The 72,089-nt window shown below is 37.0% G+C and overlaps 2 protein-coding genes and 1 pseudogene across 2 annotated transcripts; all 3 read right to left on the bottom strand.

The window, feature by feature from the left end:
- Positions 1-13,328: 13,328 nt before the first annotated feature.
- LOC142617929 (uncharacterized) lies at positions 13,329-18,113 on the bottom strand. The gene is made up of 3 exons (XM_075790904.1): positions 17,713-18,113; positions 15,465-15,653; positions 13,329-14,587 (listed from the first exon to the last, which is right to left on the bottom strand). The coding sequence occupies exons 1-3, from the start codon at positions 17,890-17,892 to the stop codon at positions 13,961-13,963; spliced, it is 996 nt and encodes a 331-aa protein (XP_075647019.1). The 5' UTR covers positions 17,893-18,113; the 3' UTR covers positions 13,329-13,960.
- A 1,717-nt stretch (positions 18,114-19,830) lies between these two features.
- Positions 19,831-24,270, bottom strand: LOC142617450 (acetylornithine aminotransferase, mitochondrial-like). Its single transcript, XM_075790325.1, has 3 exons — positions 23,767-24,270; positions 22,011-22,445; positions 19,831-20,558 (listed from the first exon to the last, which is right to left on the bottom strand). Exons 1-3 carry the CDS (start codon positions 24,166-24,168, stop codon positions 20,031-20,033), a joined length of 1,365 nt encoding a protein of 454 aa, XP_075646440.1. The 5' UTR covers positions 24,169-24,270; the 3' UTR covers positions 19,831-20,030.
- A 7,328-nt stretch (positions 24,271-31,598) lies between these two features.
- Positions 31,599-59,603, bottom strand: LOC142616091 (acetylornithine aminotransferase, mitochondrial-like; annotated as a pseudogene).
- Between the last annotated feature and the right edge of the window lie 12,486 nt (positions 59,604-72,089).

Raw genomic sequence — 72,089 nt, 5'->3', positions numbered from 1 at the left:
TGAAAATGTGTTGTTTATGCAAAAGTCCTTTTGATGACCATCTGAGACTAAGTATCTGATGAAGGAGATCAAATCTTATGAGAAGGTCTCTGCTTGTGAGTGGGGATCCAAGGACTTGGTGTTTAATGGTAGGGGTTGGAAAAATTCGAATGCAAATGGGCTTACTTTTCTAGGTAATCAGAAATGTTTCTCCATTGGCTGCTCTAAACATCTGATGATGGGGTAACCAAAAGTTTTCGGGTAATATCTTAGGATGGAGAATTGTTGCTGCTGCTCCTGTATCAAACAAGGCTATTACCGGGATGGGTCTGGAATAAGTATCAAGGAGGATGTGAACCTGAGCTATTGGTGTGGGGCCAGTTAGTGGAGCTATAAAAGGCTGAGATGTGTATATGGTTTGGATTTCTGGGTCTGAATCATCAGTATTGTTTGGATCCGACTCATCTTCTAAGGTAGAATAAGCCATGACTGCCAAGGCTTGGGGAGAGTAATCATCATCCAGTGAGAAGAGTGATTCAACATCTGAAAAGGGGGTGTTGTCTGCATGAATTTGGACTTACTCTAAAAGCTTTGCTGCTTTTTCTCTTTTTGGACAATTTTTTGCAAAATGACTGGGCCTTCTACATACAAAAGAAACTTTTGAAGTTTTTCCTTTGAACTGCTTTCTTCTGAGGAACTTCATTTTCTTTTTCCTGAAAAACTTCTTCTTCTGTTGAGAATGTTTCTTCTTCCAAGAGTACTTTTTGAAATGATCTCTTCTCTTGGTTGGACAATCACAATTTTTGTCATAGCACTTGATCTGCAAATCTTTCCTTTTACAATTGTCCTTAAGCTTGTTGTGGACCTTGTCGATTTCTGAAAGAAACTTTCTTTGATTGCAGAGTTTTTCAAGAGCAATGAGCATATGCTGATAGATTTCTCCTAAGGAGGCTTGCTGCAGGGTGATTTTTTGAAGGTTCATCATACGGAGAGTTTCATCTCCTAATGGTTCTGGGAAAGAGTTAAGGAAAGTGTGTTTAGAATTGACATCACCCATTCCATTAAAGGAGTAGTACCTGCTTGACATTCGGTCAAAATATTTTTCCAGATCTTTTCTTTCAAAAGAGCAACATTTCATCGGTAAGAATTCTTCTCTTGCTACTTCAGTGTAATGGGTCAGTAAACCAAGGAATTCATTATGAATTATGGTGAAAAAATCTTCTAGAGTGTTGCACTGTGCTACTTGTCTTTGCCTGTATTCTCTAAGATTGATCCACCATTGTCTCAATCTTCCTGTAAGTCTTGCGACAAACTTGGCAATGATCTGTGCAACAGTATTATTTGGGGCTTGGAGTTCAGCTGTACACCACAAATACATGTTAAAAATCTCATCATGCCATTTTGAAGGAGGACTGCTATCAATGGTAAACAAGTGCTTTGAATCTGTGGTTGATGAGTAGGTTAATCTTGTGTGGTGATCTGGGATGCAAAAAATTTCGACAGATGCAAGTGATGAGTATTGGGCAGCAGCTCTCTTTGAAGAAATTGATGGCAAAAGAAATATTTGTGGATATAAAAGCGGTGCATTCAAGCCTTCAGAGCTTTATTACCATTTTATTTTCAAAGAAATCCTGGCAGTCAAACATGAAATTGAAAAATTCCAGTTTCACCTCCTTGGCCACAACTTTCTTGTAGAAATGGACGTGTCCTCTTTTCCTAAAATGCTCCAATTCAAAAGAAAAATGCTCCCACATCCTCAGTTACTCAGATGGTCAAATTAGTTTTCACAATGGTCTTTCCAAGTCAAACACATCAAAGGTACAGATAACCTTATTACTGATTACCTTTCTAGAAAGCCTCCAGTCATTCATACCACAATAATTCCTCCACCTTTATGTGTATATCCAATAATAGATCCATCTTCATCCTCAAACCCTTCTACTACAGCCCCTAATGATATCCTTAATATAATAGAAACAATTCTCCTAGAAATAAAAGACCAAATAAAGACCTTGACCCTTCAAGCCAGATCCAAAAGAATCATTAGAGTCCTCCATGATTACCTCAAAGAACACCAACGTCATTTTCTTGCCATTTTTCCAGACATTGAGCAATCATGGAAAACTCCATTTGCATTTTGGCTAACAAATTGGACTGTTGTACACTATTTCTACATGTGGTACTTACTCAATGAGTACTACTTGTGCCTCCATTTCGAACCAGAATTTTACTCATACATTTTCCCTTGTGAAAATAAATATTTTCACAAATTTTGGTCTGAAATTTTGAAAAATGGTGCTCATGATGGCCAATGGTTCAAGTATCCCAAAATAGAACACCCCCGTTTTGGTCACAAAATTATTTCTGCATGCATAGTGAATTCCAAAAATAATGTTCGGGCAGAAGGAATCCTCCACCCTCCAGATATACATTGGGTGACTAATGCTAATGGTACTCTTCACACACATGTGGACGTGTCTTGGATATCTTGTCACTATTCGCTCACAATGGCAGAATCTCTCAATCAGGGAATCTTCCTAGACATAGTACCAGCCGACCCAGATATTTGCAGACAGCAATGGCCACATGAAGACCATTGGGAGATGCCTAATCCTTTAATTGGCTATGATGACTCTTACTATTATAATCATGATCCAGATGCAGATGTTGATGAAGAATGGTTCCAAGGTTGAGATGGGTGGGACGACTAAAGATATATATATATATATATATATATATATATATATATTCAAAAATTCAAAAATTCAAAAAAGAAAAAGAAAAAAGAGTTAGAAGCCACTATTGTGGACTTTTCAACAAAGCCACTATTGTGGACTTTTTTATTTTCCCTATAATAGGTTTGCCGTATCTATTGCCTTATGATCACAACTGTCAATTTTGCAAGACTTTCTTCTCATTTTTCCACAACATATTTATCTCTTGTTAGCAACATATCCAGAGGAGAATATCTATTGCACTGGCACCCTTGCTTCCAGAAGACATTTGTCACTCCAATCCTAGGACCCCCACTCCTTTGGATAAATGTCAAGAACAAGCCAGCCCTTACAACTCAAAGATTATCTTTTGAATGTAAAATATTTTTGTAAATTATTGCTTATAAATAGGCCTCTTGTGTCCTTAGATCGGTAGAGTTAGAGAGAGTTAGCAAGAAAAAAGAAAACCTTATGTATTATTTCCCAGTTTATGTCTTCCAATCCTGTAAAAAGCTTGTTTAATCTAATAATATCCCTCAGTTTGTTGTATCTCGTTCTATGTTCTATTCCATGCTTTCATGTTATTTTTTATAGTATCTTAGTAATGTATGCCATTAATAAGCTTCCATGATCTTCTTACACTCCCATTGTCAGTTTGTCCTTGTCCTTTACTAGTATAATTGGTATCAGAGCCAATTTACTTGTAACCAGTTTCATCCTCCTTTGATCAGTATACTTTGATTATTGTCCTGATTAGTATGCTCTGTGATTTACAGTTGCCACAATAAGTGGATCCTCTGTATTTATCACATCAGAACACTGGATTTGATAATCAAGTAGAACACTAAGGGGTTGTTCTTAAAGTTTCAAAGAACCTATTTTTCCTGAGTCATCTTGTGGAAAACTCCATCCCTTTCCCCATGTAGAGAAAATCATGATCAAAACCAACAAAACCAGAAACCACCACTAATTCCATATTACCAGAAAGTCCTCCCCCAAATACCAAAATGTCAACCTAAGCTTACCAGTCAAACCCATACACAAAAGATCTTACCTTGTTATATGTTTGACCATGCTTCACCCTCCTATTCAAAAAAGAGTCAAAAGCCACTATTGTGGACTTTTCAACAAAGCCACTATTGTGGACTTTCTTATTTTCCCTATAATAGGTTTGCCGTATCTATTGCCTTATGATCACAACTGTCAATTTTGCAAGACTTTCTTCTCCTTTTTCCACAACATATTTATCTCTTGTCAGCAACATATCTAGAGGAGAATATCTACTGCACTTACACCCTTGCTTCTAGAAGATATTTGTCACTCCAATCCCGAGACCCCCACTCCTTGGGTAGCCACCTTTTGTGAACTCTCCATAGACTGGAAGACATAAACTGGGAAATGTTACATAAGGTTTTCTTTTTTCTTGCTACTCTCTCTAACTCTACCGATCTAAGGACACAAGAGGCCTATTTATAGGCAATAATTTACAAAAATATTTTACATTCAGAAGATAATCTTTGAGTTATAAGGGCTGGCTTGTTCTTGACATTTGTCTAAAGGAATGGGGGTCCCGGGATTGGAGTGACAAATGTCTTCTAGAAGCAAGGGTGCCAGTGCAGTAGATATTCTCCTCTGGATATGTTGCTGACAAGAGATAAATATGTTGTGGAAAAAGGAGAAGAAAGTCTTGCAAAATTGACAGTTGTGATCATAAGGCAATAGATATGGCAAACCTATTATAGGGAAAATAAGAAAGTCCACAATAGTGGCTTCTGAATCTTTTTTTTTTTTTGAATTTTTGAATATATATATATATATATATATATATATATATATATATATCTATCTATCTATCTATCTATCTATCTATCTATCTTTAGGCCAGTCATTCACGTATATTTTTCAATGAAAAGTGTTTTATTCACAATAATTTCACAACAAAATTTATGTGAAAAGTTGTTACTAGTTCTAATTTGAACTCACCATTGAAATTATTTTTTTACTCACCAATATTAATTAATAACAATCTGTTACTTAAAATTTATTGTGAAAATATTGTGATAGTAGTTCTCAATTAAGATTTTTTTATTTTTTATATTATTTTTCTTTCTTCCCTTTCGTCCTCATCCCCGCGTTTCTTTTTTTCTCTTGGTTTTTTCTCCACCATACACGTATCCCACACCTTTCCTCTATCTACCTTCTTTTTCTTTTCTAGTTCATTCCGCACCATTTCTTCACTTCAGCTCTCTGTCTCTCTTTTTCTCTAGCTATCTCTGTTTCTTTTTTTTTTTTCTTTTTTTTTTTACAACTTTTTCCATTTCTACTTGATTCTAGAACACTCTCTCCCTCTATCTCACACAAACAAATTCTCTTTCATACACACATAGATCACCGGTAGAGAGTGGAGATCTGCGTTCTACAAGTTTGTTTGTTTGTTGTTGTTGTTGTTTTTTTTTTTTTTTTTTTTTTAATTTTATTTTATTTTTGTTCTGGTTTGATTAGTTTTATTTTATTGTTCAAATTTCATTAGGCTTATGAGAAAGATTGTTTTTGTGTTTCAAATCTTTCGATTGGGTTTTGTGATTTTGTTTTGATTGTGGTATATTACCGTTGAGATAGAGAGTGAAGAACGAAAAAAAAAAAAAAGGAACGAGAGAGAAAGAATTTTTTTTATTCAGCCGTTGAGATTGTAGCTTTGAGAGGAAAGAGAAATAATTTATTTTTATTGAGATGTATGAATTTGTTAAGCATAAAAATTATTTGGAGTTGCTACAGTGCTTCTCTGTATCTAGAGAAGCACTGTAGCAACTTCAAAAAAAAATTGGAAAAGTTTAGTTTTTGGAGAAACTGTTGGAGTGTGAACAGCAGGTGAACGGTAGCATATATTCTCCAAAAAATAGAGATAGAGCAGCTGCTGGAGATGCTCTTAGAATCGAATACCCACTTGAGATCAATACTGTAAAAGATTCTTTAAAAAAAAAAAAATCAATAACGTTAAACTAGACCCAAACTAGCAAACAATGTAAACAAGATTAAAATCCAAAAGAAAACAAGTACAAACATGGATCTTTAAAAATTGGAATGATTATACAAAGAAAAAAAATGAGAGAAATTGTTAGACCAACCAACAGCTATAAGGTGATGCTCCAGATGCTCCCATACATTTTCGTCGGAAAGTTTGTATAATCATATTGTCTCCCTTTGACTCTCCCATTCTCATTGTTTCCCTTAAAACCAAGCTGACCCACCATTACCCAAGGCACTGGGCAGTAGCCGTGATCATAAAATGAAAATCAAAGAAAATTATCAAACCTGTTACATCACCGAAGGTACTGCTAGCATTGTTTTCATCGCATAGAACATTGTTCATTGTGCTGTGAATCATTGCGTGCGCTTCGATTTTCATTTGGCAAAGGAATATCTTTGATGGGTTTTTCGTGTTCGGTCATGGTGTTAATCAAGGAAAACCTATGCCAGGTTGAGACTTACGGTGTTTGATCTCATGAATTTCAGAGGTGTGGGTGACGAGGTCACTATGAACACAGAGGCCATTGAGGGTTTTAAAGAAAAAAAAAATTCTTTTTAATGTTGACGTGGCAGTACACATGGAATGAAAATAATATTTTATTTTGATTGTTAACCATGTGAGAATTTTTCATCTATCACTTAACGGCCGAGACCATTTTGACACAATACCAAAAGATTAGGGACCAATTTAATACAATTAAAAAGTTAGGAACCAAATTGAGATGTGCCGTAAAGGATAAGGACTGAATTTGTAATTTACCCTATTTTTATAGATTTGTGTTCTTTTTAACTTGTTTGATTGCTTCTTCCTTTAATGGTGTTGGATTGCATTGCCCTTACTAGTTTACTTTTATGTCTTTATCTTATGGCAATGGGGAGTCAGGTCCACTCGGATGGACCACACCCACTTACACTATTCAACAACCCCCCCCCCCCCCCAACTTTTGTGTGTGTGTACACACACACTCACTCACGTACTAGTTGTTAACCCAAAAAAAAGGGGGTTGAATCATGTAAGTGGGTTTGAACAATTTAAAAAAAGATGAAGATATTTTTATTTTTCTATTTAATTTTAAGAAATTAAAATCAGATGATAATTTGCAAAAAATATTGTCTTTACCTTAAATATTTTCTTAAAGATGATATTTATTTTGATGTTGCTAATTTAGATTTATTTTTAGAGTTAAAATTTTAAAAGAAGTTCTACAAATAGAAGAAATTATCCCAATTGATGTACTAAATTATATTAAAAGTTTAGATTATTTTCTAGATGCATGTATATCTTGTAGAATTTTCATTAACAATACATGTTACAGTTGTTTCTGCATAAAGAAGTTTTTTAGAATTAAAATTGATAAAATCATTTTTAAGAGTGATAATATCATAAGAAAGATTAAGTGCGAAGATGAACAAAATTGTTAGTGAATTGATCGTCCACACATGCGCCAATTGAAGGACCTGGAGAACAAAGAAACAAAAAACTTACAGAGAGCACTAGTGGGGTGTCGACCAAAGACTCTCTGAACTTTAAGTTAATGATAGAAGAATCTCTAATAATTTAAAAGTGTGAGAGCTAGGAAATTTCACGTCCCTTGGAGAAAAAGAGACTTGGTGCTTATATAGTGGTGTAGAGCTGACCAAGATCCCATGAATGTAGGACATTTCCTTGTAGGGAAGATATGGAGTTAATGTTTCGAGATTTTAGGGTTTTATTTCCCATATTACAAGGATATGAATATGTAGAAGGATCCTTGGACATTGTGTGTAAGTTCTTTCCATATAGGAAATCATGAGTGGAGAGTACGCAAATGGAGTGGGGCTAAGTATATTCCACCATTGGTATTGGTTAACTCGATGGGTAGATTCATATCCGAAGACGAATGTGGATGGAGGGTATAGACAATGTCACATGACCATTAGACTTGAAGGAGACATTTTATCCCGAAGGATACCTTTGTCCCAAAGGGTATATTTGTCCTGACAAGTATATTGATCTCGAAGGGTATATTTAACTCGAAGGTTATATTGATCCCGAAGGGTATATTTGTCCCAACTGGTATATTGATCACAAAGGAAATATTTGTCCCGATGGTTATATTGATCCTGAAGGGTATATTTGTCCTGATGAATATATTGATCTCGAAGGGTATACTTGTCCTGACGGGTATATTGATCTTGAATGGTATATTTATCCCGATAGGTATTGAACTCGAATGGCATATTTGGCCCGAAGGGTATATTAAACCCAAAGTGTAAATGGATCCAAGGGGCATTTCCAACCTATAGGGTAAATGAACTCGAACGGAGTTTCCAGCATGAAGGGTAAATGGAACCCGAAGGGTAAATGGACCTGAAGGACATTTCCAACTTGAAGGGTAAAAGGAGATGGAAGGGCAATCTAAACCCAAAGGGTAAAAGAAGTTGGAAAATTTCTTAGTATCAAAGTGGATTAACCATATTATTTATTAAAAAAGAAATGTTAAAAGAACTTGAATACAAAAATTTAATAAGTAATTTTGAATATAAAAAAGCAAGAAGAATAGCCTCGTTAGCCATTATTGCTAACAACAGAACTAGCGATTTTGACCTATGGACACCCCCAATCAAAATTTTGTCGTCTTTCAGTGATTTTTTTACTCAAACTTAACCCTAATACAATTCTATATATATATATATATATATATATATATATATATATATATATATATATATATATATATATATATATTATCACATATTACTTGCATTTTTGTTCGATTTTAGTCCCTTATATCTGATATTGATTTGATTAGTCCTTTAAATATGAGGCCAGTTTAGCATGATCCCTTAAATTGAATATGGTGTGCCTCAGCATTCGGTTAGTCAAGCACACAGAATCATAGATAAAATGACTAAATTGCTATAATTTAAAATTTTAAAGTAATAAATTAGACGTTTTATAATTGATCAAAAATGCATTTTACCCTAAAAAATAAGGTTTTTTTTTTTGGGAGAGTTTCAACATATGACGTCGTAGGCAATGATTGAATCCAAGATCTCTTATTTAATCATTAAAGACTTTATCAATTAAGTTAGCTGGAACTCACCTAAAAAATAAGGTCTTACCATGCCCAATCGAATGAAAATTTTCCTTATAGAATTTAAATCCTTGTTTCGGTATGCAAAAAGAAATATATATTAATGGGAATTGCTAACCAAAATCAATGGAGTGTTACTCATTTTTTTCATCATTCTATTTAGAGTTTAAACATTTCATCACTGATATTAAAAGGCATAAGGGATGAATCAATTTTGGCAACATAGTGTGGGAAATATTCACGTAATTTACCCTAAGAAAATTGATAAGCATGAATGAGAGAGAAAACGACTTACAATTTTTATTTAATAAACAAAAAAAATACAAATCTAATATTTGCGCTGATCTGATTTTAAAGACAATCTCCCAAGAAATTCTAACAAGCAATATGCTGGATGAGCTATTCTTTTTTCTAGGGGAACAGAATTTTATCCAAGATTTAACAAGAAAAAAAAATTAAAGGATGTATCAAGTTGAGAATAGTAGATAGAAAGTCAAGCGGGATTAAAAAATGTATCATTAGCTTGCGCTTCAATTAGAATAAGGATAAACAACTCCACGATAGAGAACACAAGATTTTTTATACATTTCTTTGCCATGGCTTTCTTCCACACTGCTAATCTTTTTTATTTGGATGCTATATATAAATAAATAAGTATAGGGCTTAATTTCTTTATATTTTTATATATAATAACTTCTTAGCTAAGGAATAACTTTTTTTTTAAAGTGACTTTTTGGAAATATGATTTTTTTTTTCCTGTTAATAAACAATTATTCGTAATGTCTTTTGGTTTGCGTGACAAGATTTACTAGATTAATTATAGGATTAATATATGTGGTTCTTGCCCAAATCTTTTTATTATTCATTTACGAGAAAATATCATCAATTGTTGAAGTTATATGATAAAGTGAATATTGAAAAGCTTGTATGTAAATGAAACTTGCAAGAAATGAATAAATGATTTCTTTAAAATTATGAACGGATATTTGGAGTCAAATTCACTGCATCAAGTTAAAATATATTGTGACTTTATACGGTAATAACTGTATAGACTAAATGATTAAACAAATTTTTTTACATTGATCTAGTTAGATTAGTATACGGTAGCTAGAATATATATTGTGGGGGTCAAAAACTACCCTTGGACAAAGTATACAAAAACTATCTCAGGAATGGTGTTTGAATGACAGTTACATTTATCTAAAAAAGGTAGGGAAAAAACTCCACAATGGGAAACTCAAAGAATTGATTTAACGAACATAGCTTGTATTTCAATTGAAACTAGCATATTACAATAGGAAAAACTCTCTTTCCCGTGGTGTTGCACTATAATAGATTAGAAGTTCTCTCTATTTCTCTCTCTCTTTTCCTTTTTCTGATCCCCCTTCTATTTGCTAGTTCCCTCCCTTATATAGGCACATTTTCTGCCCTTATCCTTCCAGCTGTCCTGTCTCTAGCAGGATTCTCAAGGATATTTTTCATTTTCTTTATTGGTTTCCTCCTCTTCCTTATCCTAGAGCATGACTTTTGGGGGTGTTTCCACTATTTAAGTTGTCTCATATGCATTCAATGCGGCAGAGGTTAGGTGGAGGTCCTCTTATTAATGCGGAGGTAAAGATCTTTGCCATTCTTATCTGTCTAGAGGATTTCCTGTGGTTCAAAGTGCTAACTATAGGCACGCCGTGGATTATTCGTGTACATTTCCTCAGATTAGACTTTGCTCCAAGTAGTTTATTGCCAAATTCATGGGAACGATTTGTGAGGATTCTCTTTGCCTCCTAGATGTTCGGGCCGGCCTTATTCCACTTTACAAGGTCTTCTAAGCTAATGGGCCTTACCTTAAGCAGATGGGTCTGGCCCATTCCACTCCACTGGGTCCAGTAGGTATTTAGGCTTCAGGTCTGGGTGAGAACTCTTCCACTCCCCCCCCCCACACACATATATATAAATATATATATATATATGTATATAAAATTTAGCTACAAAATTGGTTGTAACCTAAGGTTACAATTTTACTCAATAAATTACTACATATTTTGAAAATTTAATCATTAAATTGCATGTTCTTTATACTTTTGATATACATGTCAAATTTATTGTCAATCTAATATTATTTATTACATAATCTGTAAGCTTATATTTTATGCATAATTTTAAACTATAAAAACTTGCAATTTATACAATTTATTGATGACATAGTTATTGATATCTAATATTCTAGAAATTTTGCAAGCATAGAGGATATAAGAAGAAGATGTAATCCAATGGTGAATTTGTCAAAATTCACCTCCAATAAAAAGATATTGAGTAAGGTTGTATCCTAATATTACAACTAATTTTGTAACTAAATTTTGTGTGTGTGTATGTGTGTATATATATATATAACCATTGATAATACCCCCCTTCAAAATGGCATGATGAGATTTTTAACATGTACTCATGGTGCATAGCTAAACTCCAGGCCCCAAATAATACTGTTGCACATATCATTGCCAAGTTATATATATATATATACACACACACAAACTTATTTCCTACTTATAAAAGAAAAGATTTAAAGATATTTCTTTTTCTTTAAAGCAATGTCTTTTGACCAGAGTTTCAACCCTAAGGGTAGTCTCAAACTCTCAATACCTTATTTTGTCCCCTAATTTTCATTTATCTAAGAATCCGAGAGAACTTAATTTTCTTGAAATTGCACAGCCTCAAAAACTAAATTGACCAAGCTTTATCATTCCAACTAGTATCGATTGGATGGATGGATTTCATAAATTTATGGTTTAAACCCCAATTTGGACAGACTATTCTAATACTACTGAATGTTGCTACGTTGTAGAGAGCATGCAATTTTTGAGGTAAGCCTTCCAATATTACCTCATTTGGACCAAATTGAGGTAAGGAGGCCACAAATTGAGTGAACAAGAATGGAAAGATTTGTTGAAAATATCTAGTCTGAAGCACAAAAACAATTTGGGGGTAAGGGCACACATAAAAGAAGAAAGGATGTCATAAAATATGTATGGTGAGCCTAAAGAGAGTCGGATTTTGCTTCTTATTGGGCTTGTAGGATTTAAAAAAAAAAAAAAAAAAATTTAATGTCTATTAACAACTTGTTCCTGTATAACTCTAGATTACTAGAAAAATTGGGCACAAATTAAATAAGGTGGCCACGTGAATTCTTTACTACTATTCTTTTATATCCCAAGTCATTCTCCATATCACCTCCTTAATTAACAAGCTTGTTTTTTTTACTATTTCTACTAATGTTATTTTAAATATTTCTCTACCATTTTCCAATATTTGACTTGAATCAATTCTCTATTTCTCACACGTTCAGTAATTGCTCGTCTTACATAACTTCTCAAGCAAATTTTCCTCTCATTTTATCAATAAGGGCTATATATGTCCATCATTTAAGGCCCATCAAAGTCATAATGGATAGTGGCTGAAAACAAGGAAATGTCCCATAAAAGAATCTATATGGGAGGGGACCTTGATCAAGAGGATAGGTATCAGACTACTTTTACTTACACCAAATTAGGAATTCGTTTAGATACAGTTGAAAATTGAAAATTAAAAATACTGTAATAAAATAATTTTTAAATATGTGAATAATATTGTGGGATCCATTTTTAATAAAAAAATTACTGAAAAGTGAGGTTTGTGGGTCCTGTGAACAGTATAAGGAACCCACTGGTGTGCAGAAAAGTAAAAAAATCACGGCTAAAAAAAAGAAAAAGAAAGAAAGGCTTTTCACGCCAGATTGGCACTATTCATAAGCCTAAATGTACTGTTTATGAACAATAAACAGTGCAAGAAACGCTGTCCAAGAAAAATCTGAATACAAACAGATACTAATTCTCCTTATCAAGAAACTTTTATAATACCGTTGAGCTTTTTGATTTGGGAATGACTGCTGAGAGCCTATACCATTCTCTCTTTCTTTTTCTCTCCTCATCCCTATAAATGTAAGAGTTTCATTAGTAAGATCTCCTTAAAAGATCTATACCAAAGTTGAAGTAGTTCTCACTTCTGTTGCATGTTGCAATTAATCATCAAATATAATTGAGGCTGATGGGTATTACGTAAATGTCTCATGGGAGTTCTATTACTACCCAACTTCTAAGAGTCCTTATTGTTTCTTCCTCTTATCTTTTCTACTAATTATCTTATCTTTATTTGAGTAGTCCTAGCTATCTAGGTATCTTATCTCTATTTGAATAATTATCTAGTAATTTTATCTAGTTATCTTAGGAGATTGTTGCTCTTTAAATAAATGTTTATGGCATTAGGCCAGGTGTTGAGGAATTTGCTGTTGTACTGTGGTTTGTCTTTCACCCAAAGGAAGTCATTTATCAATTCCATCTCTGTTTCTATCAGAGGCCCTAAATTATCCATCGTGATCATCCAATCAACAATCTACTCCTTACAAGTGTCAACTACTTGTGTGGATAGAGAAGGTATATATAATATATTGAATGACAAGTCGACAACTACTTGGAGTATCTCAGTGTAAAAGAAAAAAAAAAAAGCACCTGAAACTTGGAATTTGATTATTATTCCTGCTTTATAATATAGCAAAAGTATTGAAATGATAAATAAAAATAAGTTCAAGCTCAGTTTGAAAAACAAGTTGCAGGGAAACAAATGGTATAACATGGATGCCAGGAAAATTATAGAATTCTCTGTAATCCCACATACACTATACTGACACTAATCACAAGGCATTTCCTTCCCCGAGCATTCATGATGATGAAAGAAACATCAGAATATTCAATATGAATTACATATACTACAAAATCCTGGGCATTTAAGTGCTTGTCAATCAGTAGGGATCCAAGGTTAGTACTGTCTCTCCACTTGACACCGTTTGGTAGAATGAAGCTTTTGAATTGCTGCACAACAGGAAAACGACACCAAAACAGTGAACTTTGCTTGGCCAGAAGTCCAATTGATAATCCTCTCATTCCATCTGTTCTATCTGTGTGGTTCATTGATCACTCAAATCTGATTTTTTCCCTAGTTTTCAGAGTTTGGACTTGATAGGCCCAAAAGTGCGTCCCAAATACCTTTTTTCAGTCCGGTAAGGATTTGATTTTTTCCTGAGGCTGATGTTGGGGATCAGAGCAGTCATTTATATTGGGGTGTGTATAAATGGCCTTTTCACTTCACTGGTCTTACACCAACAGTACGTAGACGAAACCGATACTGTGGCTGTGACTCTTCATCATCATCATCATCTTCTTCTTCACTAGAATCATCTTCAACTCTGTCCCACCTTGCATAGTCTAGAGTCGAGTGTCCCTTAGGTTTCGGAATTGTTTGCCATCCTTTAGGATCTTGTTCTGATTCCTTGTTGCTCTGTACTTTAGAATCTTGTTTCAATGATTCCTTTTTGCTCTGCACTTTAGGGTCTTGTTTTAATGATTCCTTGTTGCTCTGAACTTTTGGATCTTGCTTTAATAATTCCTTGTTGCTCTGCACTTTAGGATCTTGTTTTGATAATTCCTTGTTACTCTGCAATTTAGGGGAAGTAACTGCAGTATTAGAGGAGATCCTTTTAGGCTCAGATTTGTCTCTTTCTTGTTCATTTGGTTTCTTAGACCTCAGCATCTCAGAGACAATAACTTCAGCATTAATAATAGTCCTATTAACCTCAGCTTTCTGATCTCTTTCTACTACAATTTCTTCTTTGTATTGTTCCTCTTCATTTTTAATTGGTTCTGCTTCATCTTCATCATCTTCCTCTTCTTCTAGCTCTGCTTCGGATTCAGGTATTGGAGCAAGTGACTTTCCTTAAGCAGAAAAAAGAAAAAAAGAAAAGAAAAGACTCATTTACTAATAGTTGGGAGATAACTTCAACCTTATAATCTAGGTTGCATATAAATAATGATTAAGCTAGTTAAGTCAGCTACATTTTTTCAAATAACCTGAAGAATAACTCATACAAACCTAAAGGTAGGAATATGGGAAAACGTGTCTAAAAAAGACATCCTATTTTGCATCCTAAAACATGTAGTAGTAGTAGTGAAAAAAGACGTTAAATAAGGAGGTGACAAAAAATTAGTGGCCAAGCCTGATTAGGCGATGAGGATCCATAAAATTCTTAGTACAATTTCCTTGAATAAATAGTTAAGTTGACTTTATATTTTGCATCCAAAGGCATGATAATATCTTTGACAGCTCCTTAGTTTCAACTAAGGTACAGCATAAGTTATAGCAGCTTCATATGACTGCTATGGTGCAACAAACTGGATCAGCATTTGATATGCCGAACCAAGAGGATAACTACCCTAGATCAAAAGCCAGTCACGACTGTATGAATAATGACCATGAAATAAATTCACTTATATTGATTGGAAAATGGATAGTAGCCCTACAGTATTAAAAGCACCATAGCATAAGGACAACAGATGAACAGTGATCACATTTCAAATGTGTTTCAGTCAAGTAATCATATGCAGCTAAACAGAAATAATTGGGAAAGAAAACCAGCATCATCCTACTACGGGCGGTAGGTGATGAGGATCTCAATAAAACCCACCAATAGGCTCCATGTTATCCTTTCCAAAATGGTTTTACAAATAAAATCCTAAATTACTACTTTGGTGGACAACAAAACATATTAAAGTGATGGCCTGGGCCAAAAGAAGAGATGAGAGTCTACCAATTGTGTCCTTAAACGAGCATGAAGGTTTTGATAAATTTCTGATGATGGATTCAAATCCAAGAGCCTGTTGACATCAAAAAGTGCTGAGTGATACTCCTTAAGGGTTACAAGTGTTTGTGCCCGCAGCATTAGTGCTCCAGTGTGATCGCGATCAAGTTCAAGCACTGAGGTACATTCTTCTGCTGCCTGAGATGGAATTAAGGAAAAAAAAGTTTATGATAAATTCAAACCATATGAGAGAGAGAGAGAGAGAGAGAGAGAGAATAATACAAGTGGAAATCTAACCAATGATGATCAAGCCAACAGCTAATTCTTGCTAACAAGGTTTACCTCAATCAGCCATTCAGGATTTAGATAAAACCACTAAACAATTCTTGCTAACAAGGAGTAAACAATTATTTTATACGTAGAAGGACAATTGCATGAAAACTTTTAAAACATAATCTATGGAAAATCTTGAAATTTAAAGCAAAGAATAAGTTTGTTCCTTGTACAAAGTTGCAAAAGAGTTAATTGAAATTTTTTTGAATTCTTATGACCGGCCAAGGATACTTCAACAACAATCCAAGACACACTCCTTCTCTATTAAGCGTGGAATAGAAAATGTCTTCTCAAAGGAAAGCATATATATGCATCATTCCAAAAAAATAGAAAGTGGATCCTTTTTTTTTTTTTGGTGGGATAAGTGATAGAATTTAATTGCAAAAGAAAAGGAATACACACCTTGAAAATAATACAAGCAAATCAATTAGAAGATCTCAGATAATTGGAAATCAAAAATGGAAGAACAGTTGGTAAAACCCCATGTCTGAGACTTATCATACAAAGTATGAAGCAGCAAGGACTTCAATTGCTTAATAGATCTCACACTCTCCTCAAAAGTACGGCTGTTACACTCTTTCCATACTGACCACATCATGCACGTGGGCACCAAGTTCCATATATTCGAGGAATGTTTACCTAGCCAATTGTGCCAACCAAAAAGGAGGGATGCTACCTTGTCCAGCAACACCCATTGAATCCCAAACATCATAAACACTTCACTCCATAATGATTAAGCAATCTCACAATGGATCAAAAGATAAACCACCTTTTCCCCACTGCAATGACACATACAACCCCAATTGACTTGCAATAAACCACTCTTGATGAGGTCATCAATTGTGAGAATCTTACCCCACGCAGCTGACCACAAAAAAGAAAGACACCCTCTTAGGGACCTTCACCCACCAAACACTCTTCCCTGGAAACGAATGAGCATCAGTTCCATCAATAGCATTATAAAAAGAGCGAACATCAAAACGGCCACTCCTATTTAACTTCCAAGACAACTTATCATCCCCCAACCCTCAAGGCAATTTTGTATAAATATGATAAAAAAAAGAGTACACTGCCTTCTGCCTCCCTCTCCCAATCATGAAAATCTCTATGAAAACGCAAGTTCCAACTTCTCACTGCTCCCTGTGATGGTGGATCCAACACATCAGAAACAAAATCATCCTTATCCACTGAGCAAGGATCACGGTTGTCTATAACGTCACCATCCAAGATCATTTCAACCGTTTGTAAAAACTGGCTTAATTGAGGAACCTCATGTGGTCCCTTCCACTTCAATAATTCAAGTAACATCTTCATTCTACAGAAGCGTCCTTCAGCTTATGACTAGATACCTGATGGTTTTTTATTTTTTATTTGACGTGGAACCTCACCAAGGCAGGGCTAATCGTGTATCAGGTATTCTAAGAGAACTAGTGGGGATGAACCCCAAGATGTCTGGGTCTACAGCTCATCCAAAGCCTCCAACCACTAGGACGCACCCTAAGGGCCTGTTTGGATTGAAGGAAAAAGGAGGACAGCATAGCAGAGTAGAGTCCGCTAAAAATAGACTAATTTTGGATCAAATCCAGCCTACTCTGCTCTACTCCTCTCCCTCAATCCATTCGGACCGAAAAAGTTGGTTGTTTTCTTAAATTTATTACTTTAACTACATACAATTAGGTTGGTTTCTTGCAATTCCATGGTACATACACTTAATAAACTCCAAAAGATTAGTACACACAAATTTAACTCTTCTTCCTAGACTACTGATTAGTTTGAATACATAAACAGGTGCAACCACATCCATAACCGCCATCAATGATTATGCATAAAATTACAGCAAAAGATTTAATACTAAATTCAAAAAAATTAAAAATTAAAATTGCATGCATCACTAATAAAGAAGAAGAAGAAGAAGAAGAAGAACCTTGTTGAAATGGTGGAGTTTGAGAAAGCAAGCGGCGCGGTTGCTATGGAGAGCGATCTTCTGAGGATTGGTTTTCGCCATAGAAAGAGCTTCCGTGTAAAACCCTAAGGCTTCCGAGTATTTCCCCTCCCTGTACATCTGGTGCGCCCGCTCTATCTTGTTCAACGCTGCCGATGCCATCACTACCTCTACCAATCAATCTCAACCGTCCGTCCAAAGTATTCGAACAAAATTACAGAGACAGAGAGAGAGAGTCAAAGAAGAAAGAAGAAGAAGAAAGAAGAAGCTGGAGTTTGTGTTTGTTTGTACAGCTATGATAGCGTTGTTGTGAATCTTGTGATAATTATCATATACTATTACTACTGCCTGCTTCACTCTTCAGACAATTTTTCATTTGGATTTGTTTTTATTTTTTTATTATTAAATAGGAGGAGTGTTTTTTTTTTTTTGGTCTTTGTATGTGAGAGTGTGAAACGTATGGGAGGATTGGTTTGAAATTTGGTAGGTGGCGCAAAAGTGGCAATATGTGGTTTGAGCCCGCCAACTAACTTGAAATTATGCCAGAGAAATGACAGGTCGGTAACATTTTCATAAATTGTAATTCGCTTTAATTTAAAACTATCACTAAAGTTACTTTTTCTTTTTTTTGTCCATAACTAATGGTAAATAACAACTTACCGACTAAAATAATAGATAAAATAGTGTTTAAATATACGAAATCGTTTTTTTAACACTCTTACCGACTAAAATTTGTTACGAAAATAGCAATTCTACGAAACTGATCATTATTGTAACGAATGCTACCTGGCTTCTCTGATTTACAAGTGTTTGGCGTACTATCTCTATGCCTACCTTTTTCTGCTTTTAATTTGGTTTTTAAAATATCTTTAATAGTGGCAATTTTTTGGTTTTGGATTTGAGTGAAGTAATTAAGCATACCTTTTTCGCAATACAAGTTATCATATGATAAATGATTGGAATAAATATTTGAAGGCATGCCTTTTAAGTTATGTTTACACTTTAGGGGTTTCATAAAAAATAAAAAAAAAGGTTTACACTTTAGGGGCAGTTATATAAAAAGGTCATGAATTTACATCCTAGTTTATATTATATTGGGTCTTTAGTTCTTAGTTTTTTATTATTAAAATCTCAAATTGATGAAGCTGTTTATCTTTCACTTTGAAATTCTCATCCATCTCCGTGTTCACATAGATGATTTCCTAAAAGTCCCTTTATTACTCTAAGCATAGTTCCTCTCAAAAAAAAAAAAAAAACTCTTGAGGATAGTTTTTCTTCTTAACGTAAGCACTAGTTGAATTGTAAATTTTAATTTGAGTTTTTCTTTTATATATTTTATTAGTTAGAATGAATGAAATGAGCAACAACAAAAAAGAAAAAAAAAGAGGGGATTCAAATTACAACAAATAGATATGTAACTTTAATTAACAAAATTGAAGTTCTAAGACCAAATCTGAAACAGGTTATAAACTCTAGGCCCTTTTATGTAATTTCAACTAATGTTTAAGATTCATCTTCTATATTTAATAAACACTCTTTTCTTTCTTTTAATTACTTGATAACAATGAGGTAATACAAAAACTCAACACATAAAAGTAGTATATATAATAATCCTATAAAACAATTTTTATTTTATTATTTTTATAATCAATCCTATAAAACAATTAAACATTCACTAATGAAAATAGAGTATTTCACTATTATATACTTTGAAATTTGAAGACGACTGCCTATCTAGACTCCATTCACGGAACCTCTTTTGCCACAGATTCCATATTTTTCCTCAGTACCTAAAAACATTACAAATTTACAATGCTCTTAGTTTGATGAGCCATCGGTTCATATCTTTTTCTTGTTGAACTTATTAGAGTTGATGGGCTAGTTGTAGAAGGTGCAGTTCTGCTTCAGCATCATGCACTGCAGCACAGGGGGGGCTCTTTACCAAATAAACAGACAGTCAGTGCTTGTCCCGCACATTTTTCTGGAGTATTTTTAAATTAAACTTTCAACTTCCTAGAGGAGAGAATATAGAGTTCCCACACTTAGTGATTTTTACTGGAAAAATATACCAGAAAAGTTTTAGCATCCAGAAACTCCTAGTTTTATGGAAAATTCTAATGAAATTTAAAATGAAAATTGATTATAACTACCAGTATCATAACTAAATATAGGCGAGTACCCACCAATTTATGATGCAAGTGCCTAATGCTGATAGTAATACAACCACAAGGAGTAGAACTTCAGTAGAAGTTCCACAGGAACTAAACCATGCAAATTTCTTTTCTCTAAACTTATGCAGATCAACTATCAAGTACTGGCAAGGCTTGAGACAGAATTTCAGCTGCACAATCAAGCTCCTGCTCAGTTATGATCAATGGAGGTACTATCCTAACAACATTTCCTTTTCCAGCAGTTAATACAAGAAGGCCAGAATTTCGACAAGCATCAACAAGGGGTGTGGCAGGTACATCCAAATCGATTCCAATAATAAGCCCAAATCCACGTATTTCTCTCACGTGTGAGCTTCCTCCAAGCTTCTGCTTCAAAATTTCTTTGAAGTAGAGGCCTTTCTTGGAGACACTGGCTAGGAAACTAGGATTTGAGATTTTATTTAGAACAGCTAGGGCAGCATTACAGACAAGAGGTGAACCAGCAAATGTGCTCCCATGATCACCATAATTGATTGCAGAAGCAACTCTTTCAGTCACCAATACAGCTCCAATGGGTAGGCCTCCGGCAAGAGGCTTGGCAAGTGTCATTATATCTGGGAATACACCATAGGCCTCATGGGCCCAGAGGTATCCAGTTCGACCTAAACCACACTGAACCTGTGAATTGAGAGGGGAAAAAGACATTTATTAGAAAGAACAGATACAACTAATTATAATAAGAAAAAGAAAAAAAGAATTTGACATTTAATAATTAATCTGGATAGTAAGAATCTGAGAGGAATTAATACTACATGGTCAGACTGAGCCTGTGAAATGAAAAGGGAGAGAAGGGGGGGGGGGGGGGGGCACGCCTGTTAAAGGACAGATACAACTTTTTTTTTTTTTTTTTCAGAAGAAAAGGACAGATACAACTAAGTACAATAAAAAAATCTTTTTGACATATTAAAATAAATCTGAAATAAGAGTCTGAGAGGGAATGAATACTACCAAGGCCAGGACAGACTAGACTGCTAGTTTTCTTTGTGTGTGGGGTAACCAAGTGATAAACAGACTTGTCTCACTAATGACATGGATCCCAAAGGTGTCATCAAAAGAAAATTATTACTGGTTTCCCAATTGTAAAGAGATTCAGGACCAACTTTAAATAATAAAAAAAAGGCTTTCCTATCACCTCCCATATCCATTACTTTTCAGTTACCACCCAGCCTAGACTTGTCTAGTTTTATAGATGTGAATTTTCAATTGCCTACATAGCCTAGGTTCAATTTTTGGACAATGGAACCAGGACCAGACATCTGAAATGGATACATGAATCAGAAGACAGGGATTTTTCTGAGTCCAAAATAGTGATCTGATTCCCATATGTATAAACAGACACATAGAATCATGCCTAACCAGGTTAGCATTTGGTTCTTCATCAAATTCATATGAAGAAATTAAGGGACAAAAACTGCCGAAATATTTTCCTCAGTTTTTGTCCCTGAGACATGACTTGTTCTTTTTTCTACTCGAGGGGAAGTTTAGGCCCACAAGTGAAGGGGAGTGTTAGAATTATGGTTAAGTGGTTAAATTCATCATTTCCTAATAGCTTAAGCTTTTGGGACAATTGTTAATTTAAAAATGATATTAATAAATTGGTTAAGATGATGAGGTCTATAAAAGTAAAGCTCAATTATACAAAATCTGTTTGAAAAATCTACGATCCATATCAGTGAATAAGTTCTATTTAGATCCCTCTCTCATGTGGGTCGATAGGAAGAATAGACCATAAGTGGAATATAAATTATTAGGACGCTCAACAGTCCACTACTCAGATACAGAGGATAGGAAAGGGAAGCTACTGAACACAATGTGAATTACATCAAGATAAGCATTTTACTCGCCTCCCACTGGAAAGCAAGCATGAACTACGGGAAAAGTGAAACAATCTTTGATATATCTTAAGGTGTAGAGTGATACCAGAACAGCATGCCATGCACGAATTACTGTCTGATATGATCATATTACATACAAGGTTTTAGGAAAACCAAACCACAAAGTATAATTTTGTGGTCATGCATGTCACTCTTATCTAGATGCAACTACAGATCAACCAAAACAGCTGATTACCTCATCAAAGACCAAGAGAGCTCCAGCATCATCACAAGCACTACGCAAAAATTGTAAGAATTCCTTTGTTGCACTGTATATACCCCCTTCACCTTGGATAGGTTCCACAAAAACCGCTGCGGTTTTCCCTCGCTGAATTAATTCTTTTGTAGCTTGTATATTTCCGTACTCCACAAAAGTGACTCCAGGCATGACCGGTTCAAAAGGTGATCTGTAATGCTCTTTGCTTGTCAAAGCAAGAGCGCCCATGGTCCTACCATGGAAGCAATTAGAGAAACATATGAACTCAGTTGCTGGCTCTTTTGCATCAGGATTTGAGTGTCTTTGAAACTTTCTTGCAAATTTAATAGCAGCCTCGTTTGCTTCCGTTCCAGAATTCGAAAAAAATACACGATCAGCAAAAGAAGCAGCCACTAGACGGTTTGCAAGCTCTATCTGCAGCAACACCATATCATCAATTCTTAAAAAATAGAGTAACATACAGCAACAATTTTACTTGTAAAGAAGACATTTCTGTCATATTTTCTTCCTTTTTTTGTGCTCAACCTTCTCTCTCTCATTGGTAAGTTACGAACCCATTCAGTGCATTTTAAACCCACGACCTCACCCTCCTCTTGCTCTTATGAGAGAAAGAAATGCCATTGACCCTCTCTCCCCCCTTTTTGAATATACAGAACACTTCTTTCCTCTACTGTTTAAAACTGTGATAGACAAACACCAAACTAGACTTATAAAAAAAAAAAACACCAAACTAGATTTTTTCCGCCTAATATTATGATCGTCATAAGAGCACTATCACTGCGATGACTACATAAGAAATTACAATTATTTATTTCTCAGAATCACTTGCAGGTCCTGCATGAACAAAGATTACTTAGGTTTTGAATTGGGCTTTAATTGTTTCACATCCAACAATGTCCACACTTTTTCACATCATGTCCACATTTTTTCATATCATGTTTAAAACGTGGAGATCTAGCATGCGTTTGGGATGCTTGAAACTTGCTGCATTTGCCTTTTTTTTTTTAATGAACCAGCGCCTCTTGCACTATTCATGGGACATGAACGGCCAATACAGTAAATTCATTAATGAACCGTAACCAAAAAGTTATTTTTTATTGTTTTTAGTTTTTAGCAAAATATGCGGATTCCAAACCGACCCCTAGTGTGAAAGTGTGGACATTATGTGAAACATTTCACATCTAAGAGAGAGAAGCAACAATTACCCTTTTAAATTTGATCACGATGATTAAATTTAAAAGGGTAATTGTTGAAAGCATCAAATTTAAAAGGGTAATTGTTGAAAGCACCCTACACACACATATATGACATATATGCATGGACATATGTACAAATGTGTCATGCAATATCATTGATGTAAAAACCCACTCACAAGTTGAAAGCACATATAGCAATTGATTAGACAAATGACTTACAGCCAATAGATAGTGTCTTCCTCTTTTTCTTTTCACTCAATGGAGCCTAAGAAAAGTGCTAAAAGCCATAAGGTGCTATCTATAAGATTCTTATTCTTCAAAGTATATGATTGGATTTTTTTTCTTTTTTAAAATCCTTCCATTATATCTTTGGCTAATTATTGAACAACCAAGTATACAACGACTAAGCTCCTTTTATTTTCAATTTTCCCACACTTTCTTTCTCAGCATCCAAACAAAATCAAACATTTACAACATAAATAAAACTAAAAAAAAAAAATTAAAAAATTAAAAAATCAAAAGCATGAAAATTTACGAACCTGAGGGATGGAATAGTACATATTGCTGACATGAGTGAGAGTACTGGCTTGCTCAACCACAGCCTTCAACCAATCCTCATCTCCATGCCCTAGCGAATTCACAGCGATTCCAGAACTCAAATCCAAGTACTCTCGCCCTTCCACGTCGTACAATTTACAACCCTTGCCACTGGCGAGCACAACGGGAGCTCTCGCGTACGTCCCAACCAGAACCTTCGCCTCCGCCTCCATCACCTCCTTCGCCAACCCTAGCTTCGAAGAATCCAACCTCAACGCATTGCTATTCTCAGCCTCGACCTCCACGTTCAGACACGCGGTCGCGAACGACGATCGCCTGAACGGACGGCGGAGATTTAGAGGAGGAGTGAGGGGGTTGTGGAGGCGGATGTGGATGGAGCTCATTGTGGTTCGAGTTTTTGTGTTTGGTTGGTGAGAAAATGGGAGAGAGAAAAGTTTTGAGAGTGTTGGGTGTGAGCTTCGGTGGGTTTTGAAGATTTTTATTTTTTGTTTTTGTGTTTAGAAGGGAAAGGGAATCAGAGTGAGTGAGCTACGGTCAAAAGATCGATGACGTGGAGGCTTTCGGGGTGCGCCATGACTCGCGACTGATATAACAAACGCATGATATGAAGCAATTTGTTTTTTTGTTGCTTGGGTCATAATTTATTTATTTTTTAATTTTAAATTTTATATAACTTGGATTTGAAAACATGGATCAGTAAAAAAATGTATTATTTTTTAAGTATTTTAAGAAGAGTTAGAAATATATTTTTACTTAATTATACTTAAATTTTTTCTCGTTAAATATAAAGTTTAGGACTAATTCTAAATCACATGAAAGTCTAGTCTAAAAAAAGGAATCGTTTTATAGATAGTATTTCTGAACCATATAAGCAGATTTTTCTTTTTGAACTGGACATTTATGTGGTTCAGAAATATCTTAAACTTTACGGAAAAAAACTTGAGAACAATTCGGTAAAAAAATATCTCTAATTTCACTTAAAATGCTTACAAAATAAGATACTCTTCTACCTATCTATATCTTCAAAATAAACTTATCCATTTTTTTTTTAAAATGAAAAATTATAACACTATACAAAAAAAAACCTCATCGCATGCACAAAGCGCGTGTGATGAGGTTATTGTGTGTGTGTGTATATTTTTTGAGAAATAAACTTTTTTTTTTTGATAGCTTCAATTTATGACGTCCGCTCCTGATTATAGCTCCTTATCATTAGACCAAGACACCAGTTGGTTTTTAGTGTAGGTGGAGATTGAACTCTAGATCTATTATTTAACAATCAGAGGTTTTACTAGTTAAGCTAATTTGAATTCACTTTAAGAAACAATCTAACTAAACACGCATGCACACCTCTATTGCTTATATATAATATAAAAGGCATATATCATTGAATTATTTTGGTAAGTTTTTTTTTATAAATAGGAAAATGAAAAAAAAAATTATTTTGGAATTATTTATTTTTATTTTTATAGGAACATGAAAAAGTGATTAATTTTTTGACATTTGTTTTTCTTCAATTTTTTATAATTTTTTTTGTATAATTAACCGCACTCAATATAAAAATTTCATGTTTTCCCCAATTAAGCTTAAAATACACTCACATCAATTCATGTAAAATTGTGTATAAATATATAGTTGTTGTAGTAACTATGTAAATTTACATTGATACTATTTATTTTGCATTTAATTGTTTATTCTTTTTTTACATATCTTGAGGAAAAAGAAAGATAATGGATGGTGATTGTTGTTTATGAAGAAGGGGAAACAATAAAAAAAGTATTTGAATGATTTGTAGTGTCAAATAGATAATATGATGTGAGGTTTTTTGGAAAGTGAGTATGTAAAATTGAAAAATATGTTATTATGCTAAAATAGACAGAATTTTTTACATGATCTGATGTGAATGCTAAATGGTTTGGTAAGAGAGTTTAAGTATTGGTTTTCAAAATGATGTGAAAATTATGGTTTAAAAATGCTGTGAAAATAGTTATTTTGAACCCTTAGAATGCAAAAAATGTGTTTAGTACCATATTTTTTAATATCATATTTTGAAAACTAAAAACACACATCTATTGTTTGGTATGAGTATGTGTTTTTAAGAAAAAGTTGATAACTTTTATGATGAGAACAAAAAAGGAATTATTATTTACTAAAAGAGAAAACTCCTCTCTCTCTCTCTCTCAAAACAAAAAACTTGGCCATTTAAAAAATTTTAAACAAAAATCCTTGGTAGTAAAGCAATAGAGTCAAAGGCCGAAGCCGAAGCCGCCGCACATAGCTAGCAATAGAGTCGGCCCCCTAACTCCAAGTCCTGGCTTCGTCCCTGGTGAAGATTGAGTCGAAATGTGAGCTGTGTGATCATCCCTTTGAGATGACATGCCATATCTTGTGGGAATGTCTTTTCGCTAGAAACGTATGGGCTATAGTTCGAGGAGAACTTCAGAAATTTCCCAACACAACTCTAGATGTTTTCTTATTGTTTTGCGGCTTGATGTCAAAATTGAATATTAAAGAACTTGAGGTTTGGGCAATACTTGCTTGGGCAATCTAGAATGCAAGAAACAAATTCTATTTTGAAAGGGTGCAACCAAAACCCGAGGTTATCTTGGAGAATGCAATGGGACTGCTGGCTAAATACCAGCGCCTAATTGCAGCTCAACAACATACTTGAGATTGTGTTCCTTGCCCTTTTATCAATTCTTATTTTCTTGTATTTCCATCGCACTAGGGAATATTTGTGCTGTTTTTTCCTGTCTATTCTATATGGGATAGCCAGACCCCCCCTATATACGAATTCTTTAGTTTCTTTTATACAAGTTTCTATCTTTTATCTCAAAAAATATTTTGAAAAATCCAATCGTTGGATTACATGTTTTTATGCTCTTAGTACTCATGCCAAACTTTGTATCAATCAAACTTTATCTACCATTTAATCTATAAATTCACCTCTGATGCATAATTTTAAACTATTAAAACTTGAATTTTAAATATTTGATTAATGACATAGTTATTTTTTTGAGCTCAACGATAGAAGATTAATGACATAGTTATTGATATTTGATTGTCTTATAATTTTGCAAGTATGGAAAATATATGATGATAATTTAATTCAATGATGGATTTGTCAAAATTTGCATATAATAAAAAAAATAAATTAAGTAACGTAGCTTTACTTAAAGTTATACAAGATGTAACTTGAATTCAATTATTTAAAAATAAATAAATTTAACATCATAATTTATTGGTCAATATAATTTTGTTCGTTAATTTAATAGAAGAAGCTAAAATTAAGGAATTTTGACTATTTTTTTCCCTTTAATTCTTTGGGTTGGTTGGGTTCTAATCTCCGCTTTGAACGGAGATGTCAATGCCAATGAGTGAGTACTCAGCTTGCATGGTACATGTTTATCTAAAATTCAAGAAATGAACACATTATTCAAGCCTTAACCAATTAAAAGAAAAATTTCACAAAGTGTAAGACAACTCCCATTTCAAAATCTCTTTATTTATTCATTCACCATTTATTCATTAGAGAAATATAATTCACACATTTTCTGCTAACATTCAATGCCACAAAATTGAAAGAATATTTGAAATGGTCAAATACTAATAACACAATTCAGACACTAATTTCAAGTTTGCTATGGCAAGAATGGTTCACGCCTAATTATAGGATAATTTTCCTTATAAATTCAGCCCATCAATTCAAGCAAAAAAAAAAAAAAAAAGCTTTCTTACTTTCTAAAAAAAATTGTTAGGCATGCACTTTGAGACTATTACTTCCTCCCACTCCCACAATGGCTATCTCCAAAGGAATGGTTCTTTGCCTTTGCATGTTTATGCTTTCTGAGCTTCTCACAAGCTATATACATGCCAAAGAAATTAGTTATGGAGCTATTGGAAAGGGGGACCATATTCTCTGCGACCGAAGGAGTAATCCTAGTCTAAAGAATTGTCAAGCAACCAAACCTGCTAACCCCTACAATAGAGGTTGCGAAAAAGCAGAGAAATGTAGGAATGGTTAACATGCAAAGCCTCTCTTTGTACATACTCAGTTTGAGTCAGGCATTCAATGGAATCTAACAATAATTCCATGCATAGACATGGATGTAAAATACTACCTTTTCTCTTTCCCCATCAAATCATAGGCATTATCTTTTTTCATCAAAGATAATGCCTACAATCCAATTGTATGTCATTATCTCTGTATAATATAATAAAACTTTTATTTTTAGACATTATTGTAGCATGAATATTTGAACATTATTTCATAGACTTATAGTCAATAAGATGTATTGTCCAGAGGTGTCCACAGCAAGAATGAGCTCGATGGATCAAGGAGCTGTCGAGAATCTATCGAGGAGACAAACTTTCTCGATGGATCGATGAGCTATCGAGATTGCGATAAGAAAAAGCTGAAGAGCTCGATAGATAGCCTAATTGTCGAGAGGTGTCGAGGAGCCGTCGAGATTGCTTTAAAAACAGTTTTTCAAGAAAAGAAAAACACAGACATGAATGCAATCAAACATGCAACTCAACCAAAGATCCAACCAACATTTTAATCTTTAAAAAAACATTTCTCAATCAAGAAAAATGTCATGCATTTAGATTCAAAACACACACACACACACACACACAAAACAAGTTTAACAAGTTTTATATTTCAAAAGCAAGTTAAGATAGTTTAATGAGCATATAATAACACATGTAAACCTTGTGATGGCCAAATCACATTGTACCTGCACATGTATCAAGAGTAGCAAAGAGTATTACGTGCTGTGTGTGAAAACATTGCAAGATTGCATAAGTGTCTCTATGTTATGACGATTTGAGATATGAGTAAATCAATTTAACTCACATACGATCATAACTGCTTGATGGAGACTATCACCTTCGAGGTACATCCTATAACTCTCACATCTCCTAGAATACACGCTTGCAATCATATTTTAAAACATTTTGTTCCTTTCGCTTTTATTTTTCTTTGCATATTTTTCTTTTACTAAGCATATCATGCATGGACATACAAGAGAGAGAAAAGAAATACCCAATTATGTTAAGTTTTTTGACATTGCAATTTTACTATGTTGAAGCATATAGATGTCATTTCATGATAGGTGGGCAACATTAGTGAGATGGTTATTTATGCCTTTCTCTTAGGATTTTCTAGTCCTTCCCGTCAAAAAGAGTGATATGAGTGTTAAGTACAAGATATCACTTAACCTCAGTCATCACAAACATGAGTCACAAAGCTCACTTGCTTAGTTGTGCATAGAGATGCTCATCTAAGTTATGAAAGATACAAAGTTTAAAAAATTTTGTTTCATTGGCCATTCAAGGTACACAAGTGTCAAAGTACACAAACACACATTGTTTTTGTATTTTTCTTATTTTTCAATTTTTAATTTTTATTTTTATGAATGAAAAAAAAAATTGAAAAATAGCCAAACAAAAACTTGTCAATAAAGTAATGCATAAAAACTAGACTGTCTCGAAATAAGAAAGCAAAACACACAAGTAATGCAAAAACAAAACAAGAGAAAAAGTGACTAAATCACTTGAAGCCCTTTTCCTTCCACACCTTGGAAGAACCTTTCCTTTTGGCGAACCCTTGAATCGGCGGAGAGGGGGAAGAATTGCAACCGTTCAAGTTTGTAAGGAACATGAAGGCTTTGAGGAGATCTCCAAGAGGAGCAAGAGAGGATGAAAACTGACTTAAGTTTCCTGCTGAGACTATGTTGTTACTCTGTTGAGTGGCTTGCCACTTGTAGTAATTTGGTCGAGTGTGTCTAGCTGCTCCACAGTGATGATAGAGATGCTGCTTCTTTTCTTTGGATTTTTGATGATTACTCTTCTTAGCCCTAGGGTTTTTGATTTCTTTCTTAGCAAACTTAGGGGGTGCTCCTAGGATAGATTTACCATTGTCTATGTTCTCACTAGCTATTATAGTTTTAGTAATATTATTCACAGAATCAATATTGTTAGCAAGAGAAATAGAAATAGTAGTACTCAAAGAAGCAATATTAGGAGAAGAAAAATCATACCCTAAACCGGAATGATCGGAGGTAGATTTTTGCATGCTGAGCATCTTACCAAGCTTTGCACTTGAGGTCCTCTCCAACTGAGCTCTCATCTGGAACAGTTCTGCCTCAAGCTTCTTGGTTCTCTCAGCCAAGAAATTTTTTTCAAATCTTAGTGCTCCAATAGTTTGATTGGCTTCATCAAACTTTGTGGAGAGTTGTTCTCGTTCAAGCTCCACATCACTGAGCTTCTTGGTGGCCAATCATACAGTTTCTCATGTTTTTTAGAGACCTTGTATAGCTTTGTATAGCCTGTATGGATGTCATCTTGCTCATCTATCTTCTCAAATTTTGACTCTACCAAGTCTTCTTCTTCATCCACATCTTCAACAATCCCCTCAGTAGGGGATTAGTGCCCTTAAATCTTATTGTATGGTGCTATGTATGATATTATGTATGATATTATATATGACATTATGTATGACTTAATATTGTGAATGATAAAGTTGTTTTATTGTTATCTAAAATAATGGCAACATGAATATTCAGACATTATTATATAGTCCATGAGATGCATAGTATGTGATTTATGTAAAAAGTCATAGAAGATATAAATCACAAGTTCTTTATAAACTCAGAATTTTAGTTCGTAGATGGTGATGAAATTTGGCATTTTATCTGCGAAGACTATAACATATCAACTAAGATGATTTATCTTGATCATGGAAGTGGAGACTTTTAGTTGATGTGTTGATATGTTTTAAGAGTTGAAACATATTGAAATGGATCGTTGTGAGATTTATTATTCTACTAACGATTGTCAAATGAATAATAAATTTTACGACTTCTATTTATATGAACTCTTAATTCTGAGAGAATAATGGACCTGATCATGGAATGTAAGTTGCTTTGATATATCAGGAGTAAGATCTAAAGTTATGGTCAAAACCTCAGTATGTTGGGCAGCCACATTTAGTGTTGATGAAACATATATTCTCAAGATGGAATTCATAGTCTCTTAACGGAGATACAAAATATTTCTTTGAGATAAGTTTAATGGGTTTGGTTATTCAGAGTGTTAGACCTAACCACTTTAGTAAGGAGTTACTAAAGTTTATATTTATGAAATTGGATTTCATAAATATATGATGAATAAATTAAAGAATTAAACCGGGAACTCAAGGATTAAGATATAGCAATTTACAAAGTGGCAGTTTACATTCATGACTTTGTATTACTAAAAATATTTTATGAAGGGGTTGCATGTATAATAAAGTCTTGGGATATAATTTATTAATAAGGGCTAGTGTGCAATTATATTTATATAGTGGTATTAAATATAATTAATGGTAACTTTGGACTTGTCAAGAGTTGACAGAAAAGCTCAAGGCCCATTGGAGCTAGTGTTTTATTGGTCCCACTCCAAGCCACACACTAAAGCCCAATTGAAAAGGCTCAAAAGGCTATCCCAATTAGATAGTCAATTATAAGGAGAGAAACATACAAAATTTTAGTAAGAACATGAAATTGTGTATGTGAGAGTGAGATACTCTATCATTCTCCCTTGGAAAACTGATTGAGAGACCACACTTCTTGGGCATAAAGTAGAATTGGAGTGAAGATTAAAAGTGTTTCCAAGTACTTATGATCTTGTATTTTGAATTTCACCGCACCAAGGTACGCTCTCTTGATCTTGAATTCTGAAATTTGCATAGTACATATTAACAATTACGAATGAAGTAGATTCGTTAATTTTTTGCTGTGTATGTTTTGTATGCGATGCAAACATGTATTTAACCAACAAGATTGACACTAGCGGTGAAGGCATTTAGGATTTCGTCATCTTCATTATCGGAATCATCCTTAGGTTTGGTGTCGCTTAAGGTAGCAGCAAGTGCCTTGCTTTTCCCAATATTGAGATAAGTGGGGCACTCTTGTTTCATGTGACTGAATTCTTGACATCCGAAACACTTGGACCCTGAGGGAACAGTGTACTGACCGCCATCCCTAGCATCCTTTTTCCCTTTGTCTTGGCTTTTAAACTAAGAAGAACTTGATTACCTACGGTCCTTGTCGAAGCCCTTTGCATTGGCATTCTTCATGAACTTCTTGAACTGTTGGGTGATGTAGGACTTCATTTTAGAATCTTCATCATCAGAAGAGTCATCAATGTCGCTGCTTTTGGCCTTCAGTGCCATGCTTTTGCTCTTGTTTGACTTCCCGAGCCTAGACAAACCCAACTTATAGGTCTGCAAATTTCCAACAAGCTCTGTCAAAGGAATTTTGTCAATATCCTTTGATTCCTCAATAGCGGTGATCTTGGCATGAAATCTCTCAGGCAGAGATCTGAGCACATTTCTCATAATCTTGGGTTCGAAAATGGTTTCTCCAAGATTGAAAGCTGAGTTCACTATGTCCTTAAGCCTGGCATAGAACTCATCAAATGACTCATCCTCCTCCATCTTGATTTCTTCGAAGCTAGTAGTGAGCCTCTAAACCTTCGAATCCTTGATAGCCTTGGTTCCTTCATAGGTTGTCTTGAGAATGGTCCATGCCTCCTTTGCAGTTTCAGTGGAGGAGATCTTCTTGAACTCCTTATTTATGACCGCACTGAATAAAGTATTCAACGCACTGCTGTTGAAATTTGCCGCCTTGATCTTTGCATCATCTCAGTCTGCTAGTGCTTCCTTCGGCTTGATCTAGCCTATCTCTACAACTTGCCACACTTTCTCATCTAATGACTGCAAGAAAGCTCTCATGTGTACTTTCCAGTATGCATAGTTAGTTCCATCAAATAAAGATGGTACAATAAGTGACTGTCCTCTATTCATGACAAACAGGGGTCAATGGATTTCTCAATTAAGATTAAACCCTAATTAGAGTGTGCCAGCTCTGATACCACTTGAGAAGCCAAACACGTATTGACCCATTGTGATGAATTAATCAATTAATTAGCCAAGTGAATTAATTAGGTTTAATTACATGCAATGAGCGTGATAGCACAAAAAAATAATCAAATAACTAAATATGCAGTGGAAATTAAATGACGCGTGATTTGTTTTCGAATGGAGAAAACCTACAAGACAAAAACTGCACCGGGTGATTTGAAGGTCACCACTCCTGAGAATCCACTATTATCAAAACAAGCGATTACAAGTAAAGGAATTCCAGTATCTTATACCAACCTACCGTTTAACTCTTACCCCAATACCCAATTGGACTTGTTCTGTAGTGACAATCTCTCATTTTCAATGTAGGACTCCCAGTACATGACTAACCAATAGATGCGTAGATCCTAGTGCGCGACTTGATCACCAACTTGAGAAGGATGTTGGCTGCAAAGTTCTTCAGTTCATCATACAGTGAAGATCATGAAGTTGCTTGGTCATAAAACCATATAGTATACAAACACAACAGCTTCTTCAAGATGAACAAGGGCAAATATTGTCTCTGGTCACAATTTGCATGAACAAGATTTTGCTCAATACTTGTGCAACCCTAGACGACCCTTAAAATAATCCTTATATATGTTTAGGGTTGTGAGAAAAGAAAGCCTAAACACATACTCACAGATTGGATGAAAAACAGTCCTAAAAAATTGAGTTTCATAAACCTCGACAGATAGTATATACCCCCTTCACCTTGGATAGGTTCCACAAAAACTGCAGCGGTTTTCCCTCGTTGAATTAATTCTTTTGTAGCTTGTATATTTCCGTACTCCACAAAAGTGACTCCAGGCATGACCGGTTCAAAAGGTGATCTGTAATGCTCTTTGCTTGTCAAAGCAAGAGCACCCATGGTCCTACCATGGAAGCAATTAGAGAAACATATAAACTCGGTTGCTGGCTCTTTTGCATCAGGATTTGAGTGTCTTTGAAACTTTCTTGCAAATTTTATATCAGCCTCATTTGCTTCCGTTCCAGAATTTTAAAAAAATACACGATCATCAAAAGAAGCAGCCACTAGACGGTTTGCAAGCTCTATTTGCAGCAACACCATATCATCAATTCTTAAAAAATAGAGAAATGGTCAGCACTTCAGGAAAACATGCGGAGAAAAGGAAGGATCAAAACATAGTGTCACATACAGCAACAATTTTAGTTGTAAAGAAGACATTTCTGTCATATTTTCTTCCTTTTTTTGTGCTCAACCTTCTCTCTCTCATTGGTAAGTTACAAACCCACCCAGTGCATTTTAAACCCATGGCCTCACCCTCCACTTGCTCTTATGAGGAAAAGAAATGCCATTGACCCTCTCTCCCCCTTTTTGAATATACAGAACACTTCTTTCCTCTATTGTTTAAAACTTTGATAGACAAACACCAAACTACTCTTATAAAAAAAAAAAAAAATCACCAAACTAGATTTTTTCCCCTTAGTATTATAATACGTCATAAGAGCACTATCACTGCAATGACTGCATAAGAAATTACAATTATTTATTTCTCAGAATCACTTGCAGGTCCTGCATGAACAAAGATTACTTAGGTTTTGAATTGGGCTTTAATTGTTTCACATCCAACAATGTCCACACTTTTTCACATCATGTCTACATTTTTTCATATCATGTTTAAAACGTGGAGACCTAGTGTGAAAGTGTGGACATTATGCGAAACATTTCCCACCTGAGAGTGAGAAACAACAATTACCCTTATAAATTTGATCGCGATGATTAAATTTAAAAGGGTAATTGTTGAAAGCACCCTACACACACATATATGACATATATGCATGGACATATGTACAAATGTGTCATGCAATATCATTGATGGAAAAACCCACTTACAAGTTGAAAGCGGACTTTGTTGCCATTTACCGTTAGACATCTAACATTTTCGTTAGTTGTCACTGTTTAAAAGTATGTAGGAAACTAGCATCTCGAGTTTTATAAACTCGAGATCCAAGTAAAAATCGAGCTTTTAAAACTCGATTTTTAGTGGTCGGCTATACCTTGACGTGGACAAATTTTCCACGTGTAGCCACGTAGAAATCGAGTTTATAAGACTCGAAATCTACACTCCCATTTTCAAACCCCCCGCCCCCCCCTGAAACAATCACACTCTCTCAACCTCACTCAAACACTCAGTCACACTCTCTCAATCTCTCAAACGCTCTCTCTGAAACACTCTCACTAAAAATTAAAACACTCTCCCTCAAACACTCAGTCACCCTCGGCCCCTCGGCGTGACCCAACTACGCTCAATCGCCGAGGTGGGTTTTTCGGTTTTTTGTTGAAATTTTGTTCCTTTTTGTTTTGGGTGTTCAATTGTGAAGAAATGTGATCTGGGTTTCTCTTATTTTAATTGGTGAAGGTTGATTTCTGTCTAATGTTGGTGGTTTTGTTTGATCATATGGGGAATTGATGGTTAATTTGTGTTTTATTTGGCTGATTTTTGGGTTTTGGTTGGATTTATATGAGATTGGTTTTCGTATATGAGGGACACAAAGCAAAGATTGGATAAAAGATTTTGCCGAAATTGTGGGAATCTTTATAGTGTTTTGATTGAAATGTGGGCTTTTAGAGATGGGATACTATTGGCCAAGGAACTAAAAATTACAAGTTTGATAGTGGAACTTTATGCGTTAGTTGATGAACAACTCCATTGTCAAATTTTTATTAGAGCCAGTAATCAGGAACTTTTGAAGACTTCCCTAACTTGGATTGTGCACACATCCTTTGGGAAGCCAATTTGTCTTGATGATTAATATTAGTCATACGGATAGCAGAAATTAGCTCAATATTTTATCTTAGTTATTCATTGGTTACTAAATTATGGTTATGAGCTTTGGCATGAGTGAGGTTAGTTGAGTTGAGTTGAATATCTTTGTTCATTGATGAGATAAAGAAAACATTACAGCGACCTTCCCTCTTCCCTCGGTTAGTTGATGATACAAGGATCTCCCTTGTATTTGCAGAAAATTTTATTTACCTTTCTTACCATTGTTAAGAACGAGGAATGGTTGTTGTCTTGGATGTAGGGTTTATAATTACGCAATTAGAGGTAAAGGTTTTGGTTTTGTAGAAGGTGCCGAAATGGTGAAGGTGATTTTCTTGATGATGTTGGTTATTGGATGAACTTTTGAATTCGGTGATAGAGATGAGTAAAGGATTGAGGATGAAGACAAGAACAATGGTATCTCTTGAGCTGACAACTCTACTTGGGATATATACTTCTAATTTTAGAAGTATAAGGGAGGTCTTTGTATATTTATCTAGGACCTGGGGCCAAGGGAGATTCTCCCTAATTTAAACTACGAAATATAGATTCTTAGAGCCTCAATATTTTAATTTTTCTTCATCATCAGAAGGGTAAAAAAGTTTTAAATATTTGTGGCCAAAAGTTAAATGTTTGAAATGTTCATTGAGGTTAATGAACTCAGAATTTTCTGTAGATAACATGTCTATTTGTATATCTTTTAGAATAAAAAAAAATTGAAATGAATCACTTTGCTTTGAAGTGCTTATTATTATTATTTTTTGGGCACCCAACTTGCACATTTCGGATACTTCCCCATGAACATTAAGGACCTTCTTGTGGCAAGATAGCAACATTGGCGAGATTGGCTAATGTGGACAAAGTTGGGTGTTTGATGGATATAAATTATCTATTATGTTCAGATTTTATTTTAATTTTTTGCTAATTAGCTACGTAAATGACTACGATTGTGGTTTTGTTTATGTCTCCTCTATACATTGGTTTTTTTCTTTGTTCTTTTTTGGACACATTAGGGGATTTTTTATTTATTTTTAATCGATGTTTGTATGCAGGATTTCCCGGTTTTGTGGTTATTTTTATTCATTATCATTTAGGACGTGCGTGGCTATTTTTCATCCAAGAAGTCACCGTATAGCTTTGAAGTGTATTTGTTCGACTATGTGTCTTGGGTATTGCTTGATCCTATTAGTTTAATATGCTGTTATTTACTTATTTTTATCTTTTATTTTTAGTTCTCGAGATAGATACAACAAGAGAATAAACTACGGAACCTTCTTTTCATTTTTAGTCACATTTACTTGCATGTAGAATAGCATTCCTTTGCCCCCACACTATTAATGATCTCACGGTTGAGTATACGAATGTTTGCGGTATGGAGCCTCGGATTGATGACGAGCCACGGGTCTTGCACCTGGTCCACTGACGAGTCATTGTTGACGCGACAACGATATCATCGATCGAGAGGACATTTGGAATGGCGAGGTGAAATATCTAGTTCTAACAATCGCTTTAATTTTTACGTTGTCTTTGACTTTTAGTTAGCAAGTTCTTTCAAAACACAATTTGTAGTTGTAATAACCGCTATAATTTTTATGGATTTTGCAGGACCCGGGCCTTTACGTGCCGTGGTCGCACTAAGGAGATGGCAAGCATTCGGATGGAAGATAATCGGGTGATTGACATTATCAAGTTGCTAAGGCTGGAAGGATTGTTTAGGAGCCCCTTCCGAGAGAGATAGATCATTGCCTAATTTCGGCCCTAGTTGAGCGATGGCGGCCGGAGACGCATACGTTCCATCTTCCACATGGTGAGATGTCAATCACCCTACAAGATGTGGAGGTCATTTTCGGACTTCCTATAGATGGTGAGGTCTTGGTTGGGACCGGCTCGTGGTGGATGGGGATTGGCGAGATCCGTGCATGGAGTTGCTTGGTTTTACTCGGCGAATGACAACAAAACTTTGGTGGGGCAAAGAATTCTCATCGGCCGCCTTGTTCACGCCATTGCGGTGCCACTGCCTCATGACGCAACGGAGATGCAAGATACACCGGTATGCTCGGTGCTACATTTTAGCGGCGCTAGGGGATAAGCTTTTCATGGACAAGTCGGGAGATAGGGTGCATTTGATGTTCTTGGCGTTCCTACGTGACCTTCGTGATCCGCCACAGTATAGTTGGGGTAGTGGTTGCTTGGCCTGGTTGTAGAGAGTTGTGTCGGGCAAGCGAGAAAGGGGCATCGCATTGGTGGGGCGTGCACATTGGTCCAGTATTGGGCATGGGCAAGGTTGCCATTCTTGTGCCCGAGGATGAGCCCCACCTTTGGATGTGATTATGGCCCATGGCCATATGCTCCACTTGCATTTAAGTAAGTATTTTTCTAATATTGTGTGTGCAATGTACTTTTCTTAGTAACTATAACATGGGTATTATCTTATCTTATGTTATTCACTTCACTGTAGAGTGGGTGCGGGTGCCAAGCTCGAAGAGTAGGCCATCCGGCATGGCCTTGATCCACTATCGCGAGCAATTAGTTAGAATTCAGCCGGACCAAGTATGACAAACAAAAATTCTGTTTGGTTATGTTAATTTTCCTTAAGAATATGATTGTTTCATCCTTTAACACATCTTCTGTTTCAATTTTTGTTTTTCCCTTTATCTATGTATTCTCCCTTGTTTTAATAAACTTGATGTTATGATAATTGTTTTTTGTTTCTATTGTAGATTGTGTGGCGACCATACGAGGCGGACTTCGGCCACCTTTCCGACTTTTGCGTTGCGGGGAGGGATACGTGGACGGCAAGGGTGCCACTGTGTGTTTTTGCATAGTAGATACACCACCCAGATCGTGTCCTTCGTCAGTTTGGGTTGGCGCAAGAGCGACCCGACCATGTTGTGTACGATGAAAGACTGCATAGAATAGACTTGCGTGGGAAGGTGGAGAAGAATTGGAGGGAGGAGCATGGACCGTATATCCTTACATGGGATGAGAGACGACAACGACTTTGCCATGCACCTCCTCAGACTGGTGAGATGCCTCGCGATCATGACTATTACCGGCCGGGTACCGTCCAAATCACTCTAAAGTATTTCGTCCGAAACAGAGCAAATTTTGATATATCGGTTATGTGTTCTAATTAGATATATCTTAGTTGAGTTTTTAGGTAGATTAATAAGTACTATATTATCCATTATACAATTGATACTTAATTTTCTCAAATCTAATTGTCTTGGTTCTTTCTCGGTTTCAGCATTGAAAGCCATTTAGCGCTTGTTGGAGATGCTTCTGTAGGCGGCCGGAGCCCACAACCATGTCCGACGCGTCCTAAATGATACCGGTTGGGCTTGGTGGTGGTCTTTTGCACCAAATGGAGAGGCAAACAATGGGCATGAGCGAATCGACGGATATTGCAACCTGGGCACAAGCGCAGCACTCCGTACGTACACCGACCCGTGCTTGCGGGTAGGGGCCGTGGTGGGCCTCGCGCAAGCCCAAGCACAAGCGCAACTAGGGGCCATGGTCGGCTGCACGGCGAGCCGAAGGACAAGTGCAGCTAGGGGCCGTGGTCGGTGTGCAACAACCGCTCGGGTTGTAAGTAGTCTCGAGATACCTGCACCCATCCCGCACGCATCTCTCCAGCCTGAGGTCCTTCCACCCATGGTAGATGCATCTCCTCAGCCCGAGGTCCCTTCACCCACCCCACCTTCACAGCCCAGTTTCGATCTCGGTATTCATTCTCAGTTGACCCCTCCTATGCACCCCGAGACACCCTCAACCCATCCACCGGCTCCGGTGCACCCACTTTGCCCATAGACCCACCCCGTACTGAACCCATGACAATGATCCCCACTCCTAGCACGTACACGAGCATCATTACCACCTGCCTCATCCTCATCGACCCTCTAGGACCTCTAGTTGGGATTGACACTCTTCGGCCGAGATGCGATGTACCGGACGAGCATCCCCTTCATCGGCCCTCACCCCCACGAGGTCGACCGCAACGTGCTAGAAGAGCTCCCACTTGTGGGACGGGTGGACACAAAATAGGACACAAAGGCGGCTCTATGGTACGATACCATTAATTACGATGTATAGGCCTATTTTGCGGTTCACACACCGTATCATTACACCAAATATTGATTGTATGCATCTAATGTCTTTGTAGCACGATGATGAGCCTAAGGATGATGCCCCGCAACCTCCTCCCCCGCCGAAACATTATACGAGGGTTAAAAAACGCAAAATTGGTGAACCTTGAAAAAGAGGTTTGTTACAGAGGTAATGTCTAATGTGATCTTTTTTTTTTTATGTTGGGGCTCTTATTTGTTGTGTGTGTGTTTGATGCTTCATATTTTTACAAACTTTAAGTTTACAAGGAGAGATTTGCTTTTCTTAAATGGGGGTCTCTTGCTTTCCGCAACATGCTCGTTGTTCCTCCCGGTTACGGTATTGTGCATCGGGTAAAGTAGTTTGGAAGGAGAAGTGAAAGATAAGATAATGTTGGTTTAAATGTCGACCTTGGTGTATCAATCACATCACTTTTATTTCTCATTCTACATATTGAAATCATATCCTTTTTTCTTTCAATTCTTGTATGTCAAATGAAAATTGAGTGTTTGATCATGACATTTTTAAAAAGATGTGGCACGGAATGACTTGATGTGTTGAATTCACAGGTTAATCTTGAATACCTTGGACGGGTTGTGTGTTCAACAGCGAGGGCCTACTCTATCTGATAGTGTGGTTGAACCGATTCCCATACAACCATGATTGATGGGTTAGGAGTTGCTGGTTTGGGGAGTTGGAGGTATTGAAGCGAGAATCGGCAATGCTTGGCCGGGTAATTAAATTCTGTTGCTCATTTATTTTAAACTTCAATATACACCCCGTGGCTCACTTTCATCCCTGCTAAGGGAAGATTTCTGCTGCATTATACTTCTAATGCCTTCTTATTTGTCATTGACGGCCCATGAGCATGGTGTTGCCTGGTGTTGTTGGGTTCAAGTTATCTTGGAAAATTGCACAATGGTGTTACTGCTACCGACTTGGTTTTAAGCTGACCTGACACGAATGCTGAGGAAGCATGGTGTTGTTGGCAAATTTGTTGAGTTCTATGGTAATTTAACTTTCCGGAAGTTGAGTTTATCTAATCTTAAATTGCAATGATTTGGTCCATGGAACTAGATAGATATGAGGTTATCATGTTTGTATATACTTGTAGGGGAAGGCATGGGTGAATTATCACTAGGCCGACGAGTGGCCACTTTATTGCCAACATGTCTCCCGAATATGGTGCAACCATGGGGTTCTTCCATTGTAGACCGTGTCACTTTACGGTATCTCAAATTAAGCGGAAGAAGTGATGAGACGGTGGGTGATTCACTTTGTATTCGTTCCCTTGCAATGTGAAATTCCTATAGCATTGTGTAACTTCTTTCCTTCTTAAATTTAGGTCGAAATGATAGAAGCATATCTCGAGGGCGAACAAAGTTGTTGTTGACTACAATGAGGTAAGGGTCCTTATATATTCTCTATATTTCTTAATTGTCCGAGGTATATTTGCATCTGATTTTCTTATAGGGGTAATGCTAGCTGATTTCCCCTAAATAAGCCTCAACTAGAAAGAGTATACTCCTCTTATCTACAAGCTTGGATCTTGCGGATGTTGAACCTTGTATTTCGGGACCAAAGAGGTATATACTTTATTCATGCACGGACTTGCTCTCACATTGACCCTACTTAATTCAAATTTTGGTTCTTGAACATTCCTTTGTTGTACTATTCGTTTTATAAAATCTTGCTATCTTTTGCAGACCTCGCTGATCAAGTGCCTTTGAAAGAAATGAAGTCGACCGGCATACTTGTCTTGATAACAAAGTTGGATTCAAGGTTGGTCAAAATTTTTGAATGTTGCGGCCTAATTAATTTACATGGTCTTTTGATTTTTTTTCTTGGAAGATGATTTATTTATTGTTCTTTATCGGATAACTTATTAAAAAATTGTATAAATGATGCTTTTAGTTTTGATGTGTATGCATTATGGAAGGTTGAACCAATAATACAAATATTCGGGGACGGGATTAGTTCCTTATACGTACTGAAGTATCTGGTCTAATCAAGGATTGTGTCTTCTCCTTTACAAATTGTAAGGACCAAATTTAGATATCATCATCTTAACGGTCAATCTTGGATTTCTATTGTCATTTCTATCGACGTTCAGTCCGGTCTCCCCTCGCTTTTGGCTGATTCCATGATCCTCATTCTTGTGGTTACCTCATGTCCAAATCCATTGTAATGAACTATCATTGGTGTCTCTAATTGACCATTGGCCCCACCTATTGGACTATTGTGAACGTTAATTCCACAACCATTTGGTCAGCTTTCTGCTTGTCCCCATCATCATTCATTCGGCTTTGTATTGTAATAAAAGACCAATATTTTTTTCTCGAATTTTAGTATTGTAATAAAAAAAAAGGGTAGAACTTCAAGGACCATTCCAATTACTCCAAAATATAAATAAAATAGAACTTATGTGAACTGTATAAATGGATCTTGAACTGAATGATTATGTCAATTCGAGACTTTTGAGTGTTTGGCGAAGGTCTAGAGTTGTAAATATTCTCATGTACGAAAGGTCTACTTAAGGCTATTTGTACAAACCTCATAAAGCAGCCTCTTGAGGCATTTATTTATGTTGAAACATGGCTGCTTGATTGCCCCATTTGATCCCACTAAAAAGAAGAAGAAGAAGAAGGTTGTAATCCGGGACTCGCTTGATGATTCGTGGAGTTAGCCGAGAAGACTGAAAACTTGTCGAGTATCTGAATTGAATGAATTTTAATTATACGATGTTGTTCTTCCTTTAATTTTATGTTAGAATGCCATTGCATGCATTAGATAGCTAGAGGCTTGATATTTTCCTCATTTGTAGTTTCGATGGGCCTGGAAAGTACGTTCTGCAGTTTGAAAAGAAGAAGAAGAAGCCGCAAGTGGTCTTGGTACCTACAATGAACAAATGTGTGTGTGTATTTATATGTCGGCGGCGAGTAATAAAATTTGATGGTTGGTGTGATTGTAGGTTGAAGCCAGTTCCTTAAATGATGAGAGTGGGGATGCTACGGAAGATTTGGATGGTAATTTGATGCATGTATAGTCTTTGAATTATGTTTTGAAAATGTTTTCACACTAGAAATCTTATGTTTTCCTTTTAGATCACATTGGTGAGGATGAAGAAGGACAAGGAATATCACTACAACCACGTTATCCTTGGGAAGAAAGTGACCGTGATTATGATTATGAGGAGGTATATTATTTACTTATGTTTTGCTTGAGCTCCCTTTTAAAGTTCAAATTATCCTTAGTTATGTGTCATAGGTTTCATATACAATGCATTTTTCATTTATTTTATTTCTTACTTGTTTTTTCTATTTCTTAACTCTGTAGATGCCTTGATGACTTAGGATAATGTGTGCCCATCAGACTATCTTGAATCATTGGTAGTTATAGAATTTTGTACTTGGACTTATGCCAACATGCTTATGATACCTTTTGTTAGGTAGAGAGCGGGGGTGTAAGGATCTTTGTATCTTCTTAGTCTTGTTTATGGCAGGCTTGATCTTTCTCCCAAACCTATTTCTTCCTTCCTTATCTACTTCCTTTTTTCACATATCTTCAACAACAAAAAAATTAGCGCCTCCCCTCTATTTCTCCTCCCTGGATCAAAGTGGTGAAAACAACCCAAACTCTTTTTAACTTTGCCTCTGCTTTCATTATCCCGGGTCTTGGCTACTGCCATTATCAAGTGCCCTCCTACTTTTTGCATAATTTTCTCTTTATTTCCTCCTTGAGTAAGTTGGTTTGTCAAGTCAAAGTTGTTGTGCTCCAAATGACCTCCACACCAATATTTGCTTGAATACTTTCTTTTTATTAACTATCTATCTCTCTTGCTTTTGCCTCTTCATTTAAGTGGAAACTTTGTTAAATTGTTTTGGTTGGACCTTTTTATTTTTCACTTGGGTATGCTATTTTATAGCTTTTACTATGATATGGAATGTTTACTTTTTATTGATTATTTGATTGCGCGATTGAAAAATTGAATGAGTCAAACCAATCGAGTCTTTGTGTGAAATCCTTCAACTAACATGGCTTTGTTGTATTACTTGGCCTCTGTAACGGCCGAATTTTTTTGTAGCTTGTTGAAGTGTACCCAAGTTCTTTTCCATGAATTTTATGCAATCCTTTAAGTGTATTTAATCATATCATTTATATAAGTTGACGGCATCTCATAAAAATTGATTAAGTGCTTGAGGAAAAAAAAGACCCAACCGATGAAGTATTGATTACTAACGGGATACACCATGACTATAAGTTTTTGGTTGTATGAAGAAGTAAAGAGTTTAATCAAGCATATAATGGAGATGGAGTTACTATGTTTGTTATGCGGGGTTTGATATGGGTTCATCTTCAATGGGACTTACTTTGTTGACAATGATTCGACTCCAATCTGACTTCATCATTGAAGAAGAGCGAGAACATATTGATTGAATTTGAAAGAAATATGCCTCCATTTGAGCACAGCCTTGAAGCTATTCTCTCCTTTGTCGTTTCCATTTGAGTGTGCAACTTCTTTTGCATTTTATGACAAGGTTTGTCTCCTTTAGTTCCGTTGTTTCATTTGCCCTTGTTATTTTCTTCTCTCATCTATTTTTATTGATGATAATTCTCTAGTACAGTTGGAATTGATGGATAATAAATCTTAATCATAGATGATAATAAATCATACATCATGCTATTGCTGTATGAGAGCAATGGGTAAATTTGAAGGATAGAAATCTACAAATCATAGATGATAAGTTGAGTGATCGTTCAGCTTAACAAACTATTTTTAGAGGAGAGTAAAGGGGCCTACAGGTCGTAGTTTTCGGTAGAATCGGTAGCCATAGCAAATGAATGACACATTTTCATACCCCTTTTTCACTTCAACCGGTTCATTTGAACCAGGCTTTTAAGTAGCTAATATAGTCTAAGCCCAGGTGAAAATGGCTATCGGGCCTGCTACTAGAGGTTCTTCCTCAATCACATTTTTTGTTTTTGTGTTTGTTTTTTTTTTTTTTCCCAATTTTGTCTCGTTGGAGTCAAGTGTTAACCTTTTATTGTTGTTGTTGTGCTCATGTTGCCATTATTGTGGTAGAATTGTTTGACTATGAAAACAAAATGTCACTACATTTGCGGTGTTAATCTATCATATATCAAACTGAAGTTAAATAAAATAGTAAAATATTATACGAAAATAGGCTAGCGAAAAAAAAAAATTGTAAAAATGCCTTGATATTTTTACAAGAGTAGGTCTCAGTTCAAGAGTGGCTTAGTTAATCAGACCTTTCTTTGCTACACTTGGGCACTCCGGCTAGTTTCTATACATTGTAAGTCAAGTTAATATTCAATGTAGCTTCGCTTTTGATGTTGAATTATCATGTTTAAACAACCAAGTTTGGCCCTGCTTTGAATGCTAGTTCTTCTCTATTATATCTTCCAGTTGGTTAAATTAAAAGGATACAATATATTAAATAACAATTTAGTTTAAAAAAAATAAAATAAAAGTGAAGATGAAAGGAAGAATAATATGAGTCCCTTAACATGTGTGAATGTAAAGACAAAATGGTAATTTTGAGCTCAGAGAAACAAACTACAAACTCAAGATGCGTATAATCTTCATTGCACTTCCTGTTTTCTAACCAAGGTTTGAAATGGCAAGATGTGTATAAACCATCCTTCTTATTGGTTAACCTTTCAAGTCTACAATGTTCTAGATTGCCTAAGTATTTAGCGGTGTTTAAAGTAAATAATAGGGAAATGTCTAGCAAGCCATTTGTCTTGTTACAATGAATTGGGGGGTTTTGCTTTGAACCTTTCAAGTCTATGATACTTTACTAGGTTGGTAGGTCATTTTAAGGGCTAGCCAAAAATTAAGTTACTGGATTTCCTAAATGCCTTTGGGTGGGATCTATGGAAGAATATAATTCTACTTGATTGGTTGAAGAGTTTCTTTATATATAAACCAGGGGTATTTATATGTAATTTTTTTCTATTAATTGGTAGTATTTGAATTAATAAGGATGGCTGCACCGCAACCTCGTCACAATTGGGATAGCAACTATGGCTGCTAATGAGACTCCTTTGTCCTCAAATTTTTGTGCCTAAAATTGATCTTTCTGTCCTTCGGGACCACGTAGTTAGCTTATTTGGTAGTTTGTAACCTATACTTGTGTGTATAACTTACTAATAAAAAAAAGAAGAGAGATATGTGGGTTGAATTAGCATTAGTTTAGATAAATTCTCAACTTTTTTTGTTTTGACTCAGGTTGGCATCAATGTTCCTATCCCAGTTCCTTTGCCGTTCTTCTCATTTACTGGCTGTAAGGCATCTTTTGCGAGCGATCTCAATTTCTATGGTAAAATATCTTCCTTCCTTTGATCTGTAACTACATTTTTTTCTTTCACGTAGTGGTTACTTGTATTTAATTGATTTTTTTATTATTTAATTTTCGAGGCAAAATTTGGTGTTAATTTTTTCACCCAAATCAAAACAAATCACTCGAATGGAAGGATTTGCCAAGCGGCAATCGGAGCTAATGCGGCAATGCCAACTTCTAAAGTGTAATAATTTATGTTAATACTTAAGAGTTTCTATTCCGCAGAACTTATTGTGTTGTCCAATAAATTAATAACAAGATGCTCTTTCTTCTAAAGCTTGTGCTCGGTGGTGAAATCATATAACTTTTTCAAGGGAGACCATGGTTGTATATTGATGTTAAAATTTTTGAAGTTAATCACTTGTAGGAATAATAATAAATTTTTGTCAATAGAAGGTCTATTGTCAAGTCCATAAAAGTCAAAAGCAAATTTTAACGATCATGTTTGATTAGCAAACTTGACGAGAAATAACAACCCAAACCAAATTGATTTTTTTGTTCTCTTCCTCTTTTTTATTAAGAAATCACATTGCCTAATATTAGGATTTGTTCGTAATTGCAAGTTATCTCATATATTCGCTGCCAAACGACAAGAGAAATTTGACATATACAATTTCAAGTTCTTGGAACTCGAAAATTATCGATGCAACTACAACTCTAAAGTGGTGGTTTTTAAAAGTTTTGTTAAGATCCATTTGCACAATTGATTACCTACATGACCAGAGTGTCCTATTCCATCTGTTGCCTATAATGCGAGTGCAAAATGATGAAAAAAAAATTTGCCCAGTGAAAATCGAGTTTTAGAAACTCGAGTTCCACTGGGGAAATTTTTTTGAAACAGGGCATGCCTCTCTGCCTGAAACAGAGCATGCTGTTGGGGAAAAAAATTTTCCCAGTGAAAATCGAGTTTTAGAAACTCGAGTTCCACTGGGCAAATTTTTTTCCCCAACATGCTGTTCCGGCGGCGAGAGGCATGCCTGTTTCAAAAAATTTCCCAGGTGGAATTTCGAGTTTCTAAAACTCGATTTTCACCGGGCAAATTTTTTTTCCCAAGGAACTCGAGTGTGTAAAACTCGATTTTTACTGGGCAATTTTTTTTTTCCCCGCAGAAAATGCTCGTTTCGGGCATCATTTTACAATGTAAATGCACTCAAATCACAACAAAAGTCATTCTCAATATATCACCATTCTAAACATGTCCAACCACGCTTAATTTGCAATTCTAACCATACTACTCAAATCACAATCTTCATAGAGGTACATTGGATAGAGAATTACAAGTACATTCAACAACAATCAAAAAGTTCACATAGAGCCAATACAACGTCGTCCATGGAAGGATGCCCGAAAAACGTAGAGTATTTACGTTAGAGACAAGATAGTAAACATTAGGTAAACATCGAATGAACAACAATTATTTAACCGATGCATAAATTTTTGCCAACCTACCTAGTGTGGAACATGGCCGCTTGTGGAAGCACCGCGGGATTGCGGACATTTTACGGTTATGCCCGGAAGCATGACACGGTCACATGTCTGCTTCGGTTGACTCTCTATCAAATGCGTCCCTCACTCCGCCATCCCGGGTTCTTGATCCTTATTCCTCACTCCATCCATCTCATTTCTTATTCGTGACTTCACCGGTTGACCTTTGGCCCGCAACAATGCCGGATTAGGCAACCACTTTGGCCCCATGGGATCCCTCCATAATGACTGTGACTTAGGAACCTCAAATGCATGCTCATAAGTGTTAAGGGCATGGTTCAAACCATAACATGGGTGAATATACGTGGTCGAATCAATATGTAAATAGTCACATACTCTAATTGCATGTGAACACGGGATCCCTATATTTTGCCATTTCCCACAACTGCATGTTTTTTCCCGTAACCGAACTTCGTAACTGTGGTTTCCCCCTCTTGCGCTAGACACGTTGAGTTGGGTAACTACTTGAAATATCAGCTCTTCATTGCTAAATGGCTTGAGATAGTGTTTCTCATATTTACGCTTATTTCCATCCCACGTGGATAAGGCATATTCACTCCATTTCTTACCCTCTGACAACTTATAATGGTATTCTTTGCGCCGGTCGTGGAAATATTGAACAAGTTTGCTCCAAGTGAACTCAACCAACGCGGCAATAGGAAGGCCCCGTGCACCTTTCAGCACACCATTGAAACACTCTGATATATTGGTTGTCATTGCTCCAAAACGTCTCCCACCATCGTATGACTGGGTCCACATGTCCACATCCTCGCTCATTAGGTATGTGTATGGAAGATAATCTTGATTCTTTTCCTTACCATCCCTCCCCGTCACCTTCTTCTTCTTCCTAATGGCCTCAATTTCCACCTGCTTAATGGAGTCCATTATGGTAGCAAATTTAACTACTCGACTAGCATATCCGCTTTCAACGCCGCCGACTTTAGAGTCGAGTTCGAAAATGGGTGTTGAAGTTGCTAGCAACATGTCGAAGACAATATCTATGAAATACCTTTGCTTTTCCATCATCCCTTCTAGGCCGGTTTGCAATGGCGTTTTTGATACCGAGATGTCGGTCGAAATTATGCAAATGCCGTTGTCGAATATGAGTGGCCAATCGTTTCTCACGAGGCATCGTAAAAACCACCTCCAAGCTGGACCCGACTCACTGATCCACAACGAGCAAAGGCGAGAGGGAATACCTTGTTGTTAGCATCGATTGCCATTGCGACCAACAACTTTCCCGATATTTACCATACGAGATGGGTCCCATCAATACGATAACCGGCTTGCGTATTTGAATCCTCGATATGCATGGACCGAAAGACCAAAACACATAATGCAACAATACGGTGTGATCTTCATCGGTGGGTGTGACACGATAGCAAACCGGGTAGTCGGGTCCGATCAATATACGCCATTAGCAACTTTTGCAGCCTTTGGTAAGATTCTTCCCAATCTCCAAACATAAGCGCAATCGCCTTTTGTTTCGCATCCCATGCCTTGTAGTAAGAAGGCTTATGACCATTATATTTCGCCTTCATCGTAGATCTGAGATGCTTAATTTGAGTGGTGTGATCCTCGAAGTAACTTGTTATGGATTTCGTTGCAATAAAATTACAACTCATCATTCTACCATCATTTCGCACCCCGGTCGGTATACACGTGTGAGGACCCACATACACGGTGACCATCCATAGATTTTGGAGCTCGGGCTTCATAGCTGCGTAGACATACCACTTGCACGACTCATGCACGCATTTCGCACAAAAATTTTTCCTCGTCGACCTAGTGATCTTAAAGTTTTTGTTTTCCTTGAGGGCACAAATTGTTAATACGCGCTTCACCTCCACTTTACTCGCAAAAGTCAACCCTTTGCACAAATTCATCCCCTCTCTCCAAGTAGACACAAATGGCATCTCAATATGCGAAGGATCAACCATATTTTCCCAAGTATTTGCAGAGAATGACAACGCGGGAGGTGCGTAGGCCAGGATTGTGTTTGTAATGTTTTGGACACTAATAACATTGTCCGCATCGGGTTCACCGCCGTCCAATGTCTCATCGTCATCAATGTCCCTCTCAAAGTCCCCCAAAGTCCCGAAAGTCCCCTCTCTCTATCATGTCTTCATAGTCATCTTTATCGTCAAAATCTTCACCGTTAATGGCAAGATTCTCATCAACATATTCGTCATCATCATCATCATCATCATCATCTTCATCATCATTGTTAACGACAGTAGTCTCATCAACATAGTCGTCGTCGTCATCATCATCGTCATCATCATTGTTAACGGCGAGTAGTCTCATCAACATAGTCGTCGTCGTCATCATCATCATCATCTCCATCGGCATGAACATCATCATCCTCTACATGTGTAGAATACTCATATTGAGCATCCGGAAGCGCAACTTGTAAGCTTCTAGTTGTTTGTTGGATATCCTCTTGCCATCTGCACGCGGCTCCAACTCGCTATGTACAACTCAATATTACTTACTTGACTATACTTCTCCAACTTGTCAAACATGATCTTCACATGTTTGTCTTTTTCTATCAGCATATACTTGTAATTAATCCGGTGCTTCATGATTTCATTTGGCATATGATAAGTAATTTGCATGTTGTACGCATCAGGATTCTTATCCAACTCTTCCATGACAAGTATCTTCAATTCATCAAGGGTTTTCAACCTACGATCAACTTCGGCATAATAGGTTTTCATACCGGCCCCTCAAATGGCAATCCCTTGTTGGCATTGGGGATTCTTAAGCGGACCACCATGGTATATGATTATAAGAATATCGAGGCATTGTGAACTGTTCAAGTCGAGTCCTATGTTAGTTAAATCACATAGTCGTAAAGTGAGGGAAAAAAGTAATGCAATCTTACCAATGAACATATTCAAGCCAGGTTATAGAGTGCCCATTAATATCTAAAGGCCAAGACGTAAACCTTCTAATCCTAGTGGATGGAGAGACGGAATTATCTATTACTCCATTGTGTGGTGACCTATAATGCCTAAAAGGGTTCTGAAAGAACTAGGTGGGTAGAGGAGCATGATTACATACCCATTCACTACATTCATTCACAACCCATTTCATACCCCAACCAATGATAAATAAAGTCAAAAAAAACTTGAAAGATCATGATAAAAATAAAAGCCTAGAAATGATGAATAAAATTTTGATAATTACATACCCATTCCCATTCATTACATTCATTCACTACCCATTTCATACCCAAACCAATGATAAATAAAGTCAAAGAAATTTGTAAGATCATGATAAAAATAAAATGATGAATAAAATTTTGATAACAAAAACTATACAAATAAATACTCAAAAAATTAACACTAACAAAACAAAGTTCTATAATTCACAATATTGATAAATTAACTAAGTTATGTTAACTATCTACAAAATAAATGGTAAAACTCTTTAACCCACACCCATAGACAACATACCCAACTACAATGACAATCAAATTATGCAAACCCTTACCTTAGATATGAATTCTGCTGAGAGGGAAGAAGCGGTGAGAGTGGAGAATGTGGTTTTGTGACAAGAGTGGTGTGAGAGTGGTGTGAGAGAGTTATGGGTGAGTGAGAGTTAGTGAGGGTGAGTGAGTGAGAGAGTTAGTGAGGCTGAGAGCTCTGTTTTAGGTTTTCTCTGTGTGTTACTGAGGGTGTGAGTTTCTGTGAGAGTTAATGCCACGGGCTGAGGTGTATATAATATGCGCAGAGGAAATCGAGTCTATAAGACTCGAGTTACTCATAAAAACTCGAGTCTCTAAGACTCGAGTTCCATGCGTATATAAACTTAATTTTAAACTTAATTTAAAATAAGATATAGTAAAACTCGAGTTTATAAAACTCGAGTTCTACCGGAAGTAAAACGAGTTTTAAAAACTCGAGATCCTGGTGGCATTTTGTCCACCTCAGCAAGCCCAAGCGCGCATAAAGCGAGTTTTTGAAACTCGATTTATTATGTAAATCTCGAGTTTCAAAAACTCGAGTTGCTATTTTCCTACATTGTTTCAAACTATGCCTAACTTACTATATTCATGCCATTCACATGCCTAATCTGCACATTCCCCCAGTTGAAAGCACATATAGCAATTGATTAGACAAATGACTTGCAGCCAATAGATATTGTCTTCCTCTTTTTCTTTTCACTCAATGGAGCCTAAGAAAAGTGCCAAAAGCCATAAGGTGCTATCTATAAGATTCTTATTCTTCAAAGTATATGCTTGGATTTTTTTTTTTAATCCTTCCATTGTATCTTTGGCTAATTATTGAACAACCTAGTATACAACGACTAAGCTCCTTTTATTTTCAATTTTCCCACACTTGCTTTCTCAGCATCCAAACAAAATCAAACATTTACAACATAAATAAAACTAATAAAAAAATTAAAAAATTAAAAATAAAAAACATGAAAATTTACGAACCTGAGGGTTGGAATAGTACATATTGCTGACATGAGTGAGAATACTGGCTTGCTCAACCACACCCTTCAACCAATCCTCATCTCCATGCCCTAGCAAATTCATAGCAATTCCAGAAGTCATATCCAAGCACTCTCGCCCTTCCACATCGTACAATTTACAACCCTTGCCACTGGTGAGCACAACGGGAGCTCTCGTGTACGTCCCCACTAGAACCTTCGCCTCCGCCTCCATCACCTCCTTTGCCAACCCTAGCTTCGAAGAATCCAACCTCAATGCATTTCTATTCTCAGCCTCGACCTCCACGTTCAGACACGTGATCACAAATGACGTGGAGGCTTTTTTCCGTAGGTTCGTTTTGTTTTGATTGGTGGCACCTTTCGGGGTGCACCATGACTCGCGACTGATATAACAAGCGCATGATATATAGCAATTTTTTTTTTGCTTGTGTCATAATTTATTTATTTTTTAATTTTAAATTTTGAATAACTTGGTTTTGAAAACATGGATCAGTAAAAAAATGTATTTTTTTTTAAGTATTCTAAGTAGAGTTGGAAATATATTTTTACTTAATTATCCTTAAATTTTTTCTCGTTAAACATAAAGTTTAGGACTAATTCTAAATCACATGAAAGTCCAATCCAAAAAAAAAAGGAATTATAGATAGTGTTTCTGAACCATATAAGCGGATTTTTCTTTTTGAACTGGACTTTTATGTGGTTCAGAAATATCTTAAACCTTACAGAAATAAACTTGAGAACAATTCGGTAAAATATATCTCCTACTCCACTTAAAATGCTTACAAAATAAGATACTCTTCTACTTATCTATATCTTCAAAACAAACTTATCCATTTTTTTTAAAATGAAAAATTATAACACTATACAAAAAAAACCTCATCGCATGCACAAAGTGCGTGTGATGAGGTTATTGTGTGTGTGTGCGTGTGTAAATATATATATTTTGAGAAATGAGCTTTTTTTTGTGATAGTTTCAATCTATAACGTCCGCTCCTGATTATAGCTCCTTATTATTGGACCAAGACACCAGTTAGTTTTTAGTGTAGGTGAAGATTGAACTCTAGATCTATAATTCAACAATCAAAGGGTTTACTAGTTAAGCTAATTTGAATTCACTTTAAGAAACAATCTAACTAAATACGCATGCACACCTCTATTGCTTATATATAATATAAAAGGCATGTATCATTGAATTATTTTGGTAAGTTTTTTTTTTATAAAAAAAAATAGGAAAATGAAAAAAAAATATTTTGGAATTATTTATTTTTATTTTTATAGGAACATGAAAAAGTGATTAACTTTTTGACATTTTTTTCTTCAATTTTTTATATATATATATATATATTTTTTGTATAATTAACCGCACTCAATATAAAAATCTCATGTTTTCCCCAATTAAGCTTAAAATACACTCACATCAATTCATTTAAAATTGTGTATAAATATATAGTTGTTGTAGTAACCATGTAAATTTACATTGATACTGTATATTTTGCATTTAATTGTTTATTCTTTTTTTACATATCTTAAGGATAAAGAAAGATAATGGATGGTGATTGTTGTTTATGAAGAAAGAGAAACAATAAAAAAAGTATTTGAATGATTTGTAGTGTCAGATAGATAATATAATGTGAGGTTTTTTGGAAAGTGAGTTTGTAAAATAGGAAAATATGTTATTATGCTAAAATAGAGATAATTTTTTTACATGATCTGATGCGAATGCTAAATGGTTTGGTAAGAGAGTTTAAGTATTGGTTTTCAAAATGATGTGAAATTTATGGTTTAAAAATGTTGTGAAAACAGTTGTTTTGAACCCTCAGAATGTACAAAATGTGTTTAGTACCATATTTTTCAATATCGTATTTTGAAAACTAAAAACACACATCTATTGTTTAGCATGAGTATGAATTTTTAAGAAAAAGTTGATAACTTTTATGATGAGAACAAAAAAGGAATTATTATTTACTAAAAGATAAAACTCCTCTCTCTCTCTCTCTCTCTCTCAAGAACCCATCTCCCTTACCGTTCTCCAAAAATTTGAACAATCCAAACTCCAACAATCAACAAGTACCGAACTTTTTGCTCCCTCTTTGTCGCCACCAACAACCACTAAAATCTCATGCCTCCTTTAGTAAATCTCATGAATATTTGCAAATGGGTTTTATTTACTATTGCTAGGACATATGTGTTTCACTTGTTTAGAACATATGTCATTAATTATTTATGTAATTGGCTAATCCTTTGTCAAAATGCACTTTACTTGTAATTGGGTAGATTTAGGTTGAGGTTAACGCTTCAAGAAACAAGGTTTCAAGATCAAATGTTAAAGCCATGCAAGTCTGTCCAAAAAACAAGTTGAGAAGTGTTTTTCATTAAAGCTCGACAGCTGGCTTGACAGCTGCATCTATCGAGCTTTAAGAAGCTGTTCTAGCCTCGAGGCTTGACAGTTGCTCGACAGCACCTCGACACTTGTAGCTGTCGAGATTTAACAAAAACAGATTCCTAGTTCTGTTTTAACTATAATCTGTGGATGTGTCTTTGGGCATTTTTTTCTCCTAACCCTAGATATATAAAAGGATTATTTTAAGGGCCGTCAAAGAGTGGCAAGTTGCACAAGCATTAAGAATTCCTTGTTCATGCAAATTGTAACTTGAGACGAAGTTCTTGCCCTAGTTCATCTCTCTTGTGAAGAAGTTGCTGTGTCTTTGCACCGTAGGATTTTGTAACCAAGCATTTTCTTGATCTTCATCGTGTGGATAAATTGAAGAACTTTGCAGCCAACAAATCTTCTTTAGTTGGTGATTGAAGTCGCGTACTGGGATCCGTGCAATTGGTTAGTCACGTACTTGGGAGCCGTGCATTAAAAGGAGAAATTGTCATTACAGAACAAGTCCAATTGGGTATTGGGGTAAGGATTCAACTGTAGGTTGGTAAGGTACTTGAGATTCCTTTACTTGTAACCGCTTGTTGTGATAATAGTGGAATTTTGGGAGTGGTGACCTTAAATCACCCGATGGAGTTTTTGCCATGTAGGTTTTCCCCATTCGTAAACAAATCACCGTATCATTTATTTTCCGCTGCATACTTTAGTTTATTGGTGATTTGTTTGTGCTACCATGCGTTTGCATGTTAATTTGATTAATTAATAAACATGGCTAATTAATTAATTAATCCATCACAAAGGGTCAATACATTTTTGGCCTATTAAGTGGTATCAGAGCAGGCACACTCTGATTAGGGTTTATCTTTGTGTGTGATCCATTGACCCCTATTTGTCATGGATAGAGGTTAGTCTCTTATTATACCTCATTTGTTTGATGGTACTAACTATACATATTGGAAAGTATGTATGAGAGCTTTCTTGCAGTTTCTAGATGAGAAGGTGTGGCAAGCTGTGGAGATAGGCTGGACCAAGCCTAAAGAAGTGCCGGCCGATTGGGATGAAGTCAAGATCAAGGCAGCAAACTTCAACAGCAGGGCATTGAATGCCTTATTCAGTGCGGTCACTAATGAGGAGTTCAAGAAGACATCCTCCACTGAAAATGCTAAGGAAGCATGGCACTAAAAGCCAAGAGTAGTGAGATAGATGAGTCATCAGACGATGAAGACTCTAAGATGAAGCCCTACATCACCAGGCAATTCAAGAAATTCATGAAAAATGCCAATGGAAAGGGCTTCGACAACGACCGTAGGAAATCTAGTTCTTCTTAGTTCAAGAGCCAAGATAAAGGGAAGAAGGATGCAAGGGATGGCGGTTAGTACATTATTCCCACAGGACCCAAGTGCTTTGGATGTCAAGGTTTCGGTCACATGAAGCAGGAGCGTCCCACATATCTCAAGAGTATTGGGAAGAGCAAGGCATTAGTTGCTACCTTGAGCAACACTGAGCCTGAGGATGATTCGGACAATGAAGATGACAGAATTTTGAATGCCTTCACTGCCACTGTCAATCCTACTAAAGGGATTGTTGAAGATGTGGATGAAGAAGAGGAATTGGTGGAATCCAAGTTTAAAAAGATGGATGATCAAGATGATATCCATACAGCCTATGAGAAACTGTACAAGCTTTCTGAGAAGCATGAGAAACTCTATAGGCTAGCCACCAAAAAGCTCAGTGATGTGGAACTTAATCGTGAGGAACTTTCCACAAAGTTTGATGAAGCTAATCAAACTATTGGGGCATTGAGATTCGAGAACAATTTCTTAGCTGAGAAGATCAAGAAACTTGAAGCGGAGCTATTTCAAGTCAGAGCTCAATTAGAGAGGGCATCAAGTGTAAAGCTGGATGAGATGCTTAGCATTCAGAAATCTGCTTCTAATCAAACAGGATTGGGGTATGAATTCTCTTCTTCTAATATTGCTTTTACTAGTACTACTGTTTTTATTCCTCCTGCTAATAATATTAAAATTGAGAATAATGATGTTAAAATTGAATTAGCTAGTAAGAACTTAGACAAGGGTAAATCTATCTTAGGAGCACCCCCTAAACTTGAGAAGGACACTAAAAACCCTAGGACTAAGAAGGCTAACTCTCAAAAGCCTAAATAGAAGAAGCAGCATCTTTGTCACCATTGTGGTATTGTTGGTCATACTTGACCAAATTGCTATAAGTGGTTAGCCACTCAATAGAGCAATGGCATGATAGCATCTAGGAACCAGAATCAGCTTCAAACCTCTCTTACTCCTCTCGGAGATCTTCTCAAAGCTCTCATGTTCCTTTCAAACTTGAACGGTTTCAATCCTTCCCCCTTATCATCGGTTCAAGGATTTGCTAAGAGGAAAGGTTCTTCCAAGGTGTGGAAGGAAAAGGGTTCCAAGTGATCTATTCACTTTTTCTCTCTCTCCCCTTCTTGTTTGTGTTTTGCATTACTTGTGTGTTTTGCATTACTTGTGTGTTTTGCTTAAATATTTTTAAGTCAGTCTAGTTTTATGCATTGTTTTGTTTAACATGTTTTTGTTTGTGTGTTTTCAGTTTTTTTTTTGAGAAAAAAAATGAAAAATACAAAAACAATATGTGTTTGTGTACATCGGTTCTTGTAAACCTTAAAATGGCCATTGAAATAGAGTTTTCTAAATTTTGTATCTCTTGTAGCTTAGATGAGCATCTCTACGCACAACTAAGCAAGTGAGCTTTGTAGCTCTTTTTTTATGATGAGTAAGGTTAAGTGATTTCTTGAACTTAACACTCGTATCACTCTTTTTGACGGGTTGAACTAGAAAATCCTAAGAGAAAGGCATAAATAACCATCACACCACTGTTACTCGCCAATCATGATATGACATCTGTATGCTTCGGCATAGCAAAAGTGCAATGTCAATGACATTTGTATGCTTTGGCATAGCAAAAGTGCAATGTCAAAAGTGCAATGTCAAAAGTTTAACATAACTGGGTATCTCTTTTCTCCTTTCATATACCCATGCATGGTTTGCTTAATAAAAAGAAAATATGCAAAGAAAATAAAAGCAAAAAGATCAAAAATCCTTTAAATATGATTGCAAGCGTGTTTTCTAGGAGATGTGGGAGTTAGATGTACCTCAAAGGTGATAGTCCCCATCAAACAGTTATGATTGTGTGTGAGTCAAATTGATTTTCTCATATCTCAAATCGTCATAACATAGAGACACTTGTGCAATCTTGCGATGTTCTTCACACATAACACGCAATATTCTTTGCTACTTTTGATACATGTGCAGGTATAATGTGATTTGACCATCACAAGGTTTACATGTATTGATGTATACTCACTAAATTGTCTTGACTTGTTTTTGAAAAATAAAATTGGTTAGACTTGTTTAGTGTGTGAGTGCGTGTTTTGAGATCCATGTGCTTAAGATTGTTGTTGAGAGATGTTTTTGAGTGTCCTATATGCTCTTTGGATCATTGGTTGAGTTGCATGATTTATTACATTCATGTTTGTGTTTTTCCCTTCTCGAAAACTGTTTTAAAAAGTTAACTCGACACCTCCTCGATACTTAGCTGTCTGTCGAGCTTCTTAGCTTTTTCTTATCGCCGATAGCTTCTCGACACCTTCTGGATTGATCGAGAAACTTTCTGTCCTCTCGATAGCTTCTCGACACCTGGTGGATCGATTGAGCTTCAGCTCTCTTGTTTGTGTTTGGTCTCGACACCTTCTCGATAGCTGGATCTGTTGACGTGTATTTCTCGACACCTACCTCGACAGATGTCTCGACACCTCTCGATACCTGCATCTGTCAAGATTTACTGAGGTTCTATTTAAAGGTTCTGTGTAATCCGGTTCTCATTTCTCTCGATCTCTCTCTTGACAGATTTGTCTTTTCAACTTCTCAAACTCTCTCTCTCACTCCAAAATTTTTCTCAAAGCTTCTTCAAGTTTTTCTTCACTTGGTAAGCTTCTTATTCATCATTCTACATGCATTTCATGTTTTTGAAACCTAGATTTTGGGGTTTTTGAAAAATTTTGGGGTTTTTCAAAATTGATAAGTTTTTGTTGAAATTTTTGGGATGGGTTTTGTAGTTTTTATCTCAAAAACTTCATGCATTGCATCACATTCGCATTATAACCGTATTTTCATGCATTTAGGTGTGCGAAATATGTTTGTGTGCTGGTAGGATTGGATTGGGCTGAGCCCATGATGTTGTTCATAGTGCATGTCACATATTCATGCATTCCCCATGCATACATCCTTTTTTTTCAATATACTTGTTATATTTGAACTGTTTTGGGACTTTTTTGATTGTTTATGTCTTTCCTCTCTCTTTTTGTTTGTGTTAGTAGTGTCTATGGTACCTAAACGTAAGTCTATTTCGACCCAGAACCTTCTTTGTTCTAGGGCCTCTTTATCTTCTGATTCCACTCCTATCTCTGTTCGGTTCCGTGATGAGAAATTCCATCAGGATTTCTTGGAGAACTTCTCTAAACGAGGTATTCATTCGGAATGCCATGTTATTCTGGCAAACTTTGCCGACACTGACCTTCCCGGTGTCTTTCACAAACGGGAATGGGAGTCACTGTGTGAGGTCCTGGTCACTTGTCCTTCCGTGCTGATTCAGGAGTTTTACTCCAACATGCATGGATTCAATTATTCAGTACCTCTCTTTATCACTCGCGTTCGAGGTACGCGCATTGTCGTCACATCGGAGTTGGTATCCGATGTGCTCCATGTTTCGAGGGTTGCGCATCCTGACTACCCTGGTTGTGAGCATCTAAGAACTGTGTCTAAAGACGAGATGATTTCTGCTTTCTATGAGCGCCCTTCTGATTGGGGTGAGCGCTAGTATACGTCATGTCGACCTTTTGCTAAAGGTCCTCGTTTCTTGAACATGGTAATGACGTTTGCTTTGCATCCTCTTTCTCACTACAACTCTATTATAGAGCCTCGTGCTCGTTTTCTGTTGTCTCTTATTGAGGATCTTACCATTGACTTTCCTTCACATTTCATCTTTTTTGTCTTAGATGTGTATAAGGATACGGCTACCCATGATAAGCTCATCTTTCCTTCCGCTATCATGAGGATTTTATGCCATTTCTCTATCCCTTTTCCTGTCTTTGACCCTTTTTCTGTTATGGTTGCCATAGATGCTGCTACCGTAAAACGTAGTGAGGCACAGTTTCAGTCACGTCAGACAGGTTTGACCGCTCCCTCCTCCTGTTCCACTCCATCCAGATCTTCTTGTGCTTCATCCGCTCCCTCCTCCTCTTCGAGCGATGTGTCACTAGGAGATATCATGGCGTAGCTTCAGCGCATGGATGCTCGTCTCGATGCACTCTCTACAGAGTTGTATCAGGTGAATGTTTTTATTGGTCGCATTGCTAGGCGACAGGCGAGCATGGGTGGTTTTGCTCCTGAGACTTCTCCTCCACCACCTCCTACAGCTTTCACGTCTAGGGATGATGATGGTGATGACGATGATGCTTCGGATGATGATGATGATGGAGATGCTAGCTCTACCGATGAGATGTCTACTTGACACTCTACCCTTTGTCACTCGTGACAAAAAGGGGGAGTAGTTTTGGGTTATGAGAGTAGTCATGCTTAGGGAGAGTTTGTATAGGGATATTTTTGTTAGGGGGAGTGTTGAGTGCTGAGGGATGTAGTGAGGATTATTTGTATCTTTTTCTTTTCTCTACTTTAGATACATTTTTTTTTCTTGTACCTTAGGTCTTGTGACCATTATTACATACATTGTGCTTATTTTGTTATATATATATATATATATATATATATATATATATATATATATATATATATATATATATGATGTTGTATGTTTCTTTCACCTATCTCTACATGGGTTGTTTCTTTTCTTTTTTTATACACATGTTTCTTTATTTTTATGCAATCTATTATTTTTGTTTTACACTAAGATGCCTTGATGAGTTTTGTTTAAAGTGTTTCAGAAATACAGGTTGTCAAAGTGTACTTGTCATAAACTCTTTTCTTGCAAAGTTTTTTAAGAGTTTGTGTTAGGATAGATTTTATTGTATTCAACAAGTGTATATGAGTTGAGTGATTTATGACTTCTCTCATGTGATCATTGGTTGGTTGTGGTTTTGTCACGGATTGCCAAAGGGGGAGATTGTTAGGACATATGTGTTTCACTTGTTTAGAACATATGTCATTCATTATTTATGTAATTGGCTAATCCTTTGTCAAAACACACTTTACTTGTAATTGGGTAGATTTAGGTTGAGGTTAGCGCTTCAAGAAACAAGGTTTCAAGATCAAATGTTAAAGCCATGCAAGTCTGTCCAAGAAACAAGTTGAGAAGTGTTTTTCATTAAAGCTCGACAGCTGGCTTGACAACTGCATCTATCGAGCTTTAAGAAGCTGTTCTAGCCTCGAGGCTCGACAGCACCTCGACACCTGTAGCTGTCGAGATTTAAGAAAAACAGATTCCTAGTTCTGTTTTAACTCTAATTTGTGGATGTGTCTTTGGCCCTTCTTTTCTCCTAACCTTAGATATATAAAAGGATTATTTTAAGGGCCGTCAAAGAGTGGCAAGTTGCACAAGCATTGAGAATTCCTTGTTCATACAAATTGTAACTTGAGACGAAGTTCTTGCCCTAGTTCATCTCTTTTGTGAAGAAGTTGCTGTGTCTTTGCACCATAGGGTTTTGTAACCAAACATCTTCTTGATCTTCATCGTGTGGATGAATTGAAGATCTTTGTAGCCAACAAATCTTCTCTAGTTGGTGATTGAAGTCGCGTACTAGGATCCGCACAATTGGTTAGTCACGTACTTGGGAGCCGTGCATCAAAAGGAGAAATTGTCATTACAGAACAAGTCCAATTGGGTATTGGGGTAAGGGTTCAACTGTAGGTTGGTAAGGTACTTGGGATTCCCTTACTTGTAACCACTTGTTATGATAATAGTGGAATTTCGGGAGTGGTGACCTTAAATCACCTGGTGGGGTTTTTACCGTGTAGGTTTTCCCCATTCGTAAACAAATCACCGTGTCATTTATTTTCCGCTGCATACTTTAGTTTATTGGTGATTTGTTTGTGCTACCACGCGTTTGCATGTTAATTTGATTAATTAATAAACTTGGCTAATTAATCAATTAATCCATCACAAGGGGTAAATACGTTTTTGGCCTATCAATTATATTTAATGCATAAATCCAACTTAATTGGATATATAATTTTAAATTATAAAAGCTTAAAATTTTAATATTTAATTGATGACATAGTTATTGATCTCGATTGTCTTATAATTTTGCAAGTGTGGAGAAATAAAAAAAATAATGTAATACAACCATGTATTTGTCAAAATTCGCATCTACTAAAATAATATTATGTGGTATAACATTATTAAGGAATGTTATATCGATTAATATTTTTTATTGGATTAATAATTTGAAAATCACATAGTTAAATTACGTATTCCTTATGTTTTTAACATACGTGTCACATTTCGTGTCAATTAGACTTTATTTTCTATTTAATACATAAAAACTTGAACTTTACACATTTGATTAATAACATAGTTATTGATTTTTTATTTTCTTGAAATTTTGCAAGTATAAAGAATATATAGAGACAATATAATCAAACGGTAGATTTATCAAAATTCGTATCCAATTAAAAGAATTAAATGGTATTACATTATTCAAAGTTACACCAATTAATTATTGTTTATTGGAATAATAATTTGAATATCTTGCCTACAAGGGCAAACCTCCAGCAGAAGCAAAAGTAGGTGAAGATTGAGTCAAAATTTGAGTTGTGTGATCGTCCCTCTGAGATGACATGCCACAGCTTGTGGGAATGTCCTTTCGCTAGAAACGTGTGGGCTATAGTTCAAGGTGAACTTCAGAATTGCCCCAACACAACTCTAGATGTTTTCTAACTGTTTTGCAGCTTGATGCCAAAATTGGATATTAAAGAACTTAAGGTTTGGGCAATACTTGCTTGGGCAATCTGGAATGCAAGAAACAAATTCTATTTTGAAAGGGTGCAACTTTAACCGGAGGTTATCTTGGAGAATGCAATGGGATTGTTGGCTGAATACTAGCGCCTAACTGCAGCTCAATAACATACTTGAGATTGTGTTCCCTGCCTTTTTATCAATTCTTTTTTTCTTGTATTTCCATCACACTAGGGAATATTTGTGTTGTTTTTTCCTTTGTTTGTTCTATATGGGATAGCCAGACCCCCCTGTATACTAATTCTTTAGTTTCTTTTATACAAGTTTCTATCTTTTATCTCAAAAAATAATTTGAAAAATCCAATTATTGAATTACATGTTTTTATGTTCTTAGTACTCATGCCAAAATTTGTATCAATCAGACTTTATCTACTATTTAATCCATAAATTCATCTCTGATGAATAATTTTAAACTATAAAAACTTGAATTTTAAATATTTGATTAATTGCATAGTTATTTTTTTGAGCTCAACGATAAAAGATTAATGACATAGTTATTGATATTTGATTGTCTTATAATTTTGCAAGTATGAAAAATATATGATGATAATTTAATCCAATTATGGATTTGTCAAAATTTGCTTATAATAAAAAAAATAAATTAAGTAATGTAACTTTACTTAAAGTTATACAAGATGTAACTTGAATTCAATTATTTAAAAAAAAAAAAAATTTAACATCATAATTTAATGGTCAATGATGATGCCAAAAAATCACCAATAAGCCACACGTTTCTCACAAGACTGAAGCAACACCTGCACAACAAAAAGAAAAGATCTAACAGAGAGCACTGGTGTGGTGCCGACCAAAAACCCTTTGAAGGTCAAGTTAGAATTTTTCGCAACCCTAGAGTGCTAGAGTTGAGTGAATTATGCGTACCTTGATTGTTGAGGGCTCATGGGTTTTTATAGTGGAGTCGACCTCCGTTTCTTGTGCACCAAGACATTTTCTTCTAGGGAAGATCCTCTTTGATGAGTGTCTATTACAGAATCCATTACTAGTTGGAATTCTTTTCATATTGGGATTCCTTAAAAATTATCGTAAGGCACAAGTTATTTTTAGTTTAAGAATCCTTGGAGCCTAAGTGAGACAGATGAATGCCACATGTCATTTACATCTATTCACTATATGTCCGTCCACATTGGACTCGTCTACTACAAGCCTGCTAGTTTGACATCGTCACACCCATTGAAATGGATCTGTCACCTATATCTTTTGATCCTCTTCAGTTGCCCCCTCATTTCATGGATCCGTCACCTATTGTACGGACCCATGGAATGACAGTTCGTTTTTATCCTTGATAAATGTGTTTTGAATGACAAGCTACCTCAGAGCAATAAATGCGTCAGGGACACGTGGCGGACTTTGATTGGCCGTTTGCTTGGATCGATGCGTCCCTTCGTCTTCCATGCCGTTCCCTCTATATATACTGTCCATCCCTTTCATTTTTACGTTTTGGAAAAAAATTGGCTTGGTCAGAGCGCAACCATCCACTTTGTGTGATCTTTCGCCTTAAGAAGTTGCTGTTTTATCGTTCTTTCAGTTCTTTCGTCGCTTTTTTCGCCCGGTCAAGTTGTGAGTATCCTCTTTACTTGTTAATTTCTCTTCTTTATTTCGTATGTTGGTCCGTCGTCAGTATAGATCTAGAGTCTTAGGTTTCTTTTACCTGCCATTTGTAGGTGTCAGATGTCTAGTGAGGCCTCAAGTGGTTAGTCTTTTGTCCATGAGGGAGCGGGCTATAAGGAGGTGTACTCGTTAGGTCAAGCAGACCCAGGCACCTCAAGTGAAGAGAGGGGCAGGGTGAGAACGGGTTATAGTATGACTCGAATGATGATTTAGACGGCATAGATCCTCCCATCCAGTCCGTCATAGGTCCTGACGGGTTCAGAGAATTCATCATGCTCCTTTTGTGGACGGTGAATGACTTCATCTCATCCATCAAGCAACCACACTTCAATACTCTTAGGCAGAAGTATCAGATACCTGATAATATCCCCATCCGTCTACCCTTCAAGAATGAGAAATGCTATTACAAGGGTCTTGAAGATGTTGGTGTATACGAGCAGATGCTCAAAGCGGGCCGGCGATTTTCCCTGATTGCCTTACACCGTCGTCTTCTCCAATACTTGGGTTTGGCCATCACCCAAATTGCGCCAAACGCCTGGAGGGTTTTCTAGATGTTGAAGTCTTATATGGCGTGATGTTTGACGGTGCATGACAGTTAATAGTGGAGGAATTCTTTCATTGTTACCGTCCGTATAGCTTCACGTTGAGGAGTCCAGTGCTTAGGTTAGTGTGTGAGACCCCCGATTCCAATCGGAACTAGAAGGGTCGATACTTTTTCCTTCAAGGGGACAATTGGATGTGTCTCCCCGACGAGGAATATATGCCAGTAGATAAGACCTGGGGTATAATGCCGTCATCTGGTATGTGCTTGTCCTACTTAGTATGTTTGTATTGAACTTTTAAGTTATTCTGACCGTTCACTCTTTGCAACTCGGAGCTGTCCGCCAATTACCATTGAGCAGTTTGGTTTCCTGGAGAAAATCTTTCAGACCACTAGGTTATCGAAGAGGACTTGGATAAAACTCGTCACTTTGGATACCCTGCATTGGTACTGTGACGGTCTAGAGCCCACCATTACTGCCTGTTGATACGACTTAAGAATACTAAAACGTAAGTCCTTTGCTTGTACTTTTGTATTTTACCATCATTTTCACCTGTCTACTTCTTGCAGAAATGGATGATGCTAAGAGAAGGGCCATCATTAAGCAGCAAACTACTATTAAGAAGAAACAGGGCAATGATTCTGCCCCCAAGACGAGTTCAAACCTTCCGTCTGCTAAGAGGCAATTGTCCGAAAAGTTTGATCATCATAGTAAGAAACAGAAGGTGGTGACGGGGCTGCCTGCTAATCAAACTCTTGGCGTATTTAAGTTGCCCCCTAAGTTGGGCATAGGCAAGGGAAAAGGTCTAATGACCAATCCTGATCCCGTCGGGCAAAGATTGAGGCTGTCCAGGAATACCAAGATTCCGACGCCCTTCTGGCCGAACTAGGCACCTTCTTTGCCAACGGGTTTGATGGCTGTCTCCATCAGATGAAGGCCTCGTTCCCTAAAATAAACCTTGCACACATCAATATAGACACCGAGGGCCAGACCCCTGCTCGCCCCATCGACTCTAAAGCAACGAATGATCTTTTTGGCGAAGATCCTGGTGACAATGAGGCCCAAAAGGATGTCATTGTTGAAGACAATGACCACCAATTGTCAGTCCAGAGAACAGAGATAAGGAGGACAACCCCGTCACCTTGGAGGAGTAGGATGTTTTTATCTTTGTATGAAGAACAGTTTTTTTTTTTTTTCTGCTTAGGCTTTTTGTACTTTATTGCATTTTTGATGCACTTCGGTTAAACCGTTTAATGACTCCGTCCATTTCATGGTTGTAGTCTTAATTAGTTGTAACCATCTTATTATCCAATTTTGGATGAGACTGTTCAATTGGATGATCCTTCCTGGGACTGACCCGTCCAATGGATGGGCTAAAGTAAATTTCACCCTTCATAGGATGGCCTGTGCACTATATGGGTTAAAGTAAATTTCATCCTTCATAGGATGGCTCGTGCATTATATGGACTTAGTAAATTTCATCCTTCATAGGATAACCCGTCCATTATATGGACTTAGTAAATTTCATCATTCTTGGGATGATCTGTCCATTATATGGACTTAATAAATTTCATCCTTCTTGGGATGATCCGTCCATTATGTGGACTTAGTAAATTTCATCCTTCTTGGGATGATCCATCCATTATATGGACTTAATAAATTTCATCCTTCTTGGGATAATCCGTCCACTATGTGGATTTAGGAAATTTCATCCTTCTTGGGATGATCCGTCCATTATGTGGACTTAGTAAATTTCATCATTCTTGGGATGATTCGTCCATTATATGGACTTAATAAACTTCATCCTTCTTGGGATGATCCGTCCACTATGTGGACTTAATAATCTTCATCCTTCTTAGGATGATCCGTCCACTATGTGGACTTTGTAAATTTCATCCTTCTTGGGATGATTCGTCCATTATATGGACTTAATAAACTTCATCCTTCTTGGGATGATCCGTCCACTATGTGGACTTTGTAAATTTCATCCTTCTTGGGATGATTCGTCCATTATATGGACTTAATAAATTTCATCCTTCTTGGGATGATCCGTCTACTTTGTGGACTTAATAAATTTCATCCTTCTTGGGATAATCCATCCACTATGTGGCTGTTAGTAGATCCTGAGCAAAAACGTTCCATATATTATGAATAAACTCCTCTTATTATAATGAATGGGTAGAATATTGTTTATGAAAATAAGAAAATTGCCCTTTGGGCTCTAAAAGTACTGTAGAAAATAAAAACTACAACTGTCTATTGAAAAAGATAAACAGGAAATGAGGAGGGTGATGTTGTTGTTGTCCTTGTTCATTTCCTACTGGTAGTACTTCTTCAGGTGCTTTGCATTCTAGGGTGGCTTAATTTTTGTCCTTCTAGTGTCTCTAGGTGGTACGTTCCCTTCCTATGAAATGAGGTGATCCTGTATGGTTCTTCCCAGTTGGGTCCTAGCTTCCCTTGGCAGGCGTCTCTTGCAACACCGATTACTCTCCTCAAGACAAGATCTCCAACCTGGAAGTCCCTGTGCCTAACCTTAGAGTTGTAATGCTTCGCCATGAGGTTCTGGTACCATGCTAATCTTTGCTTGGCCGTCGCTCTGACTTCGTCTATGAGGTTGAGATGTAAGCGCATGGCTTCGTCATTCTTGTTCTTGTCGTGGTTCTTAACTCGGTAACTTGTAAGCCTTACTTTTGTTGGGATGACTGCCTTGCTACCATATGCCAATCGAAACGGTGTTTCCCCTGTTGGTGTCCTTGCCATTGTCCTGTATGCCTATAAGATACTTGGTAATTCATTCGGCCATATGCCATTTGCCCTTTCGAGACGAGTCTTGATAATTTTGAGCAAGGATTAGTTCGTGACTTCAACCTGTTCGTTGGCCTGCAGGTGGGCGGGCGGCGAGTAGTGATTCTTGATCCCTAGCTGTGAACAAAAATCCCTAAATGCATCAGTGTCAAATTGCTTTCCGTTATCTGAAACAAGCACCCTTGGTATGCCATGCCTACAAATGATATTCCTTCATACAAAGCTCCGGATATTCTTCTCCATGATAGTGGCCAAAGCCTCTGCTTCCACCTATTTAGTGAAGTAGTCAATGCTGACCACTAAGAACTTCAATTGTCTTACCGTAATTGGGAACGGGCCCATTATGTCTAACCCCCATTGTGCGAACAGCTATGGGGTCGTCATAGGGGTGAGTTCTCACGTTGGTAGCCTTATAAAATTGCCAAACCGTTGGCACTTGTCTCATGCTTTGACATATGCGTTGGCATTCTTCTGCATCGTCGGCCAGTACTATCCTGCCCGAAGTAGTTTGTGCACCAAAGATCTAGACCCAAAGTGGTTGCCGCAAATTCCTTCATGGACCTCCCTTATAACATAGTTTGATTCTTCAGAGGCGAGGCATCTCAGGTAGGGTCAAGAGAAGCCTCTCTTGAATAGAATGTTTTTGGGACGAACCGGGAGGCTTTAACCTTTAACTTTCTCGCGGCCTCCTTGTCATCTGGTAGTTTGCCGTCCATTAGATATGCGGCTATTGGAGTCATCCAACAATGTTCATCGCTTACCTCTTGCACACTAGTGCCATCTATTAGTGATGCGAGTTGAACGAAAGATAATACCTAGTCAGGGATGATCATAGGTTTTGCAGAAGCTGCTTTTGCAAGTCGGTCGGCATCTTGGTTCTCTTCTCTCGGAATTTGAACCAGCTTGATCTAGACGTTACTCGTTCGACCCTTCACTTCCTCGAGATATCTCTTCATTCTTTCATTCTTGCACTCATAACTGTCGTTAACCTGACTGGTCACGATTTGAGAATCTGAGTATACGATCATACTGTTAGCTCCTGCAGCTATTGTGAGGTCCAATCTTGCTATTAAGGCTTCGTATTCTGCTTCATTATTAGTTGTGGAAAAGTCCAGACGGATCATGCACTTGATCTTGTCTCCTTCTAGTGTGCGGAGTACCATGCCGGCTCCACTTGCATGTTTGTTGGAGGATCCGTCTATGTGGATGCTCCATATAGGAGCTTCCTCTGCCCCTTAGTCCTCTGTGACGGTGAACTCAGCAATGAAGTTCGCTATTACCTGCCCTTTCATAGCAGTTCATGGTTGGTATCGAGCATCGAACTCACTCAGCTCTACTACCCATAATGCCATTCGTCCCCCAGCTTTGGAGCTCCTCATCGCTTTACGTAGGGGCTTATCCATCATGACATTTATGGTGTGTGCTTGAAAGTATGGTTTGAGTTTTCGTGCAGCGGTTACCAGTGCGAAGGCTTACTTTTCCATCTATGGGTATCTCTCTTCTGCTCCTCTAAGTGGTCGGCTTATAAAGTACACTGGTCTTTGCACCTTATCTTCTTCTCTAATGAGAGCCACACTGACGGCCGCTGGGGAGATGGCTAGGTATAGAAACAACTCTTCCCCCGACCTGGATGGGCTGAGTAATGGCATAGAGGAAAGATACGCCTTCAAATCTTCAAATGCCTTTTGGCATTCGTCCGTCCATTCAAATGATCTCTTCAGCGTGCGGAAGAAGGGGAGACACTTGTCCGTTGCCCTTGACACGAACCTGTTCAAGGCTGCTATCTTTCCATTCAAGCTTTGTACCTCCTCTACCGTTTTTGGGGGAGCCAACTCCATGATCGCCTTTACTCTCTTTGGGTTGACTTCAATACCCCTTTGGGACACCATAAACCCCAAAAATTTTCCTGCAGTTACTCCGAACATGCATTTGCTTGGATTTAGTTTCATCCTGTAAGATCGAAGAGTGTTGAAAGTCTCTTGAAGGTCACTCAAGTGGTCAGATTCTTGAACGCTTTTTACCAGCGTGTCGTCTATGTAAACTTGCACATTTCTCCTAATCTAGTGCACGAACATCCTGTTCATCAATCTCTGATATGTGGCTCCTGCATTCTTGAGTTCGAAGGGTATTACGTTGTAGCAGAAGAGCCCCTAACTTGTAACAAACGAGGTCTTCTCTCGGTCCACTTCATCTAACTTGATCTGGTTGTAACTGGAGAACGCATCCATGAAGCTCAAAAGTTCATGTCTTGCCGTTGAGTCTACTAGGGTATCAGTACGAAGGAGCGGGTAACTATCCTTAGGGCATGCCTTATTTAGATCTGTGAAGTCGACACACATTCTCCACTTTCCATTTGCTTTCTTTACCATTACCACGTTTGCCAACCAATTCGGATAGTATACTTCATGTATGAAATTCGCTTCTAATAACTTCTGGACTTCCTCGGCTATGGCTCGATCTCGCTTAGGGGGCAAACACTCGTTTTTTCTGTCGAACGGGAGAGAATGAAGGTGACACATTCAACCTGTGGACTATCATTGATGGGTTGATTCCCGACATGTCTTCGTGACTCCACGAAAATACATCATTATTTTCTTTTAGGAACATCGCGAGTGCCTGTCGTGTTGACTGGCTGGCCAAAGTATCAATCTTCGTGGTCCGTTCAGGCCTAGAGTCATCGAGGGGTACTTCTTTTAACTCTTCCACCAGTTCTGCTACCGGCCGCTGCTCCTCGATGTTCATCGTCTGCAGGTGGTCGTCCATCTCCATCATGTCCACGTAGCATTCTCGTGCGGCTATCTGATTTTCGCGCAGCTCTCCAACTCCATATTCGGTGGGGAACTTGATCATCAAATGGTAGGTCGAGGTTATAGCTTTCCATGCATTGAGAGTAGGTCGTCCGAGGATAGCATTGTAGGCTGAAGAGCAATCGACCACGAGAAAAACAACATCCTTTTTGATCTACTGGGGGTAATCTCCCACCGTTACGGACAGTGTCACAACGCCCAAGGGGTAGACCCTTGTTCCTCCAAATCCGATGAGTAGAGTGTTTGTTGGAACCAATCGCTCCTTATTGATTCCCATCTGCTGGAAAGCGGGGTAGTAAAGGATATCAGCCGAGCTTCCATTATCAACCAACACTTGGTGCATGTTGTAGTCTCCTTCTTGTATGCTGACGACAAGTGTGTCGTCATGCTGATGATGAAGGCGTCGGGCATCTTCTTCCGAAAACCCAATGCTTGGGTTATCGACCCATGCAATCTTTGGTGCGGAACCCGTCAACTAGACGCTTTAAACCATCCATAAATATGTTTTACGAGCTTTTTTAGACGACCCTGTAGTAGCGGTACCCCCAACAATCATCCTTATGTCTCCTATCGGTGGTCTGGGACGTTCGTTCTCTCGTTGGGGGGCCTGTTCCTGGGGCTGATCCGTTCTTTCCTTACTAACGAACCTCTGTAGCCTTCCTTGTCTAATAAGAGCTTTTATTTGTTGCTTTAAGTCATAAAAGTCCGCTATGTCGTGGCCATGATCACGATGAAAACGACAGTATTTGCCCTTGGCCTCTTGTTAGGATTTTCCTTCAGCTTGCCGGGAAACGTCAGGGCTCCTTTATCCTTAATCTGCATCAATACTTGGTCGATTGGGGCAGTAAGCAGGGTGAAGCTTGTGAATCTTCCCGCAGGTGGTTTGGAGCGTCGATCCTCCCTTCGTTCTCTAGTTCTAGCCATCTTTCGCCCTCTATCCGATCGTGCGTCTTCCTGTCTTTCCCTTTTCTAGGCTTCTCTTCTCGGGCTAGCAGCATGTCTTTTGCGTTCATGTACTTAGTCGCCCTGTAAAGCACATCTGACATGGTTTTCGGGTCATTCTTATATAGGGAAAATAAGAACTTACCCTTCCGTAGCCCATTTGTGAACGCCGTTACGAGTATCTTGTTGTTTGCTTCGTCGATCGAGAAAGCCTCTTTGTTAAAGTGAACGATGTACGATCTTAGCGTCTCGTCTTCCCTTTGCCTAATCCTCATCAGACACGTGGTGGATTTCTTATACCGGTGACCCTTGATAAAGTGTGACACGAATTGAGCGCTTAGTTCCTTGAAAGTGCTAAAAGAGTTTGGCGTCAGTTTGCTATACCAGATCCTCGCAAGTCCTTTCAACGTAGTGGGGAAGGCCTTGCACATGATTTCATCCGGAACACCTTGAAGTTGCATTATGGTCTTGAAAGATTCCAAGTGGTCTAAGGGATCCTTGGACCCGTCATAACTCTCCACCTGAGGCATGTGAAATTTTGGGGGAAGGGGGCATGAACTAACGGGTGCTGTAAAAGGTGAATCAGTTTGCTGGACTAGGTCGTCAAGGTCGCCGGATACTCAACCTCTGAGGGCGTTCATCATCACATCCATCTGTTCTATCATTATCTGCATCTCAACGGCTATATGCGGAGGGAGAGTGTCCAAGATAGATGGCCGATTGGTGTCCTGCCGCTTCGATCTGCTTGGAGCGTTGCTACCCTCAGGTCTTTCCTTATTCCTCCTCACAGTGCTTGTCCCTTCCTGGTCTTCCTCCTGTGTGCTGGGATGTGCATTCCTTTGCCACAATTGCTCCTCCAAATCATGATTCTACTTGGTTAAGTGTTCAACTGCTGCTGCAAGCGTTTGGACTTATCTCTCCAAGGTCGTAGCGTGCGGTTCGTTGCCCTGATTGTTGGTTGTTGCCATCGAGCGAGTGAGTACCACGCAACTTTTTGTCTTAGGGATAAAGCAACAG

This window comes from Castanea sativa, chromosome 11 (assembly GCF_040712315.1).
Source record: "Castanea sativa cultivar Marrone di Chiusa Pesio chromosome 11, ASM4071231v1".
NCBI lineage: Eukaryota > Viridiplantae > Streptophyta > Magnoliopsida > Fagales > Fagaceae > Castanea > Castanea sativa.
Note: the sequence above shows the minus strand (reverse complement) of the source record. Positions and strands in the feature narration are given on the sequence as shown.

Coding starts and splice junctions, on each gene's coding strand:
- LOC142617929 (XM_075790904.1), bottom strand. CDS start 17,892: ATGGCATCGGCAGCGTTGAACAAGATAGAGCGGGCGCACCAGATGTAC. Junction 15,654..17,712: donor AACTCCACCATTTCAACAAG/GTTCTTCTTCTT, acceptor ATTCCATCTCAG/GCAGCAGAAGAATGTACCTC. Junction 14,588..15,464: donor CTCGTTTAAGGACACAATTG/GTAGACTCTCAT, acceptor GCTTAAGGAAAG/TCACTTGCTCCAATACCTGA.
- LOC142617450 (XM_075790325.1), bottom strand. CDS start 24,168: ATGAGCTCCATCCACATCCGCCTCCACAACCCCCTCACTCCTCCTCTA. Junction 22,446..23,766: donor TGTACTATTCCATCCCTCAG/GTTCGTAAATTT, acceptor GTGTTGCTGCAG/ATAGAGCTTGCAAACCGTCT. Junction 20,559..22,010: donor CTCTCTTGGTCTTTGATGAG/GTAATCAGCTGT, acceptor CTCAATTCACAG/GTTCAGTGTGGTTTAGGTCG.